This window comes from Polypterus senegalus, chromosome 18, assembly GCF_016835505.1.
Source record: "Polypterus senegalus isolate Bchr_013 chromosome 18, ASM1683550v1, whole genome shotgun sequence".
Lineage (NCBI taxonomy): Eukaryota > Metazoa > Chordata > Cladistia > Polypteriformes > Polypteridae > Polypterus > Polypterus senegalus.
Genome location: NC_053171.1, coordinates 56,078,816 through 56,150,904, shown reverse-complemented (window position 1 = coordinate 56,150,904; position 72,089 = coordinate 56,078,816). Strand labels below are relative to the sequence as shown.

Genomic DNA, 72,089 nt, shown 5'->3' with positions numbered 1-72,089 from the left:
AAGGGTAAGGTTTAAACTAAGAGATACTGAAGAACAAGGACATAATGGAGAAAGACTTTTATTGAAGCTGTTTGCTAAACACTTTGTGTCTTCTAACCAATCAGAGTATGATATGTAAGCATTAATCAGCACCGTTATGTAAATTCAGTAATCAGTATTATTTTTTTCTGTCTGTAAGAGCCATTTTCCTAGTTCTATAAGATTCATGAATATTTAACTAAATGACAAAGCATAATCTATGGGAGGTTCCTAAAACCCCCATAAGTTGAGTGAAATTGGTATATTCTTGCCATTTCTAATAGCTCTGACTCAAAGTCGAGCACGGGTAAAATGCATGCAGAAAGAAATCTCTCAGTCCAAAAGTTCATTTTAAAAATATTCAGTGAAAGTTAAAAGCAAATAATCCACACAAGAATACAAAAATAGTTACACATGTAGAATAAAAGGCAAACAAAAAGGAAAAATGTATCTTTTCTAAACTTAGCTTTTTTTCAGAAACTTTAGCTATTACTGTACTTCTTTACTGTAAGTTCTTTACTTCTTTACTTAACGATTCTTAACTTCTTCTTCTGTATGCTTTAGACGTATGACTATACACTTAAATAAGTGCTGTTTTACATTGCTTCACACACTCAACCTTAACACCAACAAGACCAAGGAGCTGGTGGTGGATTTTAGGAGGCCTAGGCCCCTCATGGACCCTGTGATCATCAGAGGTGACTGTGTGCAGACCTTCAAATATCTGGGAGTGCAGCTGGGTGACAAATTGGACTGGTCTGCCAATACTGATGCTCTATGTAAGAAAGGTCAGAGCCGACTATACTTTCTGAGAAGGTTGGCATCCTTCAACATCTGCAGTAAAATGCTGCAGATGTTCTACCAGATGGTTGTGGCGAGTGCCCTCTTCTACGCGGTGGTGTGCTGGGGTGGCAGCATAAAGATGAAAGACGCCTCACGCCTGGACAAACTTTTTAAGAAGGCAGGCTCTATTGTAGGATTAAAGTTGGACAGTTTAACATCTGTGGCAGAGCGACGGGCATTAAGCAAACTCCTGTCAATCATGAAGAATCCACTGCATCCACTGAACAGTGTCATCTCCAGACAGAGGTGTAGCTTCAGTGACAGACATTTGTCACTGTCCTGCTCCACTGACAGACTGAGGAGATCGTTCCTCCCTCACACTATGTGACTCTTCAATTCCACCCGGGGGAGTAAATGCTAACATTAATTTTATTTTAATTTTTTCATTTTTGTTTTCATTTTTATTACTATTTAATTTAATATTGTTTCTTTGTATCAGTATACTGCTGCTGGATTATGTGAATTTCCCCTTGGGATTAATAAAGTATCTTATCTATCTATCTATCTATCTATCTCAAAAGGCCAGTAGGCACAAGCACATGCCCAGGCACGAGAGGCATGGTTTAAAACCATATGCCTTCCACACCTTACACATGGCAAGGCTGGTCACTAACTGAGAATAATATTTAGTCAGAGCTATTAGAAATGGCAAGAATATACCAATACAATTCTACCTGTGGGGGTTTTAGGAAACTCTCTTAGATTATGCTTTGTCATCTTGTAAAGTATTCATGAATCTTATAGAACTAGGAAAATGGCTTTTACACTGTCATCATTCTTTAACGGACTGCAGTGAAGGATGCTGCCTCCTCAGCATGGTGCTGTAAGAGAATAAATGATACAGTTTGACAAGCTTTTTTCCTGCCTGATTATGGACTCAAAAGGTTCTTGGACTTGTCCCATTAGAGGATACATTTGTTTCTTTAATTAATATGTTTGATTTCTACAACAATACACCCTGTCAGTTTGATGTCTCTTGTGTTCCTACCTTGATCTGTAGGTGCTGCTCGCTTGTTCAAATATGTTGAAAAAGTCACCAGTTTCCATGGGGCGCACTTACTTTTTCCCTTGATTCTAATTTATTTATTTCTATGAATCCCTTCATTGGGAAGCAAAAGATTATTACAGAACATAAGCATGAAATGAGTGAAAATAACCTGTACAATAGTAGGCTTTGAAAACAGCCTAGGAAATTCAACGTTCACAGCCCAGTCACATTTCAAAGAATGTAATACAGGGACCTCCGATCTGACACGCAAAGCTAACTTTTGAATGGGATTTCAACATTTTTGATGCCAGAACTGAGACAGACGTCAGATCGTGGAGATGAGCTGACATGAACTTCCTCCATAGCCCCCAGGCTAAACCAGTCAGGTATGTGAGCAGGTCGAGACTTGAAAAGGTTTTGTGTCCATTTTAGTTTGAACTATGCAAGGGTACAACTATGAAAGCACAAGGAGGATTCTTGTTTTAGAGAGTCCGTATATTTTGGGGCTTCAGTGTGTGCTCTTAGTAACACAACGCGGTACTACAGGTAGTAACTTTCAGATTTTTTTGTTCCTTTGCTTTTCAGAAGAATCTGATCCCGTGCCAATAGCTAATGTCCCTTATGTGTGAGGTAATGTGATGAGTGATGCTGGATTTCTGAGACTGCAGTTGTTCCACCTCTTGCAGAAACACTATGGTGGGTTTCTATCTGCGGTTGTTTAGAAATTCTTCAAATTCATGTGGATTCATTTTAGTGGGTTTTGAAGTTTAATGACTTTGATTCTGTGAATTTAACTCATGCACTGATACCAGTTATGACCAAGAGACGTCCCCCGCCAGACCCAAAGGGTCCCCACAATGCCAGCCATAAGAATACGCTATATCATATATTTAATTTTAAACAAAACAGTGAGAAGCTGCTGTGTCATATTGTGTGACGTTACAGGCAACAGCCAGATTGTCACAGTAATACTTGAATTCTGAAAAAAGTTAGTGATTGGGTAACTGTCATGTCTCTGGCAAGGTTCCTCCCCAGGCAGGGGTTCAAATTCATATTTTATGTCCATTTCGTTAATTTTTGATTCTTTGATTTATGTTAGTTATGTTACTGTTACTTCCATTACAATACAATACAATACAATTTATTTTTGTAGAGCCCAAAATCACACAAGAAGTGCCGCAATGGGCTTTAACAGGCCCTGCCTCTTGACATCCCCCCAAGCCTTGACTCTCTAAGAAGACAAAGAAAAACTCCCAAAAAAAGAAAAATGGAAGAAACCTTGGGAAAGGCAGCTCAGAGAGAGACCCCTTTCCAGGTAGGTTGGGCATGCAGTGGGTGTCAAAAAGAAGGGGGTCAATACAATACAATACACAGAGCAGAACAGAAGTAATTGTCAATACAATATAATAGTAAAATAAAAATATTACAAGTACAGAGCAGAATTTAACAGTCGACTTCCATTATTCTTGTTGATGTATGTGAGCTGCCAGTGGGATGTTCTGTGTGTCTGGTGGGTGGTGCCACCTGCCAATCACTGCTAGGAACGGCCCTATAATTTATGTTTATTGGGATTTCTGTGAATTACTTAGATCTTTGATTTTTTTCAAGATCCTGCTTTTGTTTTTTTTTTTATCCTTTTTTTAGAGTCTGCTTGTTTGATTTGGATTGCCTTCATGTTTCCGGCAATTCCATTTTGATTGATTGATTGCTTCATTGTGACTGGAATACTTTTGGTAAAGATTATTATCTACCCAGGGTTTGCCGGTGATGTTCCCCCTCTAGTGGGCATTACTAGAAGTGTTCTGGAACTCTTTTAGTGCTTGGGACTCCTAGTTTAGGACAGTACCAAAGATCAGAAAAAAGCAAGCAATTGGCACAACTTGGCCAAACTAACATCTTTGCTTAACCTTCTGGGTGTGTCTTTGGCTTGGAATTCTATGTGAACGCAGTCCTGCTCAGGTTAATCTGTTTTGATGACATATGGGCCGTTAAGCCAGAGTACCATTCAGGCCAGTATTCTGCTGCCATAACATCATACTGCAAAAATAAAAAAGTAATGAATTGTTCTATGCATTTTGCCTCTATGGTAACTCATCAATATTCACAAGGGGCAGAACTTTCAACCAAAAGACACAATGGTGCATAAGTGAAAAACTGACACAAACCAAAACAATATTCATGATGATGATGATGTGGCATTGACACGGATAGTGAAACTGATGCATACGACGCTGAATGAGCAAACCGCCATGATTTGTCTGGTGTTGTGTGTTTTTGATGACTTGGCTTCTTTACTGTCACATGAGGGTTCTGAGCTGTCGGAATAAATTGACACCAAGTGTGAGTAAGAGCAACAACAACGTGCAAATTCTTGCAACTGTTGCTTGGGAATACCACTGAACACTGTAACTAGTCCCAGGTAGTCTCTTAGTTTCCAGATTGCAAAAAAACACATTGGATCCTGGTGGGCATTACTGCCTACAAGCCAGCTGACTGTTTTTGAAGTGAGGACAAAAGTGATACGTAGAACATGTAATTTATTACCATATTGCCAATTCTTAATGTTTCAGCATAAGAAGCATAACTGTGTAGCCCAGAGCTACAGGATAAAAGAAGATGCATTGCAAAATGTGAAACTTCCAAAGGCATGCGGTGTTTTGCTTTGAACTGCACTTCAGAATTGTCATATGCAGAGTTATTTGTACATGGGGACGTCACTAAGGTTGTGTCACCAGCAGGGGCCTCTCACTCCCTGGGAATGAGTTTATTAGCGATGGTGGCTAGATCTTAAGATGTTACCCCTCCCTAGTGATATGCCACTTAGCATCGTTTGATGTCGGCTTACACTGCAAATAATTACTTCAATGAAGTTCGTAACAATGCCTGGTCTTGGAGGGAGAACCCATGAAGCAGAGGTCATCAAATTCTGCCGGCGATATCATCCATCTGTCTGGAGATGAGCTTCAAAGTTTAAAGGCAATTGCCAGAGCTTATTATACAAGTGCTAAAAGGTCAAAGGTACCAGATGACCAACATGTCACAACCTTACATGGGAGACAATCGTTGGGTCGTCTTTCACTTTATCTGCTACATTCCCCTCTTATCTGTCTTTTAGCTGCCCTAATCTTCTTCTCCTGCCACCTAATCCGTACAATTGATCTCCAACTGTCCTTCCAGCTGGCACACCAGCCTGGTGACCATCTCATACCCTCCCAAAGCCCACCCTCTGCATTGATGTTCTTGAGTCTGTTGCTTAACTTACTTGATGATAATAATAATAGGTCCAGTTGTGCACTGAAGAGGACAGCCTGAGCTTTTCGCTGATACTACATTTGTGTGGGTGCAGGTACGACAACTTCCTGTTTCCTCCTGCTAAACATGGCATGTCTTTCAATGAGCACATTTTATAGAAAGGAGAAAGGGAAGCAAAAAATTAACCTGTTATATTAATGCATTTCCTTGTCTATGGACACGTCAGGAATCATAAAGTGTGTTCTCAGAGCAATTTAGTTATTTGTCATTGAAAATATTAGCTAATTTTAAATGTCCAGTGATGTGGACAGCAGAATTATCTGAATGTCTGACAGTTACACTAATGACTTGACCTGGATATGGCACCACTACCTTGTCCTAAAAAAAAATATGATAAAGAAATAAAAGGTTAATTATGATAAGTTCAATTATAGGTTTACTTGCCGGGTGTTATTGAATATTCCCTTCACACCTATACTGCCTAAGTCTCCTGGTTACCAAGAAGACCCTACAACCCATGCTAATTGGAGTCCAATCGTCCAAATCAATAGTTTTCCCAGTATATCAACAACGACGTTTTGGAAGACATTAAAAACCATTTGGAAATGCAGATTAGAGGAGCGTCTTTGAATACTACAGCTCAGGGAATAAAGGGTCTTCTTTGGTATGTCATTCCACTAGGATATCCCAGAATAAAGATACTTGGGGCCACAAAAAATAAAATCACCAGTAATAAGACACAGAACTGGTTTTCCAAACCTAGGAGCTCACTGAATGTGGTCAATGACTGGGATGTGAGAAAAGAAACAAACAAAACAGACAATTTGTGGAAGGTCAGGCCACTCCTGGACAGATTAAGGAAGGGATGTCTTAGTCTTTCAAAACCAGCAAATCATTCCTTTTTAGATATAGTTTATTAATCCATGATGGAATATTTTGTCTTTTGGAGGTCAGAGTGCAGCCATTGTACAGGACCCCTGGAGCAATTTTCAGGTTAAGGGTCTTGATCAAAAGCCCAAAGGAGTAGGATCCTTCTAGGCAAGCCATACCCAATAGGCCTAAAAGGAATGCGTCCTTGCCTGTCTTATGTTCTGATGCTGGACTTCAAAGTGTACATTTAATTACATGCAAATAGGAATTGGAGCAGAAGCAGTATTACATACGGCAGAATCTTTTCCAACAGGAAATCAGCTTTTCTTTGATCGCTACTTCACATCAGTCACCGTCTTGGATGCATTGTTAGAAAAGGGCCTTCCAACAACTTGTACCATAATGAAGGGTAGAGGGCCAAAACCATGTCAAGTCATCACTGACAAACAACTGCAGCAAAAAGGAAGAGGATGATGTTCAGGAGAAGCCCTTTCACAAAATGGAATGACAGCAAGCCGGTGCTAATGGCCTCTACCATGCATGGGAAGCAGCCAGAAGATGTATGCACAAGGTCAGGATCACAAGGTCACCACACAACGAAATAGCTCAGGATACTGGTTGAAAAACTACCAGGGAGACATGCGCTCCAGTCCCAATCTTCAGAAATGACCATCTATCTGCCACAGCCAGGTGATACCTTGGCCTGGTCCAGAGACTCTGGTCCTCAACAATGTGAGCTGGATCGCCCTAGGGAAATTGTGCCACATGGCGGTAGTGCGGTAAGTGCCGCTCCCTCACAATGCAGGTAATGTGCCTCATTCAGAACTCCATGAGCAACACAAAGTCAAACCAGCGGTACCTAGTGTCAAAAGCAGTGCTACTGTTCCTGTGTGGTTCCCCTTTCTTTTTCAGATCCACATCCTTGACGCGTCTTTATAAATACAGTGAAATTAACCGCATATTGTTTATTAGTTTAAGGCATCTGATTGTAATTAACCTGTAACAATATAATGGTCCACAGAATGGTCAAATTGTTCTAAATACCATAGCTGCTTTAGCATTGTTACTCTCACTGCACCTTCTTTTTCTTCTTTCAGCTGCTCCCATTAGCGGTTGCCACAGCGGATCATCTTTTTCCATATTACTCTCACTGCACCACTCGGAACTGCTGATCGGAAAGAAAATTATCAGTATACAACACATGCTGCCTCAGCCATGCTGTCTGTTGAACTGCTCTCATCCAACAAATGCTTCAGAGCCTTTCCTATCGCTTCAGAAACTGATTCATCCCAAGAACTATAAACACACTCAATCAGTCCATCAAGTGCTCCTTGTAGAACTGTTTGTACTTATTAGTACAATCACCTCACTGTAAACTTGCACTACAGTTATAATATCGCACAACCTGAGCCACTTTATAAAGTGCGTATTTACATATGATGATATAATTTTTAAGATGAAATGCAGCGATATATGTTTATTACATCATACAGATAAAATGTTAATGTTATTTAAATAATCAATTTTTTTAATAATTAAACATGTGAGGAGCTGGTGCTGCAGCGCTAGCGAGGAGCTGGTGCTCTGTTCATGGATTGTTCCTGCCTCGTGCTGTATTCTTGCTGGGACTGGCGTGACACTGGAAGGATAGAATAATTAAACACATACTACGAAGATATTTCAATGTTCCTTAAATGTTTTGAAGAATCGGCGTTCTAAGCTTACAGATGGCTTAACATCTATTACAGAGCTTATTGTGTGGCGATTGGGTATTTGGAGAAAGAAAAGAAAGGACAGGAATTGGGGGCTAGTACATTTGAAAGAGACAGTAGTGCTACAATAAAGTATTTCATCGAAGGTAGCACACGGTGCAGCAAGCATCTTGCGTGAGACATGAACAATCACTGTGCCACTGTGTTCACATATTTAATAATATGCTTTAACTCCTATCATCATGAAAATATCACGTATACATCTCAGTATTTTAATTATTCAGAGAGCTGTAATATCACGAATGTAATGGATTCTGTGTCCTGTCGGAGGAAGAGAAAGCCCGGAAGCACGCAGTGATTCACACACATAGAGCACAAAGAAGATCAAATAAGAACAAAGCATTTAACATGCTACTTTAGTTACGATGGGATTTGAGAAACTATTTATATTGATTTGCATATTCAAAGAGGTGTAATTCTGGGAGGAGTTGGGGAGGGACAGCAGGTGCGGGCACATGCGTTACTTTTCATGCTGACCGGGATTTATGTAGCGGAAGAACTTGGAAGTTGGCGTTTGCACAGATTTATGTATCTGGAATTTTTTGTGCATACAAACATTTCCGCTTTTGTCCATATGCCATGTTATAGTGTGAATTCTACACACGGCGTTATGCATGAGGCCCCTGGATCTTGTTTTTTATCAGGATACTCACAAGCCTAGACACTCAGACTCCTTGCTCAGTCTCTTGAAAGCCCCAGTCAGAGCCTCCATTGACTCACAGCATCATTAGCAAAGTCAAGACCAGTGACTCTTTCTTCACCTACAGATACCCCACAGCAACTGGACCCCATGACCTTGTCCAACACCCAGTCCATGAAAGCATTGAACACACCCCTGACGAACCTCACAATCAACTGGGAAAAATGCAGAGGTTCTGCCTGCACTCTGCACAGCACTCACAGTACCAGTGGACAGGCCAGCCATGCAAAAGATGATGCAATAAAGACAAAGCACAGGTCCAGATCATATGACCAACAGTCATGTAAGAATAATACCAACAATGGGTGGTGTGGACTTGTGACTTCCTGCTAAAGTTTTAGCGCCTATCAAGCAGGACCAAGAAATGGAGTGCATGTGTAAATTGTCATTTCTTTGACATGGCCATCACAAACTGCTGGATCCAATACAAGTCTGCAAGGAATACTCAACTGGGACTTTAAACCGCAGCTGGCTGAAGAACCACTTGGAAATATAGAAGTTGACACCAGTTCTAGTGCAGAAAGCAATGATGACTGTAAACCACAATGAAGATATGAGTTCCAAAACCAGAGTCATCTGTGCTTAAACATGAAGCACTGCATATATCAGAGATGGTAGATTGCAAATGTGCCAAAAGATGGAGAAATAAGGGGTGTAAAAACAAGACCTAGCTGAGATGCAACCATGTCATGTTCTAACCTGCTTAATCCATACCAGGGTCACAAGCGTGCTGGAGCCATTCCCAACTAGTGTAGACTGCAAGGCATGAACACCACCCTGGACAGGGCACCAGTCCATCACAGGGCACACACACACACATTAGGGGCAAATTAGTGTCGCCAGTTCACCTAACCTGCATGTCTTTGTACTGTGGGTGGAAACCGACACAGACACGGAGAGCATGCAGACTCCATGCTGGTGGGACTTGGGACGTGAACCATGGTCTCCTATTGCGTCACCATGCTGCCCCAAGATGTTCCTTTGCATCACCCAAAAAAGAAATTGGTTCCTGGATTATCATAGCTGAAAACAAAAACTGAAGAAGTAACATAAAAGACAACGCGAAAAGAAGCTTCTGTTTTGCAGGTTTTTGGTTGTTCTGTGTAGACACGTTTAGCAACTTCAAAACATTTGAAAGTTATCCTAAGCAAAGAAAGAATAAGGTGGCGCATGATTTTAGTTCTAAAGCAGGGTGATGGTTAAAGAAAATGTAAAATACAAATACATTCTGAGTTTAACACAAAATGTAAAACAATATAAACTTGCGTTTTTTTATTGTTACTTTGTATACATTAAAAGTGCCCCTTTGTCTAGTGTGAATGTTGAAAACATAAAACTAAACGTAGTTTTTGAAAACGTTTAATTTGTAAATTGCTTTATTTATCTAGAACAGGGGTGCCCAATGCGTCGATCGCGATCGACCGGTAGATCGCAAAGGTAGTGCAGGTAGATCGCGTTGCATTAATTTTTTTTTAAACGTTAGTCCATCATATATCCTCCCTATGGCATTTGTCACTTGAATCAAACGCGCGAGCTACTGTAAAACTCCGGCTATCTAAGTGATCTAGCTAGCCTTCCAATTTATATCGACTAAAGAAGAGATTAAAAAAAATAGTTTGAGGGAGGGTATGGGCTGGATGTGGAATTGGAAGAGGATTTTTTCTCACAATTGTCACAATCGAAGTGCGTTTGTCTGATCTGCCAATCTATCATTGCTATTCCAAAGAAGGAAAATGTGGAAAGGCATTTTCGAACTGTTCATAAAAACTACGAAACTGACGTCCTTCCAAAAAGCGATCTGAGAAAGAGAAAGTAGAGGGAACTAAAATCGCAGTTAATCGGACAACCGTCATTTTTCACTCTGCTGAATTCAAAAGCTCATTCAAATTATTCAATTCAAATAGAGTAGTGACCATAAATGTACTGAATTGTTATTGTGCCATAAAGGTTATTCAGTTATGCAAGGTACAACAACATACATGTTATGTACAAAGTATATTCAGTGTGTATATATATATATATATATATATATATATATATATATATATATATATATATATATATATATATATATATATATATATATATATAATTTTTAATGTAGGTAGATCATTTCGACCTGGTCATTTTAGAAGTAGCTCACATGCCGAAAAAGTGGGCACCCCTGATCTAGAACGTTTAATATAATTAAGAAAACAACTACATTCAAATATTTTTATTCGAAGCTCAGGAGAATATTCAAATTTGAGTTACAATGCAGAGGACGCGATCCGACAATTCGACCAATCATTTATCTACTGGACGGGCCCTTAACCAATCGTAATCATCGGCAGGCTGAGCTTCCGCCTCATTCCTCGAGGAGTACGCCGGTTGGCTCGCTGACATCTGACAGTTTCCGGCTGAATTCAACATGGCAACTGTCGATTTACGAGGTAGCCTGGCTTGTTTTTTTATATGCTTTGTTTGGATTTCATAGTAAAATACATAAATACCTTATACTTTTTTTAACATCTACAGAAATATGTGTAGTGTTTTTTTTTTGCTGTAGGTTATATTTAATAATTAATCAGTATGGCGGCGATCTATAAAGTTGTCATATTGTGCAACATTCTTTTACAAAAATGAATGTTCCATGTGTTTGCATGCAAAAACTGCAGTTTGTCAGCTATGTGCTTTTTTAAAATCTTTATTATAATTATCGAGACTGGACACGACAGGGTTTTCCTTAGCATAGTTTTGTCTGAAAGGACTTGAATGGTTGTTGTGGCTCTTTGATTGTCAAGTTAATGTTTTCTAAAACAGTTATTATTCGCAAATTCAGTAGATTTTAAAGACGTTCACAGATTTAAATAGCTTGTACCAAGAAAAAAACAAACAAACTTGGCAACAAGTTTCTATGTGCAGCCTCACACATCAGCTTTAAATTATTGTCTATACGCTGTCTTATGAAATAAATGTGCATCCGATGGCTTGTCCTGCATGAACAGTCACCTTAAACAGGGCCGTCTTAATAGCATTATAGGACCCTACAACAACAACAACATTTATTGATATAGCACATTTTCATACAAATGATGTAGCTCAAAATGCTTTACAGGATGAAGAAAGAGATAAAAAAGACAACAAATATAACAAATAAAATTAGGCAATACTACCTGTAATTAACATAGAATAAAAGTAAAAGTTTTCAGGCTTCATGTAGAAGTATTAGATGATGATGATGATGGTCATGTGGACCTCTGGCCGTGGTGCAGATCGCCACCACAAAAAAACGGAAAAAGAACAGCAGAGAAAGTAGGGTTTAGTACGGATTACGGAGCCAACATGAATGATAATGATAATTAAATGCATGTACAGAATATCAGGATTAAAAGTAAAACTAAGCTATGAGAAAGACACGTTAAAATAATGAGTTTTTAGCAGTGTTTTAAAGTGCTCCACTGTATTAGACTGGCGAATTTCTATCGGTAAAGTATTCCAGATTTTAGGTGCATAACAGCAGAAGGCGTCTCGCCACTTCTTTTAAATTTAGCTCTTGGAATTCTAAGCACACGCTCATTTGAAGATCTAAGGTTACGATTTGGAGTGTAAGGTAAAAGGCATTCTTAAATATAGGATGGAGTGAGATTATTTAAGACTTTGTAAACCATGAGCAGTATTTTAAAGTCAATTCTAAATGACACAGGTAACTAATGTAGTGACATCTGAACTGGAAAAATGTGCTTAGATTTTCTTTTCCTAGTTAAGATTCTGGCAGCTGAGCCTTGTGGAACACCATATAGAATATCATGTGTCTTTGAGTTGTGATTACCACAACTTACAAAGAATTTTCTCCCTGCCAGGTAGGATTCAAACCAACTTAGGACACTGCCAGAGAGGCCCACCCACTGACTAAGGTGATTTCTAAGAATATTGTGGTCAGTGGTATCGAATGAGGCACTCAGATCTAAGAGGATGAGAACAGATAAATGGCCTCCGTCTGCATTTACCCGCAAATCATTTACTACTTTAACGAGTGCAGTTTCTGTGCTGTGATTGGTTCTGAAACCCAACTAAAACTTATCAAGAATAGCAGGTTTATTGAGGTGGTCATTTAGCTGCATAATGACTGCCTTCTCTAGGATTTTACATAAGAAAGGCAGGTTAGAAATAGGTCTAAAATTTTCAAAAGCAGAGGAGTCAAGATTATTTTTCTTGAGTAGGGGTTTAACTACAGCAGCCTTAAGACAGTCTGGGAGGAGCCCCGTATCTAATGACGAGTTTACTATGTCAAGAATACTATCAGCACGCCGGATACTACTTTGGAAAAAACGCTACCTACACAACCACTCATAGGAATAAAAATGTGAATTGTCGATAAAATCAAACATATTTATTGTATTGGTACTTCCAACAAAATCAGCATCTAAACATTAAAAAACACGCTGTACGGCAAAGATTAATCGACACAAACGTTTGAACAATATAACATGAGCCTTGAAAAACACAAAAATGTCAACATATAAATGATACGCAATTGGTAAACCATGCAGATGGAGATGGCACAGTATGAAATTACTATAAATTATGTATTATTAATCAAGTGTTCAACACAAACATTTGCAAAAATTCTTTGCAGAGAATTGAGATGAAGTAACGATAACATGTACACTTTTACGTTATGTAGTGCTTGAGAGTTGTAAACATACGTGAGCACGTGAGTTTGCAAAAGTGACCGTGATACTAAATCGGAGGTGAATGCCAATGTCCGCTTGTAACACAATAACAAGTATTTATAGTATAGTATTTATTTATTGAAAGCAAGTCACAACATACATAGATTAGCATGAGGTCCCTATGCTCGTGGGACTCCTGGGCAACTGCCCTGTGTGCCCATGCATTAAGATGGCCCTGCTGAAGAAGAGCCAAATTACTTTTGGTTTGGTGCCTGGGCATCATCTCACTTATCTGAATACACATTTTAGAAGTGTTCTTGTTGTACACATTTGTACGTGATAGTAGTTGGCTATTCCTTTGAGTTCCTTGTCATAATGCAGTAGTTTTCTTTTTGCAGTTGTATATGTATATTCATGTATGTTTTTGATTTTCTTGTAAGATAATCTTCTTGGAATCTCCTGGGTAGACAGTGGTCTGGTTCCACTCTTGAACCCAGGAAATGTTCTGGACTATTTCTCTGAAAGAAGCAACCCTTTCTATGACCGTACGTGCAATAATGAAGTTGTTAAAATGCAGAGGCTGACGCTGGATCATTTAAAGTAAGTAATACAAGATTGGAATCTGTTAAATTATATTAGCTGTTAATATTCAGGTAACTAATATTTCATCAGGCATTTCTGAGTAAGCATTTGTACATTACATTAGTGTTTCAACAAACAGACAAGGGGGCTTTTTGCTTTTTTTTTAAAAAAGGCATGCAGTTATTTCTCGACTACAAATGTGTAACCCTGTGAAGTTAATGTAGGAGTCCAGCACCGACCTAAAGAGCGCTTCAGCATGTGCAAATTTTATTGCAGTCCTTTTTATAAAACTCCTTCTGGTTTGTGTTGACGTGGTTTTCGTTGTGGGTGTTCTCTATAACTGTTGGTGTGCGTGAGAGAGTGGGCTCTGCACTGGAATGGGGTCCAGTCTTGGGTTGGTCTCTTTAACCCAGAAATTGAATGAGGTGGGTTTAGTCAATGAGCAATTGGGATATTTTTCTTTTTTATATAAATTTGGCCAAAAATTTTGTGTTTGAGTAAAATGGTGAATAAGGATGATACCAGAGACAGGTAATGTTGCAGGTGTTCGTTCATCTGTATAAATAAGCAATTCATTTATTAATTTATACCTGAGCTAAATTTACAAATTCATTGTCTTTTTAATAACGTCTTTACAAAAATATATTGATTAAATCACGGTTTAATATGATTATGCCCCATGCATACAAGAATAAGTGAGTTTAGAACATGAATGATATGTTTTCTCCAGATTTAATATCACATTTAAGATTATTTTCTCTTTCCCTCTATTTCTGCACATAGATAAGTACAGATATTATATTGTATGCATTCCTTTACAATAACACGTCTGAAAAATTATATTGTAAATAGCTATATTTATTTGCATTTAATAACTCGTGTTTAAGATTACAATGCTTCTATCACATTTAAGTACTAAACTGAAAAGACATTTATTAAAATTTACCCACTTACATGATTTAATTATGTATACAATAAGGATGCCCTGATCAGGTTTTTTTAAGGCCGATACCCGTCACTGATTTCATGTTACTTGATCGGCTGTTTCCAGTACTGATTTTTTTTTTTTTTATCCATTTATCCAAAAACTTTTTACACTAAAATCCCATATAATTAGATAAATAGAAGCATTATGTCCTATATTCAAGTACATTTTTATAATTAAACTATAGCCCACAGGTTGGTAACCTCTTTTTATTAACAAAATGTATTTAGTGACCAGAAAGAGTTATAAAATACATTACATTATTAAAATAGGCGGCACGGTGGTGCAGTGGTAGCGCTGCTGCCTCGCAGTTAGGAGACCTGGGTTCGCTTCCCGGGTCCTCCCTGCGTGGAGTTTGCATGTTCTCCCCGTGTCTGTGTGGGTTTCCTCCCTAGTGTGTGTGTCCTGCAGTGGGTTGGCACCCTGCCCAGGATTGGTTCCTGCCTTGTGCCCTGTGTTGGCTGGGATTGGCTCCAGCAAACCACCGTGACCCTGTGTTCGGATTCAACGGGTTGGAAAATAGATGGATGAATTTTCTTAAAATGCTTACTAATAAAAATATGAATACATATGGCATAAAAGCAATTAAAATGCTTCTCATAATTACAAGCGGTCATTTGTTTAATTTTTTTTGTAATGTACTTATCTGAAACAAGGCTTGATTAAAAAAAAAAAAAAAAGTCACAATTTTTCTAACAACAAAAAAATATATGCGTATACATTTACTATATTTATTTAGGTTTTTTTTTTTTCTTCAGTGTGTCAGCCAGAGGTTCATAATTCCTGAGGAGTTGTTATAAACATGGATTACCATTTTAATTATGTAGTAGTACTTGTTTCTTACCAAATCTTATACCGTACTAGCCGTCCCCCCACGTAGTAGTGAAACAGGAAAGACTTTAAAAATCAGTAAACAAACGGGTATCGCTGGCTAAGCGGAGGTGGACTGAACTCTTCACTTTAAAAGGTGGTACTACTGAGTTAGACATGCACAGGATGGCACTTTTAGTAACGCAGTATGTTTTCTCTTCCTACCCAGTTTTTCATATTGTATGATACATTATTTTCCAGGGCTTGAATTTTGGCATGGAATTCCATGCATTGTACCTATGTAAAAATCCTGCATGGTTTAACTTAATAAATTAAGAAGATTAATCTGGTCATTCCAGCCAAAAACAGCCTTTCATTATTGCCATCTTTATCGAATAATAGAATTGGATTGGAAGTAAAAATGCTCAGTTCATTCATGCTTCACGAGTGTGATGATATAACCAATCAACTGTTGTTTGCAGTTGTTTTTACCTTGTAGTGTCATGCATTGAGTGAGTTGAAATAATGGAGGAATTATTAGCTCTTTAATAAAGTATCATCACGGCTCCAACCCTCCATTCATTTGACCTGCTCGAGTGTTGCTGGGAGCTTAGGCCAAACCCTGCTGCACCGTGCATGAGACAGAATCCAGCCTTGGACAGGGTGCCACCCTCACCCACATCAGTCAGCAGGAGTAACAAAATGAGTCGCTCAATATGTTCATTCAAAAATAAAATGAAACTATTGGGTGTTTGAAATCTTCCACACTGGTCAGACGTTCACCTACCACCACTTGTAATGCTTCAACACATGAGGAAAATGTCTACGTGTCATATCACCGCAATGTATTAATGAAAGCACAGAATCGTCACTTATGCAGATAGTGGGGCTAATAATACAGCATAGTTCATTGCTAAAAACAATTCAGCAAACACTAAATTTCTGTTTTTCATTGATTAACCGAACTAGATCTTAACAATATATGTGCATTAATGTTATTCTTGATCCATGGCCAGTCCACTGTTAAGGAGAGGAAAGCAACAATTCCAGTCAGCAGCATCCTTGGGGGAAAAATAAACCTCTGGCAGTACATGGTCAGTAATAATGCAAAGTCAGATGTAGGCAATGTCATGGAAATGTCAGCCCCTCCTAGGTATTGTACAGTGATGAGAGTATACATTTGCCCATGGATTCCAAGGTTCTCAGCTTCTATTGTGTCTTTCCAATGGGCAGAGAAACAGTTTACAAGTTGAGCAGTGGTCCTAATCCGTTTATCTATTGTCTCACATCTTAGTCCAGGCATGACAGAAGTTAGGTTTACAGGTCTTGTACTTGTATATTACTGTAAACCTTTCTGGTCATTCCCTTGTTGCTGTCCTTTACACTCTATTTTATAAATCTCCTTCCACTGGCTCCAGAGGCACATGATGTTGATATGGCCGTGTTTTGGATGCTCTGCAGCTCCATAGTATTTCATCTGCAGTAGTAATTTTCTTCCAACCCTCATAGCACATGATATTGTAAGGAGAAACGGTCAACCTAAGGAGTGCTGAAGTTTGTTTAAAGCTTTTTCAGGAAGTCTCATTTTTATCTATTTAATGTTCTTTTCTCATTTTCTTAACTATAATACTTTGAAGTATCTGTTAAATGAAGGGAAATGTATTTCTAATTTTATAAATCCCAGTAGCAAAAAAACTGGAGTTCTGTTTGTTGTTTTTGTAAAGTGTTGCAATTGTTATAGAGGATGTATTTTGTTTCTGAACCATTATAACTGTCTTCTTATGCAGCCAGATGGTGGGAGTTGAATACATCTTACTACATGCACAGGAGCCTATATTGTACATCATACGAAAGCAGCAGAGGCAGTCTCCAACTCAAGGTATGTTGGCTCTGATAAACATTTAGACAGATAAAGCAGGTATGCAGTCAGATACATTATTCTGCAGTGTTTTCATTTTTTTTTTCAAGCATTTTATTGATTTTATTAAAATCCAATAATTTTTCATACAAGCAAGTCACGTTTAACAAAACTAGGTTCAAAACAAATCAACCCTCACCCATGAGAAAGAGAGCTAGGCCAACAGAGTAAAGCTTTAAACTAGTAAAAATAAGCAAATAGATACATTTAAAAAAGAGGGGAGAGAATCCACTTCTTCAATTTAAATGCTTATTCTAAAATGTTACTGATTAGATCCTGACAGGTTTTAAAAAAACTTCTGCACAGATCCTCTAAGTGAGAATTAGATTTTTTCCAATTTCAAATAGTATATAACATCAGTTACCCACTGACTTAAAAGAGCAGAGTTAGGATTCTTCCAGTTGTAAGATATGTCTACGTGCCAATAGTGAAGTAAAGGCAATTACGGTTTGGTGGCCTTCTCCACTTTAAGCCCCTCTGTGAGCCTACCAAGCACAGCTGTTAGTGGATTAGGAGGGATTGTAACACCAAGGCTGTCTGAAAGGCATTTACAGATTTTGGTCCAGAATGATGTTAATTTGGTGCACACTACCCAAAACATGTGGCCCAGTGAGGCTGGAACTTGATTGCAGCGTTCACAGGTTGGATCTTGCCCTAGAAACATTTTGGACAATTTTACACGCGACAGATGTGCTTGATATACGATTTTAAGTTGAATAATTATATGCTTTGTGCATATGGCAGCCTTCCATTCCTTTTCTGGGATGTTGAGTGGGAGATCTTTTTCCCACTGTACTCTGGTATCTTTAGAAGGAAGGGACTGTAAAATGGTTTTATATATTACGGAGATGCTGTCTGAGTCCTCAAGACTGATCGATATTTTTCTGGAATAGAGATGGGTGGGAAGTGAGGAAAATTGGGCAGGTTTTGTTTAACAAATTTTCTAATATGAGTGTAGTTTCCTAATTAAACAGAACATTAGTTTGCCTACTCCATTATTTCACACAGAGTGAAAGGGCTAACTGTAGGGGACACTACACTGGAAAAACTGTTAAAACATTTTAGAAAAATTAGTCTTGTGTGGCTGTTTTAGACCGTGGTGAATTATTTTAGCATAAAACTAGTTTTATATAATTTCTCTATTTTGTATTTGTACTCAAAAATAGGGATCTGTTTAGATTTTCTTTTTTAGTTCAATTTAAGTGTTGCCCATTTATTTTGTTTCATATGATTTACTGATTTAAAGTGTAAAATACATTGATCAGCCACAACATTAAAAACCCTGAGAGGTGAAGTGCGTAACACTGATGATATATTTAAGCTGCCTGCCTGTCCTCCTCCATTGCTTCACCAAACGTCCACTTTTGGACCTTGACTTCAGCCCCTGCTTGAGCTGTGATCAAATTGTGTTTGCCCCTTTAATTTGACAGCTTGACAACTTGGTCCTAGGATTACTTCTATGACAGGCAGCAGCCACCTCTTCATCTACAGCACTCAACTGTTTTGTTGCTCATTTGATTTACTCCTTAAATGTAATTTAAATAAACGCATATCATCATGTTTATGATTACTTTTGTGACACATGGAGATGTGATTACCCATGGCAACCTGAATGCAGTTTTCATATTGATTTTTTTCAGTGTGTTACTCATGTAAAAACAACTGGACTGTAGCATTCTGCTGCACATTGAGGCACTGGCTATCTTTTATATTAAATGACATCAGTCTAATTTCTGTTTTTCACATTTATTTAGTGGCCCCCCTTGCAGATTACTACATCATTTTAGGAGTGGTGTATCAGGCTCCAGACTTGGGCTCTGTGATAGGCTCTCGTGTGGTAGGTAGTCAAATTTTTTTTTGTTACATAATTATTTTGTTAATTTGCTTGAATTTGTAACACACAGACCATTTTCCTTAAGACTCCAAAGAAACATTCTTTAAGTATGAACAGTAATAGTTTACTTCATTATTCTTCATAGCAGAAATTTTGATGATATAGAAAAATGTGCCTCTAAAGAGCTGAAACAGTTAGAAAGTTGTGAATCTTATATGCAGCACCAAAATGACTAAGAGCTCCCCAGTGTTGATAAATGGTCTTCACATGATCCATCAGTTTCCAAGTAATGCTTCTATTTTTTAGTTTAAAAAAAGATGTGCTTTACAAAGAAACAAGCCTCTTTACAAGTAATAAATTAATCAGACATTTTCAATCAATTAATTAAAATAAGCAACAGACTACTACTGCCATGTAACATCTCATTTTACTGTTTCAGACTGACTGTAAGTGAATCAAGAGTTATTAAAGCTGGACAAGTCACTGAATATATTTTAACAACCTTTTTATTAAATTTGTCAGTACTCAACCTTCAAATGACCCTACAAAAACTATTTTCATACTTGTCTCTGCTGTATATCTGTTTGAATTTACATACTATAATGAGAAGAAATGGTCTTATCCACATTTTGCAACATTTTTGAACAGAGTAGGCATTTTTCTGAGCATTTAATGTGGGGGCTATGACTGGGTATTTCAATGCTGTCATTGAAGAAGTGCAAAATATACTTCAAGAATTATTGCTGAAGCTAAACAACAAAAGATTTACACCACCCTTTTTTTAACTACTTATTTAGCAAATGCTGTTCTAAGCAAATCTGCTCAGCTTCCTTTTCCATGTGTGTTTGTATACAGGGAACAATTATCTTATATATAAACATCTATGCGTGTAAGTGTGTATGTCTGTCTGTCCGGCCTGGGATTTCGCGGCTTCAGCATAAAGCTCAAAGAGCCAGCAAGGCAGCCCCATGTTAACGAGTCGGACGAAGAAAGAAGTACGAGGCTACACCTTGAAGCTGAAAGAAAGTGACTCCATTACCAAAGTGAAACCGCAGAGGAAAGACAAACGAGAGAGAAACTCGCTTAGCTGCTGATAGACAAGGAGGGCGAGCACGTCCACAAAACGAAACCGTGACTCTGCATTTCAATTTTTTTTCTGACGATTTCAATAGTTTCTAGGAGTCCAGGCTTTTTACAGCATGGGCTTACACAGCTAGTAAGTATATAATATGCAATGCCAGTGCTTCCATATATTCTCTGAACCCGTCAGTCTCTGTCAAGAAACCTAATTACACCCTGTCCTCCTGCAACTGCAAATCAATAAATCAATAAAGCAACATCAGAGCACATAGACAGCAACTTAAGTTTTTAGAAAACCAAACATTAAAGAAATATACAGAAATAAATCAAACTACAATTAATTCATAGGGCATCCTAACAAAAGTATATTATTGACACTTGTTCTCAAAGTGTAATATTCATTAAAAACTATGTTGATCCTAATTGTGCCATCTTGTAACAAATATCTATATTCCCCTGTACCTATCAGTTAATCTTTACTTATGTTTCTTATTTGTTGTGTTATTGTTTATTGAAAAATCATTTTGTCTTGTGTGAAATGTATTCTTGTTTGCTTTTAAAGTACCTTGATAAGGGTGTATTCCATTATGGGATATAAATTTGATTGATCGTTAAAATGATGGCAAGTGAAGACTAACATGGCTAACAATAGTATAGTTACTGATCACCTATACTAGGGATACAAGGTGTGTGACTAAACTGTAACATCTGAATTTGGGTTTCAAGTTATCAGCAGTACATGGAATTCAGTCTGCATTTGATGAAGCTATGTCCTACTGCCGATATCACCCATCCAAAGGGTACTGGTGGCAATTCAAAGACCATGATGAAAGAGGTCAGTTCACTTTCACTTTAAATAGTTTCCTTTTTGTATTTTGTTTAACTTGCAGTTTTTTTTCATGTAAATAATATTTATTTGTATTATACTTTGTCACAATGAAAGTTTTTAAAATGTTTGGTGTTTCTGATAATTTTGAGTCATTTTAATTTGAGTGTTATTTTTATTATCTTTCTATAACTTTAGCAGCATTCTTTAATGATGAAAGAACAATCAGGATTGTTATATTGTTTTACTAACATGTTTGAATTCTATGAGGAAGTAACAAAATGATATGACCAGAGTGGAGCATACAATATTATTTGTCAGGACTTTCAGAAAGTATTTGATAAGGTGCCACATGAAAGGTTGGGCATCAAACTACAAAACGTTGGAGCTCAGGGTGTGGTGTGTAGATGGGTTTACAATTGCCTAAAGCACAGGAAGCAAAGGGTATGGTACAAGGAGCCTTATCAGAATTGACCAATGTTAAGAGCGGTGTCCTATAGGGGTTAGTGCTAGGGCTGCTGCTATTTTTATTATATACTAGCTGAAATACCCAGTTTTGCCCGGGAGGAAAATAATTTTTTGTTTAATTGTTTGAAAAAAACACAATGTAAAAAATAAAAATAAGAAACAAAGACTCACTAATGTCCTTGTCTTGCGGTCTTGCATGTATGTTATCATCTAGCTGACGTTCGGAACCGGCCAACTCTATTTTAAGTTGAAAAGCAATAGGGGCACGGTGCTGCTCAAAAATAAAGAATGCTGGCAGTCACCTGGTATATACTAACTGTGTAAGCACGGGATCCTAGAACGTATTTAAATCGTCAGAACTACTATGGGCATCTCTCTGCTTGAAGGATTCATGTTGCCGAAGTGCTTGCACCGTTTGGTTTCTTTTTGCAGGTATACTGGCCTCACTTGCTTATCCTCAGAGCTGGAGCCCTCTCCCCGACTCTATGTCTCACTTCTGGGCCGGACAGACACACACACACACTTCCACGCATAGAACTCTTATTTAATTTCAAAAGCAACAGGGGTGCAGTGGCGCTCAAACATAAAGAATGCTGCCAGTCGTCTCCAGTTCACCTTCTGGTGGTCGTTCCGAGTATCAACTGGATGATGACATGTATACAAGACCACAAGATCACCCCCAATAAACCTACCTAGAAGGGGGTGGGTTACGGCTGATTTCACCCTACAGTAGTTTTAGTCGACCAATGAGGAACATGTGTACTAAGTTTCATGAAAATCGCTCCAGCCGTTCGGATGTGATGCTGGAACGTACATACACACATTGACTTTTGTATATATTTAGATAAATGATTTGGATAGTAATATAAGTAACAAGCAGGTTAAGTCTGCAGATGATACCAAGACAGGTGGATTGGCAGATTATCTGGAATCTGTTGAATCATTACAGAGGGTGTTGGACAGCATAAAGGCTTGGGCAGATTTGTGGCAGATGAAATTTAATGTCAGTAAATGTAAAGTATTACACACAGGAAGTAAAAATGTTAGGTTTGAATACACAATGGGAGGACTGAAACTTGAAAGTACACCTTATGATAGAAGGATTTGGAGTTTTAATGGACTTGACACGATCAACTGACAGACAGTGTTCAGAAGCCATTAAGAAGGCAAACAGAATGTTAGGTTATATAGCACCCTGATGTGTAGAGTACAAGGCTGTGGAGGTTATGCTCAAGCTTTATAATGCACTGGTGAGGCCTCATCTGGAGTACTGTGTGCAGTTTTGTCTCCAGTCTGCAAAAAGGGCATAACAGCACAAGACGAATCCTTTGTCAATTCTAGGACTGCAGTGGATGGGTTATTTCAATTTCAATTCTTTATTGTCATATGTACAAGTACCATGTACAATGAAATGCTTGCTTGCATGTGCCGCTGCAGACAGTGAACACAGACCAAAAAAAAACACACACAATAAATAAATTTAATATAAATAAGTAAATTAATAAAACCAGAATCCTAGGAATAAATAGAGACAGTGGCAGACGTATATGTGCAGGTAGCAGTGGAGGTGACACAAGGTTACTGATTGTTCATGAGTCCGATTGCAGTTGGGCAGAAACTGTTCCTGAACCTGGAGGTGCGCATCCGAATGGACTTTAGTCAGTTCCCAGATGGGAGGAGGGTGAAAAGTGACAGTGCAGGATGGCTGGGGTCCTGCCTGATATGGTTCACTTTCCTGAGACAGTGTGCAGTGTGGATGTCGTGGATCGCAGGGAGCTGTGTGCCCGTGATCTGCTGTGCTGTGTTCACTAAACACTGCAGAGCTCTGCAGTCCTGAACTTAGCAGTTGCTGTACCAGGATGTGATGCATCCTGTCAGGATGGATTCCACAGTACACCTATAGAATCTGCACAGGGTTGTGGGGGACATCCGGGCTTTACTCAGTCTCCTGAGGAAGTAGAGGCGTTGTTGGGCTTTCTTGACTACTGCTGCAGTGTCACTTGACCATTTAAGGTCATCAGTGAGGGTGACACCAAGGAACCTAAAGCTGCTGACCTGCTCCACAGCCTCACCTCTGATGTAGATGGGGCTGTTTTCTGTTGCCTGTTTGCAGAAATCCACAATCATCTCCTTAGTTTTGCTAACGTTGAGGGTGAGGTTGTTGTCCTGACACCATTCTGACAGGAGTCTGACCTCCACCCTGTAGCTCGTCTCATCGTCCTCGCTGATCAGACCTATTACAGTGGTAAAGGAAAGATAAAAAGAATTCAGCATCTTGAAAGGAGACATGACTGAAGAGTTTAAAATCATGAAGGGAACTAGTCTGGTGGATCGAGACTGTTACATTAAAATGAGTTCAACAGGAACAGGGGGACACAGTTAGACACATTTAAGGCTAATTTGCATAAGCATTAGGAAGTTTGTCTTCACACAGGGAGCCACAGACGAGCAAAATAAGCTACCAGGTAGTGGGGTAGACAGTAAGGACTTTAGGGACTTTCAGAAATTAAGTTGGCGTTATTTTGGATGATTTAAGTGGATAGGACTGGAAAGCTTTATTGTACTGAGTGACCTGCTCTCATCTAAATTTTTTGTAATGTTCTGAGGCTGTAATACTTTAGCTGAAAATGTTCTGATCATTTGTGCTTTTTAATTTCATTATACAGATGAAATTACTGTGTTTTAAAATGAACAAAAGAAAGCCAGAGTCGCCAATATTTAAATCCAAGATAATAAACTGAGGTGTAATGCAAATACACCATGAGGCAAAAATTAGGTTTAACCTGAAGCAACTGTCCCATTTGCATGAAAACTGACATAAGAGATAAGCGTAGCCAGTTGTATAAATTATTAGATTTGCTCAGTTTGCTTTTGAGTTGTGGTTACTAAAGTGCTTTGTTTTCACAACTTTTTTTGAACAAGGATCAGGAAGATATTAAAAAAAAAAAATTATTTTATATGGTTCAAAAAAAAGTTATACTTTGTTAATTTCCATGTGCAAATATAAAAGTACAAGGTGCTGAACAATTACAAATTGCAAGGTCTTTAAGTCTTAAGCTTCATTATCTGGCCCTTTTTTTTTTTTTTTTTCTTTTTTTGTAAGGTGTCCATTCATTTAATTTCCCCTTGCTGTAATCCTATACATTTAAACATTTGCATTATTATTTTATCATTGCACATCTGCAGTCAAACTTTCAATGAATTTGGCTTGCATCATACTGATTGTTCTCATTCCGTATTCTCTGTAATTGTTCAGTCTTTCTTTATTGGCGCATTCACATTAAAAGCACAAAGCACCTATTATGAAAGCCTATGTCTGTCTGCCCGTGGTCCTCCTCGAATCTTGTTGAGCTGTGGCACACTTACTCTTTAAAGAGATTTGTGTGGTTAAAAAGCACGTATTTAATATAGTCTACTAATTCATGGAATTGCATTCTATTATCACTTGCGAATGCAACTCATTGTTACAAAACTACCCAATAAACAAAATGTAATAACTGACTCTGGAATCTTCTTTGCCTGTTGTCTGCTCCCATTACGAGTTGCCACATCTTTTTGTATATCTTCCTGTCCTCTGCTTCTTGCTCTTTCACACCCACCACCTGCAGGCCCCCTCTCATCCATAAACCTTCTTTTTGGCCTTCCTCTGGTTCTCTTGCACCTCCACCCTTAGCATCCTTCTCCCACTAATACCCAGCATCTCTCCTTTGCATGTCCAAACAAATGCATCGGGAATGAAGTAAATAAAAAATGTGAAATGCTTTAACTTTCATATCATTTAACATATCAATGTACACCTTGTGTACATTGTCTAACTTGTTGCTTTTTCGTGACACAGTCCTTCACCACTTCATTAATTATCCCCAATGATTCCACTGTTAGAACAGTTTTTTTGATACTGCATTTTTCAATTACTTGATATAGACTTCATCTGCCTGTTTTTTTTAAACTATCTCTCCATATTCCTGTGTGATGATGCTGTTTTTTTACAGGTATATCTAGTTATCTTGTTTAAGACTTTTTTGGTTTCTCCACAGAAGTTTGGCTTCCATATTTTCTCTAACATCATCTGATCTTATTTTAGTTTTAATGTCATTTTCACCACTGAAAGCCATGGTGCCATGTTCACCTTCTCTCTTTGTTCCTTCCATCGTGTATATATTTTTCAAAAAGATACTGCTCATGGGATGCAAGTACTTGACTTTAATATAGAAATGTTTGCAAACTACATATTTCATATAAAACTTTTTTTTTTTTTATTTTACTACAGCATTGTGAAAGCAAACATGAGACCAAAATGCTCAAAATAAATATGTAATTTCAGCAGCTGTGCTAACTTTTCTAGCATTCCATTTGCCTAAAAATGCATTTTGTTTTGCATGTATCAGTAAAATCTATAGTATTTCCACAGATGGTGTCATGCAAACGTTGCAAATGTAGTATAAATTCCTTTGCCTACATACACTGGCAAAAAAATTCTAATGCAAGTACACTTTTTTTTTTCTTCTTTAGCAGAATACCACATATGAACAACGTTCAAAAAGTCCATCAAAAGCAATAATGGTAATTTTGCATACCCAGTGGTGTCTTCTTTCAAGTAATTCAGTACGTTTCCCTGTGGTCTAGTTTCTTTCATTATTAAAATATGTGATTGCACATGTATACCCTAAGATGCGTAGTGGGTCATAGCCAAGTTAGTCTGATTTTATCAGATATCCCACCTATGTCGAGCTGCATAAAGTGAAGGGCGCATTTCCTTTTGATAGTTGATGTTCAGGGCATTCTAATGATGTATAATGGTCTATGATTGGTCATTTGTGCTCCATGTCACCACTGTGTGTAAACAACAAATGTAATGCCTATGTAGCAGCTCATCTTTACATGCCATCACACACTGGTACAAACAAGGACTGAGCGAGATTCCTAGCAAAGTTTTAACTATACTGAGAATGACATGTTTGATCAATGACTCAAAACTATGTTTAATTTGTTAGTAATGCACTTTGAAGTGTTGCATTTAAATGCCGTGGGTTCAGTTACCATACCTTGCTGCACATTCTCCTCCTGTTAGTTTTTTGAGCAGTGCTTTTTCAACTTCAGATTAGTAGCACACTGGCAATATTTCTTAAGTAATTAAGTAATTATGCTGTTCTTGCGCCTCTCAAACTTTCCTGTGGCAGTCACTGTACCACGCTGCTTGTGTCACTGTGTTGGAATCATATGAGGGTTAAAAAAAAAAAATCAGCTGGTGACTTGTTCACAGTATAATCTCCATCCACCTAAGCCCTCTCCCCCAAATTAAGGGATTGAAAGTACCCCCAATTCCTTTTTGTAAGCGTGGTTACAAAAGGGAAATAAAATCGAACAGTGGCTGATTTGGGTGTCAAGGAGGTTGACGGGAATGTGATTAGTGATGAAATAAAAGTCTTGCAAGACTGTGTCGACCCCTTTTGGTAGCATGGTGGTGAAAAAGCAGCTGGCAAATTATATCATGAACATGTCTCATGTGCTTGCAAGGTTGCGACGGCCTCCAGTGACTCGAACGTGGCTGAGTCATATTGGTTTAGTTGTGTGCGCGTCTGTGTGACTAGCTCTGCGTTCAGGGCTGCCTCTTTCCTGCCCTGTGCCCAGGGCTACCAGCAAAGGCATTGCCCCCACCCCTGTAACCCAGCACCGGAAGAGACTGGTATGAAGATGTATGTTTGGACTTGGTTTATTTCAGATATGAAATGCAAGAAAAAGAAACAACAACAAGAAATATAAATAAACAACACATTGAACTGACACGGCCACTGCCACAGAAGGCAGTAGAATATTGCAGCACAATAACCCCAGTCTAATGTACAAAATGTCCACTTCCTCTGTGTCTGCTGGTAAACTGAAGTTGTTCCAAGGACTGGCATGAAAAATAATTTTGAAAGTTGAGGTTTGGATGAGTACATAATTGTACATATACAGTTACAAATTTTTTACTTTTTGCTTCAGGGTAATATAAAGTGTTTGTTTGTGTGTGTGTATATGTTTTTTTTTTGTCTAAAGAAGGATATAAAATTACAATACTTGTTTTGAGAGATTGTTTGTTTAGTTGTGAGAGACTAAATGTTTCCCAGAAAAGACACAGTGTGGGGTGCCTTGTGGGATATGACATCTAAACTTAGCACAATGATAGCTGACAGATTGCGGCACAAAAGAAAACTGTTTTTTTTTTTTTGCATCATAAAATTTCATAGTTATTGTACTGTAAAATCCAGGTTTTTGCAGAGAAATTCCCAAAGCACAATTTTTTGTGTTTTATTTAGTTGATATTGGTATAAAGAAAGGTTTTCAATCCTGTGAATTATTTTTTTTAAAAATGTGCCTAGTTGTACTCAATTTTCTTTTGCAGCTCCATTATTAACTCTTTGAGGGCTGAATATTTTTTCCAAAAAAAAGTTTCTGAAAAGCAATGGTTTCACACAGAAATCAACATAAAATGTCTGTTGCTGCATGCCGCGGCTGCCAGTTTGCCAAGAATGTGCGGCAGACTTGCTGCCAGGCTGTCTTCGGGCAGCTGCAGCAGTGGTCACGGTCGCATTGCATTGCAATCTGGTTTCTACCTCTTACCATTGTTAAGTGGCAGTCCTCCTGGCGAATATTGCCGTAGGTGTGTCAGCTACACGATTAGCTGGGGACCAGTTAGCTCAAGCTGGAACCTCACATTCGTTTTCAATCACTTGTATCAAAATCAGAGTCCGGCAAGTCATAGTCCAGTTCAGAGATAATAGGTAAAACTTTCTCCACGGCGTATTTTGCTTTACACATTCGCTTTGATCTCTCGCCATTATGTCAGTGTCATTTTTGCTCTTGTTTGCACCTTACTACTCACACAAGCACAGAAAATCTCAGTCAGACCGATGAAGCTAACTTTCCTTCTAGCAACGAGAGTTCAACTAAAACATAACGGTTTATTCTGGCACAGTTTACAGTTGATTACCATCGTCAACTCCTCCTTTTGACAAAAGTCGACATCAGCCCTGAAAGAGTTAAAATAAGGAGAGTGTAATTTAAGTACAGTAATGCCAAAAACCACCTAGTGTATAAGGGGTTAATATAGGAATTCCCAAGTGTAGTATTGTAGGCATAGTTCAGGTGTTACCTTGTATTTTTGTCTGCATTGTAAAATAAAGAATAACCCTTCTAGGTTTGTACCCTACATACCAAGATAAATAACATACCACAACTTATTCATAATGTTAATGGACTTTATATGCCCTTAATGTGTTCATTACTGAGGCTCCTTCTGTTTTAGTGTGTTATTAACTTAATGTGTATGTTCATGTCCACAAATACAAAGTTTAATAATTTACTGTTAATGCATTACACTTGTAAATACCATACCATACCATATTTATTTGTTGAGTGCTTATAAACACAGCATTACAACTGACCGAAGTGCTGTACAGTTACAACAAGCAGGACTAAAAGCAAAATATTAAAAACAAACATTAAGAGAGAATTAAAACAGAGATACTAAAAACAGATCAGGGGACCAAATAAAATAGAGAAAATAGCAAAAGGCAAGTGGAAAATGAAACAGGTTAAGAATTAAAAGCCAATGTGAAGAAGTGCGTTTTTAGGCGAGATTTGAATGTGGCGACTGAAGCGGCTTGCCTAACCACTAAGGGCAGGGAGTTCCAGAGCCTGGGTCCACAGACGGAGAAAGCCCTTTCACCATGAGCTTTAAAACGTGCCTTGGGAACGGTTAGGAGCAGCTGATCTGCAGATCTAAGAACACGAGGGGGATTGTGACAATGGAGCAAGACACTCAAATAGATGGGGCCTAGACCGTTTAATGCCTTATAGGTTAGGAGGAGAATCTTAAAATCGATTCTAAATCTAACCGGCAGCCAGTGTAGGGTTTTTAAAATCGGTGAAATGTGTTGGATTCTGCTACTTCCAGTTAGAAGCCTTGCAGCCGCATTTTGAGCCAGTTGGAGTCTAGAAAGAGTGGCTTTACTGATACCAAAAAGGCAGGAATTAGAGTAGTCAAGCCGGGACGTAATGAATGCATGGATTACTGATTCCAGGAGGTGGTTTGACAGAAAACAGTTTGGCGATTCGCCTTAGATGGAAAAAGTAGGATTTTACTGTGCTGTTGACTTGAGCATCCATTTTCAGGAACGTATCCATTTTGATTCCAAGATTGGAGACAGACGAAGTTACTGGAATGGGAAGAGAAACGAGGCCAAGGGGTGGAGCCTGTTTGCAGTCGGGACTAAAACAATGACCTCGGTTTTTGAAACGTTCAGGTGAAGGAAGTTTACAGCCAACCAGTCCTTAATGTCAGATAGGCAGTCGAGGAGAGGTTTGGTGGAGTCAGTTGGCTTGAGGGAGAAATAAATTTGGCAGTCGTCAGCATATAGGTGATATGAAATTGCATGTTTTCTAAAAATTGCACCTAAAGGCAGGATGTAGATTGAAAAAGTAGTGGCCCTAAAATGGAACCCTGGGGACCCACATGGGAGTGGGACTGATTCAGATGAAAAATCGTCTAGCATGACTCTGAGAGTCCTGTTGCAGAAATATGACCTGAACCAGTCGAGGGCTAAGCCAGATACACCAGCCCAGGATTCGAGTCGGGAGATCATGATGTCGTGGTCGATTGTGTCGAAAGCAGCAGATAAGTCGAGAAGAACCATAACCACGTGGAGTCCTGAGTCCAATGCCAAAAGGACGTCATTTAGGACACGTAAATACGCGGTTTCTGTGCTGTGTTGGGGCCTAAAGCCTGACTGAAAAAGATCCATTACCTGATGGTCCTGTAGGTGATGAGTTAATTGCTCATAAACTACTTTTTCTAGTATTTTGACAAGAAAGGTAGTTTGGAGATTGGACGAAGATTGGAAAGAATGGCAGGGTCAAGATCAGGTTTTTTCACAATTGGATGTACAACTGCGTGTTTGAAAGCATGAGGAACTATAGCCGAGGATAGACTAGTAGTTATGATCTTTAGGACATCATATCGAATCACAGGAAACACATCTTTCAGCAGTCTGGACAGCACCACATCGTCTGGAGAGCACGAAGGCTTCATTGAGGCGACGATTTTTTCCAGATGGGGGAGCAAAATGGGTTCAAAGCTGGTGAGGGAACCGTGCACAGGAGCGGCTAAACCAACAGAGCCAGAAGAAGAAATGGAGATCTGGGATCTAATGTTTGTGACCTTATCCAGAAAAAACGTGAGGATCTGATTACAAAGAGCAGTGGAGGCAGAAGAGAAAACAGTTATGGCTGGAGAGAGGACAGCATTTAGTGTTTTGTATAAGACACGTTGATTGCCAGAGTTTTTTGAGATGATGTCAGCGAAAAAACGGTTCCTTGCACCTCTGACTGCTCTCAGGTATTGGGACCACGCGTCTCTCATGCAGTCGAAGGTAACAGTGAGACCATCTTTCCTCCATTTACGTTCTAGCCGCCTACAGTTTTGCCTGATGGAGCGAGTTTAAATATTTTAAATATTTGCATGTGCCTTGAGTCTACTCATTGAACTGTGCTAGATAAAAGTAAACTGAAATAAACCTCATTTGAGTAGGTGGGTGGTGGGAATTGCTGCATTGAAATAAATATTTGTATTGAACAGACATCCAGTCTAACCACCATTTAAAAGTGATACTTTAAATAGGTAATTGTTTTCATTTTCCAGAAAAATCCAAACCCAAGTCAGTGAAAAAAGAGGAGCCAAGCTCATTGTTCCAGCGGCAGCGAGTGGATATGTTGCTCTTAGATCTTCAACAAAAATTTCCACACATTTACTTCCAGGTAATGACAGCTTACTTCTGTCAGAAACATTGGGGCATAATGGACTGCCTGCTAGTAACAACATCCAGAGCATTGATTAGATCCAATGAAAATGTTGTAATGCAAGATGAATTTTAATTAGAAAGTGATTGCTTAGGTTTTAATTTTTAAAAATGCAGCTCATTGCTAAATTATTCCTACTAAGTCATTTACCAATATTCATTTTTGCTGTCTGTTTTTAGCCAAAACCCGGAGAAAAACCTGTTCCAGGTAAGGCATTTTATTTATATAAGTTTAAACAACTAAGTGATAACTGATGGTGTAGCTCTTCAGTATATTTATTCAACTTTTATAATTTCCTTGTGCATGTTATTCTGCTTCAAGTAAGCAAGTATTCCAATATTTTGGTACAGCTCTCTTTACTATGTACAGCTATAATGCGGTGACTGAAAGAGATTAAATTAGTTGAACTATAAAATGAAATAGAGTGGTTTTGATTTGATTAACATAGATAAATGTAAGTATAAAAGCCCTTAACTTTGTTATTAAGGCTTGGCCCGTTGACAACAGAAGAGAGGAAAACAAAACCTCTACTGTAAAATTAAACCACTGGGAGATCTGCAGGTTTAACAGACGACGTTACAGTTCAACCTAGCTTAACTGGCTATCTGAGCATCCTGCACTACCATAATGTTGCTGAACAGAGGATAGAGATTTTTTTGTAAAATGTTTGTCTTTTGCCTGAGACATGAGGAAAGGCAGTGTTTTTTGAGTGTGCAAACATTGCAAAGTGATTATAAATTAGAGAAAGATTTAACATGAAGTAATCACTCAAAGAAACTGCAGCATTCCAAAGATTAGTGATGGTTCCACATGTTCCACTATTTAAGATCAACATTGATAAATGCCTGCTGTATTCTTAGGAAACTTGTGATGTACCAATCCACCTTCATAAAAGAACAAGTGTCTGCGTCTGTGTGTCTGATTGCTGTGTCTCTGTTATAAGCCATTTGGTACGGGATTTGTAAAAGCAGCACTAATGTTTGTGATGCACCATCTGTTGGAATGACAAATGCAGTGCATTTTATTAGTTCATGTATTTCAAAATACATTCCAGTAGATGGTGGACTGCAAACATTAATGCTGAACACACTGATGTCTACATTGATTTCAAGGCATCTTACATAGGTAGTACTAGTTTTAAGTAAAATAAAAAAAAAAAAGATTAATAAAGACATTGAGTTAAGTATGTTAAAAGGTACATGCAGTTGATGAAACAGTGTTGTTTTTTTTTTATTGTAGTGGAGGTTAAAAAAGAACCTGAGCCACCAGCTGACACAGTGAAGCAGGAAGAGCGAGATCCTGCCAAAACCACTCCGCAAGCTCCAGCCACCAAGGGACCTCCAGAAAAACGAGCAAGGCTGCAATGATGAGACTACCATGTAGGGGTCAAGTGTCTGACAACATTGTCCTTATTATCTGGAGGGCCTGCAGGCCACAGGGGAACAAATCCCATGTGACTCCTTCACTGTGGTGTTCCTATCAGCTGTAAAAAATATATTCTGGCAGCCAAAGGTACATCGCCATCAATACAGTGGGGTTTGTTCTAGAATCCTTGAAAGATTTATTCCTAACAGAAATCTGACATCTGATTATAGCACAGTTGTTTGTTTATTATTTATTTATTTTTTTAACCTAAGGTGATCATGAAATATGTTAGTAATAACTTATGCCACAAGAGTCAAAACAAGCAAAAGATTGGCTGGATGGAGTTTCATATATTTAAAGTTGACTGTTAATTAATTATGGATCACAAAGTGTTACATTGTCTTGTAGCGAAGCACATTCTAAAACTGAGCTGACTGCAATAGTTGATAATATAAGTGAACACAGAGGTTTATGTGTGGCTAATGTCTTCAGTCAGATCTGGTGTCCTTATAGAATGATGGTAATATAAAAGAGTGAGCCGGCCCAGGAACATTCTGGAATCTTACTAACTTAATATGTTAGTCCTTTGTTGGCTTTCGTTTTGCACCACCAAGATGAAGAAGCAGTACTGTCCCCTGATCTTCATGTACCGTAAACTAAAAGATTTACACGAGCATTTCATTACATTTTGAACTATAAGACGGTTGTCTTAAGCTTCAGGCATTCTGTTTTGAGAGTGCTGTTTATACAGTTAATGTTCAGAGGTATTTTTACATTTTTGTTTTCAGGAGATGTTCATTTTTAAAGTTTGGTATAGCTCATGATTAAAAAGATGTAAAATAAAAAAAAATTTTTTTTCATTATTATGTGTACCATGTCTTAAATATCTAATATCTTCACTTGTATAGTTATAAATAAATTTTCCAAGTGAGAACATTTCATAGTATCTTGTGAACTTTTTTTAACCAGACATTTGGAAGAAAAACCTGCTTAATTTAGCTGTAAGTCAAAATTACAATTTCCTAATTTCATATATAGTTTATTTTTTGATTGTTGCATTTGATCTAATAGAATGGAACAGATGGCAGTGATGTTGTTAAGATGTTTTCAGTTCTGTTTAGGCATAAAACTCATTTTGTATTAATAAATAACCTTTGTTTTGATGAGAACGAGCCATTCAGTCCCAAAAAGCTAATCAGTCCTCTATCTCTAATTTCTCCAATAAACATCAAGTTGAGTTGTGAAGGTCTCCAAAGACCTACTGGCTAGCACACTCCTTGGCAACAAAGTGCATGTATCTGTTGTTCTCTTTGTGAAGAAAAAACGTTTTGAAGTTTGTGTGAATTCTGCCCTTGAACAGTTTCCATCTGTATCTCCATCTTCTTGCTGAGGAACTTCTAGGATCCTCTACATTAATCCCTTCATAATTTCGAACACTTTAATCTTGTCACCTGTTTATGGCAGTTTGCTGAAACTGAAAAACTTCCCTTAGTCTTAACAACAACAACATTTACTTCTATAGCACATTTTCATACAACAATGCAGTTCAAAGTACTTTATAAGATGACAAAGAGAACGTAACAAGTAAAGTAAAAAAACTAAAATTAGGCAATAATATTAAAGAATGAGTAACAACAAAAAAGGCAAAGTCAGATGGCCAGGAGGACAGAAAAACAAAACAAAACAAAACTCCAGTTAGGCTGGAGAAAAAAAACAAAATCTACAGTGGTTTAAGGGGCCAAAAGACCCGCCAGCCCCCACTGGGCATTCTGCCTAACATAAATGGTCATAAATCAATCGGCTATCCTCATAGCTCATACCTCACAGCCCTGTAATTGGTACACTTGCTCATCTGTTGATTTTCTATAGTGCTGCCATGTCTTTATGTAATATGGAGACCCAAACTGTGAACGATATTTCAGCTGAGGCCTCACTCGTGTTATATAACGTAAGCGTAACCTCCCTTGACTTGTACTTCACATATTGTGATACTAAACTTAACATCCTATTCTCTTTCTTGATAGTGATGAGTCCACTATGACTGCCTGATCATGCTCATAAGGTGCACTTTTAAGTTTCACACTGCCCATTGCATTTTCAAATCTAACATTTTTACTCCCTATGTATAATACCTTACATGTATTGACTTGAAATTTCATTTGCCACAGTTCTGCCCAGGTCACTTTGTAACAATTCATGTGATTCTACATTATATGCCCTTCCACCTAGTTTAGTATCATATGCAAATTTAACTTCATGTTCACCTTAATAAAAGGATACATGTTGGTCTGTCTAGTTGCTATCTCTTGGTCATTCCAACAGATGGCACATCACAAACATCAACACCGCTTTTACATATGCACGTGTATAGACATGCAAGACATGGATTGCACTTGTCATTTTATTGTACAAATGTTTATGATGTGCCATCTGTTGGGAAGACGCATGCAGTGTGTTTTATTACTACATGCATTGCAAAATACATTCCAGTAGAAGATGCAATGCAAACATTAACACCTCTGTTGAGTAATTAGAACTCAAGCTGTCTTAGATGGGTAGCACAGCTAGTTTATATTATTAAATTGTCAAAACTGACAAAACACTCATGGAATTAAGTAGGTGTGGTAGAGAGTAGGTAGGTGCTGCCGGAATACCCTGGGAAACCCTGAAGACCTTCTTAAGAGGACAGATTATCTTGTATCTTTCCTACAGAAATAAATTAGAAACTAAGAAGGTATCAGAGCTAACCAGTGAAATTACTAGAATAGATCAAGACCATGCCAGATGTCCAAGTGAGGCTCTTCATAGGAAAAGGCAGGCTCTGGATTCAGAGCTCAACCTCTTAACAACTAAACAAACTGAACAACTCATTTTTAAATCAAGGTATCATTACTATGAACATGGAGAGAGAGCAAATAAGATCTTAGCTCAACAAATCCACAAGCAAAAAGTTTACAATGCAATCCCAGCAATCACCAACACAAACAGAGACAAAATGATTGACCATAAAAATATAATGCACATATTTAGAGGCTACTACAAGTCCTTATATTCTACTGAGTTTAAAGAAGACAAGACACAATCTAATGCATTTCTGGATGCATCACAGATACCACAAATAGATACTCTCAGTGCAGAGAAATTGGATAAACCTTTGGCGCTATCAGAATTACTAGATGCTATAAACTCACTTCAGAGTGGGAAAGCAGCAGGCACTGATGGCTACCCTGCAGAATTTGCAGAATTTTATAAGAAATTCTCCACTCTGGTAGTGACCCCCTTTATTAGCAACATTTACAGAACCTAGAGACAATAAAATTCTACCTCAAACTTTTCGCCAAGCATTAATCACCATCTTTCCTAAAGAAAATAAGGACTTATTACAATGTGTATCATACAGACCAATTTCACTTCTGAATGATGATGTTAAGATACTCTCCAAAGTCCTAGCTAGAAGGATTGAGAAAGTGCTGCCTTCGGTAAAATCACAAGATCAGATTGGATTTATTAAAGGTCAACACTTAGCTTCCAATCTTTGACACCTGTTTAATGTGATATATTCATTCACCCACAAAGTCAAAGAACCCAGAGATGATGATATCGTTGGATTCAGAAAAAGCATTTGATATGATTGAATGGAACTACCTTTTCACTACATTGGGAAAATTTGGGTTTGGCACGAACATTTGTGCATGGGTCAAACTACTGTATGCCAATCCAGAAGCTTCAGTTTGTATTAACATTAATTCAGCCTACTTTAAACTAGAACGTAGTACCAGACAAGGATGTCCCTTGTCACCACTGCTTTTCGCAATTGCCATTGAGCCACTGGCAGTTCACTGTCGAAATGCTTATGAGATAAAGGGGATCATCAGAGAAGGACTTGAACAGAAAATTTCTCTATATGCAGATGATATGGTACTGTATATATCAGACCCACAAAATACTGCAGTGCCTGTGCTCCTAATAGCACTACCAGAATTTCAAAAGATCTCTGATTTCAGAATTAATTTGACTAAAAGTGTGCTCTTTCCAGTGAATTCTCAAGCACACAATATTAGATTGGACATCTTCCATTTTATCATTGCAGATCAGTTTAAATACCTAGGGGTAAACATCATAAGTAGACGTAAAGCTCTTTATCAACAAAATTTCGCCTTCTGTATGGAAAAAATTAAGCAAGACTTGCATAGATGGTCAACCCTTCATCTTACTTTAGCTGGAAGAATTAACGTTAAGATGAATATCCTTCCGAAGCTTCTCTTTTTATTTCAGAACATTCCAATATACATCAATAAATAATTTTTTAAGAAATTAGATTCAACCATAACCTCATTTATTTGGAATTCAAAACATCCATGTATCCAAAGAGCAACCCAAAAAGACCTAAGGTGGAAGGAGGCATGGCTCTACCTAACTTTCAGTTTTATTACTGGGCAGCAACAAGCTATAAAAACCTGGACATGGACACAAATAGATGAACATACACAGGCCTGGTCCACAATAGAAATCAAATCCTGCAATACTTCTTTATATTACTTGCTTTGTACCCCAATAAATGCAAGTTATCGCCAATATACTAAGAACCCTAGTGTGCTTCACTCAATCAGAATATGGAACCAGTACAGGAAGTATTTTAAGATAGAGAAGCTTTTATCTGTGGCACCTCTGCATGAGAACCACCTTTTTCCACCCTCTCAAACATATGCAGTTTTTAATGTCTGGAAAAAAAACAAGGGGATTAAATCACTTAGATATCTGTACACAGACAACGTCTTTGGATCCTATGAACAATTACATTCCAAATTTAGCTTTCCAGCAACACATTTCTTTCACTACCTTCAAATTAGAAACGTTGTTAAACAAAACCTGCCCAATTTTCCTCACCTCCCTCTCTACTGGAAAAAATATTGTTCAGTCTCAAGGACTCAGACAGCATTTCTGCAATACATAAAATTATTTTACAGTCCCTCCCTTCCAAAGATCCAAGAGGACAATGGGAAAAAGATCTCTCAACATATCAGAAAAGGAGTGGAAGGTAGCAATGCAGAGATTTCATTCTAATTTAGCTCCATATGTGCAAAGCATACAATTATACAACTCAAAATTATATATCGAGCACATCTGTCTCATTTAAAATTATCCAGAATGTTTTCAGGGCAAGATCCAACCTGCGAACGCTGCAGTCAAGTTCCAGCCTCACTGGGTCACATGCTTTGGGCCAGCACAAATTAATATCATTCTGGACCAAAATCTTTAAATGCCTTTCAGACTGCCTTGGTGTCACAATCCCTCCTAACCCATTAACAGCTGTGTTTGGTGTACTTCCAGATGAGCTTAAAGTGGAGAAGGACAAACAAACTGTGATCGCCTTTACTTCACTATTGGCACATAGACTTATCTTGCTCAACGAATCCTAACTCTGCTCTTTTAAGTCAGTGGGTACCTGATGTTATATATTATTTGAAATTAGATAGGTAGATAGATAATTAATCCCCAAGGGAAAATTCACATACTCCAGCAGCAGCATACTGATAAAAACAATATTATTTAAAGAGCAATAAAAAAAAAGCAGTGCAAGTTAAAAAATGCGAAGCAGGTATAACAGTCTATAATGTTGTATAGTGTTAATGTTTACCCCCCGTGGAATTGAAGAGTCGCATAGTGTGGGGGAGGAACGATCTATTCAGTCTGTCAGTGGAGCAGAACAGTGACAGCAGTCTGTCACTGAAGCTGCTCCTCTGTCTGGAGATGATCCTGTTCAGTGGATACAGTGGATTCTCCATGATTGACAGGAGCGTGCTCAGTGCCCGTCGCTCTGCCACGGATGTCAAACTGTCCAGCTCCGTGCTTACAATAAAGCCTGCCTTCCTCACCAGTTTGTCCAGGCGTGAGGTGTCCCTCTTCTTTATGCTGCCTCCCCAGCACACCACCACGTAGAAGATGGCGCTTGCCACAACCGTCTGATAGAACATCTGCAGCATCTTATTGCAGATGTTGAAGGATGCCAGCCTTCTAAGGAAGTACTGTATAGTCCGCTCTGTCCTCTCTTGTACAGAGCATCAGTGTTGGCAGTCCAGTCCAATTTATCATCCAGCTGCACTCCCAGGAATGTATAGGTCTGCACTCTGCACACAGTCACCTCTGATGATCACGGGGTCCATGAGGGGCCTGGACCTCCTAACATCCATCACCAGCTCATTGGTTTTGCTGGTGTTCAGTTGTAGGTGGTTTGAGTGGCACCATTTAACAAAGTCCTTAATTAGGTTCCTATACTCCTCCTCCTGCCCACTCCTGATGCAGCCCATAATAACAGTGTCGTCAGCGAAATTTTCCACGTGGCAGGACTCCGAGTTGTATTGGAAGTCCGATGTATATAGGCTGAACAGGACTGGAGAAGCACAGTCCCCTGCGGCACTCCTGACCACAATGTCAGACCTGCAGTTTCCGAGACGCACATACTGAGGTCTGTCTGTAAGATAGTCCACGATCCATGCCACCGGATATGAATCTACTCCCATCTCTGTCAGCTTGTCGCTAAGGAGCAGAGGTTGGATGGTTTTGAAGGCGTTAGAGAAGTTCAGAAACATAATACTGCACCACTGCCTCTGTCCAAGTGGGACAGGGATCGGTGTAGCATGTAGATGATGGCATCTTCCACTCTCACCTTCTCCTGGTATGCGAACTGCAGAGGGTCGAGGGTGTGGCGGACCTGTGGCCTCAGGTGGTGAAGCTGCAGCCGCTCCATGGTCTTCATCACATGTGATGTCAGTGCGACAGGCCTGAAGTCATTCAGCTCACTGGGATGTGATACCTTTGGGACTGGGGTGATACAAGAGGTTTTCCAAAGCCTCGGGACTCTCCCCAGTTCCAGGCTCAGGTTGAAGATGCGCAGTTGAGGACTCCCCAGCTCCAACGTACAGGTCTTCAACAGTCGGGGCGATACTCCATCTGGACCCACTGCTTTGCTGGCACGAAGTCTCCTCAGCTCTCTGCTTACCATTGGAAAAAAAAATCAAATTCTCACTTAGAGGATCTGTGCAGAAATTTTTCAAAACCTGGCAGGATCTAATCAATAACATTTAGAATAAGCTTTTAAAGCACTGAGGAAGCATATTCTCTCCCCTTTTCTTTTTCTTCTCCACTTATCTTTCTTCACTTATTAATTCATCTATTTACTTATTTTTACTACCTTTAAGTTTTACTCTGCTGGCCATACTCTCTTTCTCAGGGGTGGGGGTTGATTTCTTTTCGGTCCTATTTTTGTAAAAATTGATTTATTTGTATGGAATATTGTGTGATTTCAATAAAATCGATAAAATTATTTTAAAAAATCTTGATTTGATATATTGAAGAAATTAAGTGACTAAGTTTGAGCCAGTAGGACTGAATTGCCAAGTCTCGTGAAAGCAGTTCAAATGTTCTACTATGATAAGCTTGCCGCTGTTTCCCCATAACTTCAACCCATCTGTCTGAGCAACTCTACTTAATGTGATGTAGCAGATCCAGTATATCTGGGTCTGAGTCAGTAATATAAAGCCCTTCAAAACTAGAAATAAGGCTCTGCACTCCATTTCTATCCACCTTAATAAAAAGAAAAGAGTCTGTCTGGTTGCTATGTCTCTGTCATTCCAATAAATGGCACATCACAAACATTAACATTGATTCTACGAATCCCATACCAAATGGTATATAACAGAGACATATGCATTGCATTTGTCATTCCAATAGATGGCTCATTACACACTTTCGTAGTAATGCATTTTATTTTTACCAATGTCTGTGATGTGCCATTTGTTGGAATGATAAAATGTAATGATTTTATTAGTACATGTATTACAAAATGGACTCCAATAGATGGTGCACTGCAAATGTTAACGCTGTGGTCAGTGTTGATCACTTAGATTTCTACCCATTTTAGATGGGGTAGCACAGTTAGTTCTGTATGAATATTTTATTTTGAAATAAAATGACAAAAGGTGGAACAACACTATGCTGAGAACATTTCTTTAAAAACATAATTTTTGTAGGGACTACAACAGTAAAAAATATATGTATATATTATAATAATTTTTTATTTCATGTTTAATAGAAACAAGCTTACAATAGTGTATAATGTCACAGTCTTTAAAAGTTACAGATTTCTATTCTAATACATTTTGTTTTCAAAAAATTCTGAAACATTTTAATTCAAGGTCATGGGGTGGCTGGAGTCTTCCCTGGCAGCACAGGGAGCAAGGCAGGACACAGATCGGTGGTCCATGCCAGGGCCCACTCATGTACCACAGTCACACAGGGCCAAACTGAAGTCACCCATTAACCTTATCTGCATGTCCTTAAGGTTGTGGGAAGAAAACCCACACACTCACAGGTAGAATGTGCAGATTCCATCTAGGTAATGTCTGGGGTCAGATACAAACCCAGGACATTAGATCTGTAATCCATACTGAGATGAGTTAATCACCTTTGAAAATGTTAGGATTTTACCTGGAGAGTGTTGGGGTGACAACATGCTGAACTGATTAGACCAATATCGTGCCCTGTTACCTCCAGCAGTGGTCTTCAGGACCACCTAAACCGGGATAACCTGCAATGCTGTGTTGAAAAAAACTGGATAGATGAACAGAGATATGGATGATGGACTACAAGTTTATTGGGTCAATATTGTCATGTGTATTTAGTAGAGTGAAAAAGTCTTAATCAAAATTTTCAATGCCACGATTAGTGCATAGAACAACAATAACAACATATATTCATACTGTATAATTTCATGTATGAAAGTGGCTCAAAGATCTTTACAATAATTATGGCTAAACAGCATTACAAATTGAAATAAAATAAAACTGCTCACAAAAATTAAAGGAACACTTTAAAGAAACACATTAGATACATCAGATCTCAATATGAAGTTGGATATCTATACAAATAACGACAGGGCAATGTCTTAGGAACAAAAGGATGCCAAGTCTTTTAATGGAAATAAAAGTTTTCTGCCTACAGAGGGCTCAATTGTGTAGACACCCTAAAATCAGAGTGAAATGAAGATGTGGCAGGCTAGTCCATTTTTTCAAAAACTTAATTTCTGCTACTCAAAATGCTTTTCAGTATCTTGTGTGGCCCCCACGAGCTTGTATGCATGCTTGACAACATCGGGGCATGCTCCTAATGAGACGACGGATGGTGTCTTGTGGCATTTCCTCCCAGATCTGTATGAGGGCATCCCTGATCTGTTGTAAAGTCTGAGGAGCAACCTGGCGGCGCCTAATGGACCGAAACATAATTTCCCACAGATGTTCTATTGGGTTTAAGTCAGGGGATCGTGAAGGCCATTCAATTGTTTTAATTCCTTCATCCTCCAGGTACTGCCTGCATACTCTTGCCACATGAGGCCGGGCATTGTCATGCATTAGGAGGAAACCAGGACCTACTGCACCAGCGTAGGGTCTGACAATGGGTCCAAGGATTTCATCCTGATACCTAATGGCAGTCAAGATGCCGTTGTCTAGCCTGTAGAGGTCTGTAAGTCGCTCCATGGATATGCCTCCAAGATCATCACTGACCCACCACCAAACCAGTCATGCTAAACGATGTTACAGGCAGCATAATATTCTCCACAGCTTCTCCTGACCCTTTCACGTCTTTCACATATACTCAGGGTGAACCTGCTCTCATCTGTGAAAAGCACAGGATGCCAGTGGTGGACCTGCCAATTGAGCTTCCTGGTGCTGTGCAGTGAGCACAGGGCGCAGTAGAGGACATTTGGGCCCTCAGGCAACCCTCATGAAGTCTGTTTCTGATTGTTTGGTCAGAGACATTCACACCAGTTGCCTGCTGGATGTCATTTTGTAGGGCTCTGGCAGTGCTCATCCTGTTCCTCCTTGCCCAAAGGAGCAGATACTGGTCCTGCTGATGGGTTAAGGACCTTCTATGGCCCTCTCCAGCTCTCCTAGAGTAACTGCTTGTCTCCTAGAATCTCCTCCATGCCCTTGAGACTGTGCAGGGAGACACAGCAAACCTTCTGGCAATGACACGTATTGATGTGCCATCCTGGAGAAGTTGGACTACCTGTGCAACCTCTGTAGGGTCCAGGTATCGCCTCATGCTACCAGTAGTGACACTGACTGTAGCCAAATGCAAAACTAGTGAAGAAACAGTCAGAAAAGATGAGGAGGGAAAAATGCCAGTGGCCTCCACCTGTTAAACCATTCCTGTTTTGGGGGTCATCTCATTGTTGCCCCTCTAGTGCATCTGTTGTTAATTTCATTAACACCACAGCAGCTGAAACTGATTAACAACCCCCTCTGCTACTTAACTGACCAGATTAATATCCCATAAGTTTCATTGACTTTATGCTATACTCTGATTAAAAAGTGTTCCTTTAATTCTTTTGAGCAGTATATATATATACAGTATCTCCTTACCTCAAAATCTCTGTTTTCCGTACCTGAAATATTTCAGAAAGCAGTTGACCGCACAATCTTTCATTAGGTAATATATAATTTTAGCAGATTTGGAAAATGATTGTGAAATAACAGTAATAAAAGTAAACATGCTTATCGACCACTGAGGACTAACAAATTAATGGAGTTGAAGTATAACCCTCCAGGTTGCTGTTATTTAAACACAACTCAATGAAGGATTTTTATGTTAAACATTATTCAAATAGGTTAAAAGTGACATTTACACAAAGGTATTACTTGTCAAGAATGTAAAAAATTAGAGCAGTATTATATTATTGCTTTATATTAAAAACAAAAAAAATGCCACGGTGCTAGTAGTCCTTTTACCGTGATAAAATAAAGCTGCATTTAAGTAGTTTAGAAATCAGATTATAGATCAGAATCTGATCATTTAAACATGACAGACAAGTGAGGAGGGATTGACCCGAATAACCCTTTTATCCTACCTCCCCATTTTAACCCGCGCGCTCAGCGCACCACGTGACCAACCTGTGTTCCGCGTGCAGCCTTCTGGGAGTTGTAGTTCTGAACTTTAGCGGCAGCGTAACTACACTTCCCGGCGTTCAGTGTTAGGAGCTTTCGTGTGGGACTGCTTTATTAACTTCACCTTGACTATCTTGCGAGCTGAGCTAAGCACTAAGAAACAAAACAAAACAAAAAAAACAAAAAATTGAGAGTCGTTCGGGTAACCCGACCCCAGGCTGACATGAACGGTGGAGTGGAGAGCGATGTGCGTACATTGGAGATCCGTCTGAAGCGGGGTCCATCAGGTAGGAAAGCAGTCAAAGAGTCGAGGTTCATCTCCGGCCTGCGGGCTGTTTTACGGATGTATGGAAAGAGAAAGTAAGGGAGAAAGGAAATGAAAACTTCAACCGCTTAACGTAAGATCTGATTAATTGCAGGGAATCTTTGTTAGTTAGTTCAATGCAGAATTATACGTTTAGGTAAGAGAAAAAGTAGCGAGACAGAGGGAAGTGAAGTTTACAAAAGAGATTCAAAGCGCACTGTAATTCTGCGACTGCTACAACAGCAGTTTTCATTTTCATTTGCACTCCGGTCTTAAGTTTACACAACCTTCAGGGAACAGCTTAGTTTACGGCCCAGGCGATTTGTCCGCCACGCCGAGAGTTCTTGACGTTTTATATGCCAAGGGGTAGTAGCGGATTTGTGAATTCATGATTATTGTTCACCTAAACCTCCGATATCATCCGGTTTCTCTACTTGTACTCCACTTTTATAAAAGCCTCCATGTGAACTTCGTCTCGTTACGCTTGCGACATCACTTTCAAGTTGTAGTTTATAATATTGAAAAATAACGTGCATAGGCTGTTATATCATTTTTCATCTTTCCCGTTAGGGGTTGCCACAGCGGATCATCTTGATCTGTCACACCCATCACCTGTATGTCCTCTCTCAACAGGTCCATAAACCTTTTCTTAGGCCTTTCTCTTTTAACGGTTATAAAACCATCAGTGGTAAACTTGTCACACATCATGTTGTGAATTCTGACACCGTAACGCATTCTAGTGGCTATGAATTGGACCAGTGTGCCCCTGGCCATTCTAGATTTATTATACACAAATTACAGTTCAACTTTGTTTTTTTCGTAGCTTTTTCACTGAGTGCTGGGGCAGAACGACCTGAGCAATTTTCGGTTAAAATTCGGGTGGAGAAGATACCAACTAATAAATGCAGAACTGCTATACATACTGTATAAGTGCAGATTTGTTGAAATATACAAAGAAAAAGTTGGAAACTGATTAAACATGAATGGAGACCAACAATATGTGTCCATTAATTAAAAGATGAACTATGGGCAGTTGACAGTGAGGGGGATTAAAATTGTAAATAGAGAAAGTCAAACATACAGTCTCCGTCCTGGAGACCTAAGCTAATGGCTGCCCACCCGCTCCTGGGTTTTCTATAATGGAATTTGTGCTGGCTGTCCCATTTGATGAGAGAAACTTTCCATCCGATGATTCCAGTGCTCCTTTACCCGAGATGACTTTTCTGTGTACAGGAGAGCAGTGGTCACCAACTGCCACATCCAGATGTTGAAAAGAGAAACAGAATAGAGGAGGGTTAGTAATAATTTACAAATATTGTATTACTTATATTTCTGTTCACATGACTAACAGATGTAGTATGCACATCTCATGAACATCTCTACTATAGCCAGGATTCAAAAGCCGAGACTGAAGGGGCATCTCTTATAGTAGCGGGCAGACCATTCCACAGTTTAGGGGCCCTGTAACTAAAAGCTCGGCCTCCCACTGTTATTTTATTAATTCTTGGAATCATAAGCAGACCAGCATCTTGAGATGTTAATATATGTTCTGGTTTGTAAGTCATGATAAGTTCAGATAATTAAGCCAGACCTTGGCCATTTAAGACTTTATATGTTAAAAGGAGGATTTAGAAATCTGCCCTAAACTTAACTGGGGGTCAGTGTAAGGATTTAAGAACTGGAGTTTTGTGTTATGTGTTTGTATTTTCTTGTTCTTTGTAAATATTCTGTCAGCAGCATTTTGAATGAACTGAAAGCTATGTAAAGAATGACTTGAGCAGCCATTGAATACTGCATTGCTTTCGTCGATCCTACTATAAATAAAGGCATAAAGTAATTATCTGCAGTACACATTTAGAAAACCTTTGACATTTTCAACATTTTTTAAGCAAATAAAAAAATAGTCCCGTAATACCATTTTTTTTGTTTAACAATTTATGAGGTGGAGATGGAAATAATCATTTAAATTATATGAAAAAGAAAAATTTAAATGCTAAAGTAGGGAAAACAAAGGTATACCATTAGAGAGGCTCATAAGATATAATCTTGACTTTCAGAAAACTTTTGTTGAAGTCACAATATGATAAACTACTGATTAAACTTTATGATACGAGATTTCAAGATGCAGAAGGTGCAAACTGGTTTAAACACTGGAGTCGAAGCGTTTATTTTCTGGTGATGCCCCATTGCCCTGTGTTGTAAAGAGCCAGTAAGGGCAAGAGATTTTAAATAAAATTTAGAAAATTCATAAAGAACACTATTTTCTGTGGAAAATGCATATATACCATATTTATGAAGAAATAACTTCAAAAACAACAAACTTATCATTTAAGGGGTGTAACAGATGTTCAGTTTTATTTCCCCCATTTGACTATCTATCATATAGTGCCTTTCACATCTATTTATTATATAGTGCCTTTAAACTAGGTATTATATAGTCCTCTAACTATCCATCTGTCTGTCAATCACACAATGTTATTCATATCAAGCTTGCTGTCTATACATGTAGAGCAGTGTTTTGTCAACCACTGGGTTGTGACCCGTCACTGGTGGGTCACGAATTGCCATCGTTTATAGAGGTCACCATTCCGTCAATTGTGCTTGTTCCTCAGCTCTGACTGTTGAGTTTGTTTAAACAAAGGGGACATGACCTACCTTGATGGGTAGCAAAGGCAGTTATTAATGGGGGAAAAAGTGGGTCAAAGGTTGAGAAACACTGGTATGACTACAAGTTTTATTTAAGTTTCACTGGTATGAGCTTAAGGTTTCTTATGCACTAATAAGGTCTAACCTCTAATACTAAGTGCAGTTTTGGTCCCTGGGCTACAAAAAATATGTGCCAGTGCTAGAGAAAGTCCTGAGAAGAGCAAATTGGGTAAAGTGTTTGGTGAGTGGTATGAGCTATGAGGTGACATGATTGAAATGTCTCTCTATTATAATAAAAATAAAATCGTGTGACGAGACTTTTCAGCCTGGGATGAGACATGACTTTTTCAGAGAGATACTTTCATGTCCCACGAGACGAGACTTTGTGCCAAGAGATTTAACCACGCCAGGGGACAAAAATAAAAGACAAAAGAGTCGATGACAATGTAGAATGTCGTAAAGTATTCAAAAACGTTGCTGCGATACACATGCAGAGCAGGTTAGAGATAATGAAAGTACCAAAATTTGAAAGTCTCAAAAAAATGACAGTAAAGATTACATTAGCACAAACAAACGAAAATTATTACTCTGTGAAATAACGGAACTGCGAAAAGAGATCCAATATATTGTTTGAATTTAAACTTTAAGTCGGAGACTTGTAGATCGTCTAATTCATGTTGCCATCAGGGAAAAGTAGTGTTTCTTCCCAGTGAAGGGGCGTTTCTGAGAGAATTAAAAGATTTGTTGTCTAGTGAAAGTGAAATCCATATGCGTGAAGTGGCTGGCGCGTAGCTCAGGCTGTGGGGTTGTCGAGTGAAGCGAGCTGGAGGCAAAGCCCTCTTGTTTATAAAAATATATAAAAGGGATCCCAGCTGTTCTATTTAAATGTCTTCTTTAACAAGAACATGGGGACTCTCTTAGAAGCTTGTTAAGAGCAAACGTTGCACAAACGTTTTTTCTTAAAACACAACTATAGACAGAGTAAATAACCAAGTGACCTAAAACATGTGGCCTAGTGATGCAAACACCACTTGACATCACTCACACGTTAGATCTTGCCCTGCATGTAGTTTACACAGGTTTATAGAGTTTACAGTGTGCGTGTTTTCGCATATACAGAGTATGGTGCACTTCTGTTCATGTGCTAGTCAACGTGCAACACGTCTCCAATTTTGGGGCCATGATTAGTTCAAGTTTCGCAGCCTTACCTTGCAACTTCTGTCTTCCTTACCTGAAAAAATCTCTGAATACAGCGTACCACGTTACCTGCAGGAGACATGCTAATTTAGCAGATTTTAGTAAATGATCATTAAATAACAGTAATCGGTGTAAATGTGCTCACTGACCATGCAAGCTTGCCAGTTTGTGAAAGGTATTGAAGCATATTTCCAGTTTGCAGGTTCTCATAGCATTTACAGAATATTGTTCTTTTCTAGTGTGGTAGAGAAAAGGATTTTAATGGCCTTCAAATCTGCATTTGATGTTATTTTGGAAAAATTAGGAGAATAGAATTGTTACTTTTTTGAATGAATGGCCTGTTCTTTTCAAAATTGCTCTAATATGTAAAAATTGTGCATTGATCACTTAAATAATTACCTAATGACCTTGCAATACATACAGTATATTCACAGTAAGATAGTAAAAGTAGGATGTGATTGATCTCTACATGTGGATCATCCATGGTATGTTTACATTCCAAATCAAAGGTGGTTACCATTGTGTCTATTTATGTTTTTAATAAGGATTTTTCTGATACTGTATATATAGGATACTCTGAAGGAAAGGAAAAAAAAAAGCTCAGGGAGGATTTTCATTTTGACTAAATTCTCCCAACTATTGCTGGGAGAAAAGATTAACCGTTTGAGTACTAATGCCCACATTAACATATTACAATAGTTACAAATTTACATTTAGATAATCTTTTTATTATTTTGATTCTAAGATATTTGAACTGGTCTAAAACAGTAAGAGATAACTAATCAAATGCAAAGTGAAGAACAAGAGCATTGTTTCACAATAATTTCTCTCAAGTGCTACTGTTTCCTGTAAAACCAAACTGAAATCTCAGAACAGCAGACACTCAACAAAATGACAAATTTAGTTTGAAGCGTTTGTTACTAAATACTGCCTTAAAGAGCTGTTAGAAAGAAACGTAAATTAAAGTATCCTTAAGAATCCCAAAGCTTACTGGTTCATGAGACATTGATGATAAAATGCTGGGATTCAGAATTTGATGGTACTAAGCATTATTTGAAAAAAAATATTAGGGAATAAATGGATGTGCATGTTAAGAGAGCATTATTAGTTCATGATGATCATCCATCCTCTTTCTAAAGTCCATGCTGAAACCTCTCCCACAGTTTATAAAAATCCTCAGTTGTTACATGAAGAGTGTACAGTTGATCCAAGTGCATGTGTATGTTACTTTAAATTGTGTTTTGCATCAAGTGCATAATTTACTTTTATGTAACAAGACTTTTAGAAAGGCTTGTAACACTTAAAAAGTATCAGTTTATAAAGTGTTTATTCATCTCTGCAGTGTAAGAGCTGCTAATAAACTTTCACTTTGTAAGGGTCTGACGTGGCTTAACTGAGACACATTTCTCTTGATATTACATATTTAGCGTTAAACCTGTGAATATTTCATACTAACAGCTCACTTTACCAGCATGTCGATAGGCCACACTGCACAGATATTAATACACTAGCAGAATACCCGCGCTTCGCAGCGGAGAAGTAGTGTGTTAAAGAAGTTATGAAAAAGAAAAGGAAAAATTTAAAAAATAACGTAACATGATTGTTAATGTAATTGTTTTGTCATTGATATGAGTGTTGTTCTCATATCTCTCTCTCTCTCTCTCTCTCTCTATATATATATATATATAATATATATATATATATATATATATATATATATATATATATAATCTCCATCCATCCTCTTCCGCTTATCCGAGGTCGGGTCGCGGGGGCAGCAGCTTAAGCAGAGAGGCCCAGACTTCCCTCTCCTCGGCCACTTCTTCCAGGAGAATCCCAAGGCGTTCCCAGGCCAGCCGGGAGACATAGTCCCTCCAGCGTGTCCTGGGTCTTCCCCGGGCCTCCTCCCGGTTGGGCGTGCCCGAACACCTCACCAGGGAGGCGCCCAGGAGGCATCCTGATCAGATGCCCGAGCCACCTCATCTGACTCCTCTCGATGTGGAGGAGCAGCGGCTCTACTCTGAGCCCCTCCCGGATGACTGAGCTTCTCACCCTATCTTTAAGGGAAAGCCCAGACGCCCTGCGGAGGAAACTCATTTCAGCCGCTTGTATTCGCGATCTCGTTCTTTCGGTCACTACCTATAGCTCATGACCATAGGTGAGGGTAGGAGAGTAGATCGACTGATAAATTGAGAGCTTTGCCTTACGGCTCAGCTCCTTTTTCACCACGACAGACCGATGCAGAGCCCGCATCACTGCGGATGGCGCACCGATCCGCCTGTCGATCTCACGCTCCATTCTTCCCTCACTCGTGAACCCCGAGATACTTGAACTCCTCCACTTGGGGCAGGATCTCTCCCCCAACCCTGAGAGGGCACTCCACCCTTTTCCGGCTGAGGACCATGCTCTCGGATTTGGAGGTGCTGATTCTCATCCCAGCCGCTTCACACTCAGCTGCGAACCGATTCAGAGAGAGCTGAAGATCACAGCCTAATGAAGCAAACAGGACAACATCATCTGCAAAAAGCAGTGACCCAATCCTGAGTCCACCAAACCGGACCCCTTCAACACCCTGGCTGCGCCTAGAAATTCTGTCCATAAAAGTTATGAACAGAATCGGTGACAAAGGGCAGCCCTGGCGGAGTCCAACTCTCACTGGAAACGGGCTCGACTTACTGCCGGCAATGCGGACCAAGCTCTGACACCGGTTGTACAGAGACCGAACAGCTCTTATCAGGGGGTCCGGTATCCCATACTCCGGGAGCACCCCCCACAGGATTCCCCGAGGGATACGGTCGAATGCCTTTTCCAAGTCCACAAAACACATGTAGACCGGTCGGGCAAACTCCCATGCACTCTCCAGGACTCTGCTAAGGGTGAAGAGCTGGTCCACTGTTCCGCGACCAGGACGAAAACCACACTGTTCCTCCTGAATCCGAGGTTTGACTATCCGACGGACCCTCCTCTCCAGAACCCCCGAATAGACTTTTCCAGGGAGGCTGAGGAGTGTGATCCCTCTATAGTTGGAACACACCCTCCGGTCCCCCTTTTTAAAGAGGGGGACCACCACCCCGGTCTGCCAATCCAAAGGCACTGTCCCCGATGTCCATGCGATGTTGCAGAGACGTGTCAACCAAGACAGTCCTACAACATCCAGAGCCTTAAGGAACTCCGGGCGTCTCTTATCCACCCCCGTGGCCCTGCCTCCAAGGAGTTTTTTGCTGCATTACAGCTCAGCTCATATTTTTGGCTATAAGAATCAGTTCTGAAAAACTGTGAGAGACTTCACCAGCCCTCAGTTACACCTAAAATACCCCTGTACTATTATAATACACTCAAAACTTTTTCTGTTTTGCCTTTCCCAACTTGAGGCAAAGCAAATTCAGTGGGGTTCGCTAATCATTAATTGTTACACGTACTGCATTTTTTTCTATATCTGCTAAACAGGCCTGTTAATGTAAAATTATTAGAAGGAGAAGGTTGGGAGCCTGTGCTGATTTACAACACATTGACAAACTACCTAAGTTGGGATCCAAGTGCAACCGTGCAACGGGTGACACCTCAGCACCACACTGAATAGTGTGAGGTTTTGGTTTACAGTGGCTGGAGTGCCAATCCTGCCACCAACCCCCAAGTTTTCCCTACAGGATGGAGGACCTGCTTGCAGAGCTGGATGCAGATTAACGTCATACCCAGGATGGAGCAATTGCAGGTTAAGGGCCTTGCTTAAGGGCCCAACGTACTAGAGTCACTTCTGGCAATTTATGGGATTTGAACCGGCAACCTTACAAATTGCTGGCACAGATCCCTAGCCTTGGAGCCACCAGTCCGCCCAGCAATTATTATAAAGCTGAAAATTCCACCTGAATTCTACTTTCATCTTCCAGCTAAAAAAAAATTAGCTTTTTTATATTATCAAAATGTACACAAGAACAGATCTCAAAGCAACAAAACACATGCATGCATGGATGGAGTGTTTACTTAATATGAATGTGTTCGTATATTCGGGCAATTTCATTTTGTGGAAAATAAACACCCCTGATTATTATTAATTGTGTTCCCTTTACACTTTGATGCCGTTCTCCAAAATGACTCTACAAGTGTTTACAGATTAATTTTTTGTTTTCATTTGGAGCCCAGACATGTTAAGGAACTTGCTTGGGTTTTCACCGTAGTTGAACTGGCAGTCTTGGAGTTTAAATTCCAACAATTTAGTCACAGCAAAAGATATTTTACTTCCTAATGATGTTCACAGATAGAAGTTGGACAGTGCTGTGTGTAAGACTGATTTAATGAGACCCAAGTGGACAGAAGTGCTGATAAACAATATAATACTACAGTTTTCATTTAAGCTCGTGGTGTATGTAGCCATTTTGGATTGACGTCATAATCTGAAGTCAGATAAACTCAGACTTGACAGAATTCTGCTTCTCGCATCATTACTCGGACCCCGTCTATTCACCAAAGTACTCCGGTCTTGCAGCAGCTTCATTGACTCCTGATTAGGTTTCAAATTGATTTTAAGATTCTGCTATTAACATTTAAGGCCATTCATAACCTCGCCCTTCCATATTTGTCCGACCTTCTTCATGTTGCCATTCTCTCCCGTAACCTTAGATCCTCTTCCTCCATCCACTTGACCGTCCCTCTCGCCCGTCTAACCTCCACGGGGAGCAGAGCATTCAGCTGTTCTGCTCCCAAACTCTGGAACTCACTACCTACTGAGCTTAGAAATATCATAATTTTTTACCTTCAAATGTGAACTTAAAACCAATCTGCCTAAAATGGCCTTTTCTTTATGATTTCAGTGGCTTTGTTTTGTTTTAATTTTTATATTTTCTGATGTTTTAAGTTTTGTTTATAATGTGCTTTGTTTATTTATTGATTGTTCAGTGTCCTCGAGTGCTTAGAAAGGGACCTTGTATAAATAAAATGTAATATTATTGTTAACAGCCAAAATTCCAACTAGTAACTTAGAAATTCTGACTTGCCACTTCAAATGGAGTGCAGCATTAGTTTTTTACAGTGTTATAGGAGCCCGAGACCATCCAACTAGTCCATGGTGTATGGCTAGAAGCATCTCTCCATTGTGCACAATAGAAGTTATATTTTGTATCGCGCTCTTTGCTGAGTGCAGGCGTTAAGTGCTGTGAACAATTATCAGTAAAAATAGAAGTATAGATAATATTAATTACTAAATACAGAAGTGGTACATATATAAATGCAGATAATTTTAAAACACACTAAGAACAAAGTAGAAACGGATCATCTTAGGGCACAATCGCAGTGGGTCAAATTCAACCTTTGCAGGGGGAGCCATGCTGTTGGAAGGTTAATAAAATGGAATTGGAGAGCATGCTTTGTGCTGAGCTCCTCCATTCCTGCGCGTTACCTGTTGTAATACATGGAACTGTCCACAGGATGGGGGTTTTATTCAGTCCTCCTATTTCTTGTATGCTAAAACAGTTTTCTGTTCTTGGAAACTAAACAGAGTATTCTTTGTAAATAGTACAGTAAATGTACAAATGATGCATTCAGTGGAGGGGAGCCACGCTGTTGGACATTTATTAAAATGGAGTTTGCAAACATGTTGTGCAATCACCATGCATGAAAGATATTCCAATTACTTCCACTTAGACCGGGCTTGTAATATCTCTGGTAAACCCATAGTAAAATCTAACTGACATTAACCTTTGGCTAGTGACTAAAGTGTTGGTTTATTACAGTTCATTGTTATAAGCTTCCAGTTTGTTTAATCAATACACTTTCAGTTATGCAATTTAGTTTTATAATTTTTTTCTTGGCTCATGTTGCCACTTCTTCCTTATAGCTGTTTTAATAGATTTATTCATTTAACATAATTAGGAAAGCTCCCCGGAAATCAAATATGTGCACTAGGGTGGTCCTGCAAAGATTTGAGTTCTCAAAAGGCTAGTTTTATGATTTATCATATTTATAACACACACATACAGTTTCAATGAAGATAAACAGCATTTAGAGGCCACTCCATTTGGCGTTTTTTATGTCGCCTGCACTGAGCAGCAGACAGCTAGCTCTTTAACGCTTGTAGGTCTACAACGTTACCACTGTTCTTGATGAAGTTGGAAAATTATTGAGATGGTTTGTGACCAGTCGAAGAATACATTGTTTCTATTATTGTCAATATATACTTTTTCAATGAGACTTACTCTTCTTTCATGTATATTGTTCACTACCGACATGCATCCCAACTGTTCACAAAGTCAGTTGAAGACTGGATCACCTGTCCACTGTTCTGGTGGTTTCTTGGGAAATGACTGAGACCTTTCTTTGCCTTCTTCCATACTGATATGAAAGAAGGATGTTGTTCTTTCCATCACCAGAACCTACAACTTCAGCTGTTCAGATGTATTTGTCAGCCTAAAATGTCAAGGAATGCCTGGTAACATCGACTGCTCTTTTTCTGTTGAGACTCGGTCATCAAAAAGGGGCCAAGTCTGTCAAATGCTGAGACAAAATTCAAAGGTGCCTTGAAGATGCTGATTATGTATTACTGGCAACAGCCTGGTTTGGTTAGGTATTAAGAACTGATAAATGATGTCAGTGAGAGGAGCCTGGATTGCAAATAGTGCTACATTCCACTATCTGACATAAAGAAGACCAAGCAGAAGAGAAAAATCTGTGCCAAGTTTAGATTTATGTGACGCCATCCTGAACTGAGCCTTTAAAAGGAATACCTTTTCAATGCATACAAGCCTTTTTCCATCTGCCTGGGGTGATGTGTCAGAACTGGAGCTCAAAATGACTTGCCTTTGTGTATGGCAAAAAATGAGAGAGACAAACCTAGAAATTCCTGATAGTCATACCTTGGCTGCTGGGCTTCAACAGCACATTGGTAAGTAGTCAAGCATTTCATGCCACAGTTTGCACATTACTGGTTCCTCAAACAAGTCTTCAGTAGCCGCAACATATGCATCTTGATTTACTGATGGGCCTTCTGTTTGGCCGAATAGACACGTTAAAATGTTTGACAGCGCTATTTCTTTATGTGGTGACAGCATGCAGCTCAGACCATTGCAATTTCTAGTGTTATTTCAATTCTAATGCATCCTCCTTCATTAAGCCCTGTTGTACATGTAACATCACTTTAGATACTTCATGTGAGCAGATGCTTCTAATAATTTCTTTGTAGACTGAATGAATTAGGAATGAGATGCTTCACGGGTCCTCCCTGCGTGGAGTTTGCATGTTCTCCCCGTGTCTGCGTGGGTTTCCTCCGGGCACTCCGGTTTCCTCCCACAGTCCAAAGACATGCAGGTTAGCTGGATTGGCGATTCTAAATTGGCCATAGTGTGTGCTTGGTGTGTGGGTGTGTGTGTCTGTGTGTGTCCTGCGGTGGGTTGGCACCCTGCCAAGGATTGGTTTCTGCCTTGTGCCCTGTGTTGACTGGGATTGGCTCCAGCAGACCCCCGTGACCTTGTGTTCGGATTCAGCGGGTTGGGAAATGGATGGATGGATGCTTTATCAGGAAATAGGTGTAGCCTGGATCTTTCTTTTCTTGATGCCTGGTTTTATATCTAACCTTGAAAATGACCTATTGTTCATTTTAAGAATTTGTCACTTGTAGTACTGTATATGTAAAAGGTTGCATAAAGTTATATTGCTACAAAAGGTAAGCAACACTTCATTTATTTATCACGTCATTTAGCTGTGGCTAGTAGTCGGGCTAATGTAATGAGGCAGATTAGTTCAGGCTGTACAGTAGTGTGTGCCTGTCTGCCTATCTATCTATTAGTGTTGGAACAGTACTAAAATTTTGACTTTGGTATATCTTTTAGACATTGTCCCAAAGCAAATAGCCGACAACTCTAAAACCCCTGTCTTACTCTGTGTATCGTGTATCAATAGACTATGCTGAAACAGTTGGTGGTGATGGTGCGGAAGATGAAAACATCAACTTACAATATCCTGTAGAATATCTACAACCGTTAACACAATCCGGTCTTCCACCCACTGAATTACTGTTGAAAGAGGGATGTGTCGTAATGTTATTGTGTAATTTATGTCTGAGTGATGGGCAATGCAATAGGACAAGATTAGTTGTATTCAAAATTGGTTGAATAATTCTAACGTGTAAATGCTTTTTTTTTTTATTTTATTAATTTTATTACAATCATTCCATACAAATCAATCAATTTTTACAAAAAGTAGGATTGAGAACAAGTCAACCCCCACCCCTGAGAGAGAGAGCATGGCCAACGCTGTAAAACTGAAGGCTTGTAAACATACCTAAATTGATGAGTTTGATAAGCCAATTAGAGATGAATGGAGTAGAAAAAGAAATCCAGAAATAATTGCTTCCTCTGTGCTTTAAGAGCTTATTCTAAAATATTACTGATTAGATGCTGCCATGTTCTGAAAGAAATCTGTACAGATCCTCTAGCTGGTTTCCCACTGACTTAAAAGAGGAGAGTTACGATTCTTCCAGTTTAGCAAAATAAGTCTGTGTGCCAAAAGTGTAGTGAATGCAGTCACAGTTTGTTTGTCCTTCTCCACTTTAAGCCCATCTGGAAGAACCCCAATCACAGCTGTTAATAGGTTAGGAGGGATTGTGAGACCAAGGCTGTCTGAAAAATAATTAAAAATTTTGGTCCAGAATGATGTTAATTTGGTGCAGGCCCAAAACATGTGACACAGTGAGGCTGGGACTTGATTGCAGCGTTCACAGGTTGGATCTTGCCCTGGAAACATTTTGGAGAGTTTTAGGTGAGACAGATGTGCTCGATATATAATTTTGAGTTGAATAATTGTATGCCTTGCGCATGTGGAGTTCAAGTGAATTCTCTCCTTTTTTGATATACAGTGGAACCTCTAGATACGATCACCTCTGTATACGAGAAATTCAAGATAAGAGGAAAGTATGAGTGAAAAATTCGGATCTAAATACGAGCATTGGCTCACGTAATGAGCCACGAGCCACGCTGTGGTTATGCGTGACGCGGGGATTCACCCAAGCTGACGCTGCCAGCCCGTCCGCTCACTCAGTGTTCCTTGTTCTCCCGTCGTGTGAGGATCTACGCGTTTGTGCGCTTGTGATTTCATCGTTTCGCTGTAGCAGTTCGCCTTATAAGCGTATCCAAAAATATTGTGGACATGCAGACGGAGAATAGGAGACAATTGCCCTCAAGAGGAGTACTAGGGTGTTGTACCGTGTTAGCCATTATGAATGTAGAGAAAAGCCAAGCAAAATGACACCTTTTATTGGATAACTAAAAAGATTACAATATGAGAGAGAGAGAGAAGAATCATCAGCTCAGTTATGATCACATGACGCTCAGCAGACAATGTGTATCCACACTTATTTATCAGTGTTATTTGTTAGGAAAATTGATTTTTATGTTGATATTTTTGGGGGTGCGGAACGGATTAACTAACTGGATTTCCATTATTTTCAATGGGGAAGTTTTGTTCTAGATACAAGAATTTCGCTATACAAGCTCAGTGCTGGAACGAATTAAACTCGTATCTAGAGGTTCCACTGTATTGATTGAGAGATCTTTTTCCCAGTGTCCTCTTGGATCTTTGAAAGGGAGGGACTGTAAAATAATTTTACAGTGGGTACAGAAAATTCATTCATGCATTCATCTTTCCCTCGATTGCAACCAGTCGTCCTGTCCCTGCAGCTGAAAAACACCCCCACAGCATGATGCTGCCACCGCCATGCTTCACTGTGGGGACTGTACTGGACAAGTGATGAGCAGTGCCTGGTTGTCTCCACACATACCTCTTAGAATTAAGGCCAAAAAGTTCTATCTTGGTTTCATCAGACCAGAGAATCTTATTTCTTACCATCTCAGTGTCCTTCAGGTGTCTTTTAGCAAACTCCATGCGGGCTATCATGTGTCTTGTCTCTCCTCAGTGTGTGGAGGCAACCAGGCACTGCTCATCACTTGTCCAATACAGTCCCCACAGTGAAGCATGGCGGTGGCAGCATCATACTGTGGGGTGCTTTTCAGCTGCAGGGACAGGACGACTGGTTGCAATTGAGGGAAAAATGAATGCGGCCAAGTACAGAGATATCCTGGACAAAAACCTTCTCCAGAGTGCTAAGGACCTGAGACTGGGTCGAAGGTTTACCTTCCAACAAGACAATGACCCTAAGCACACAGCTAAAATAATGGAGTGGCTTCACAACAACTCTGTGACTGTTCTTGAATGGTCTAGTCAGAGCCCTGACTTAAACCCAGTTAAGCATCTCTGGAGAGAATGGCTGTCCACCAACGTTTACCATCCAACCTGACAGAACTGGAGAGGATCTGCAAGGAGGAATGGCAGAGGATCCCCAAATCCAGTTGTGAAAAACTTGTTGCATCTTTCCCAAGAAGACTCATGGCTGTATTAGCTCAAAAGGGTGCTTCTACTAAATACTGAGCAAAGGGTCTGAATACTTAGGACCATGTGATATTTCAGTTTTTCTTTTTTAATAAATCTGCAACAATTTCAAAAATTCTTTTTTTTGTCTGTCAATATAGGGTGCTCTGTGTACATTAATGAGGAAAAAAAATAATTTAAATGATTTTAGCAAATGGCTGCAATATAACAAAGAGTGAAAAATTGAAGGGGGTCTGAATACTTTCTGTACCCACTGTATATATTGCAGAGATGGTGATTAACAGGCGACAGGAAAGGTAATGTAGTACAGTACATCTTCCGTGGATAACATTAGACACCAAAGGAGATCTTAATATGCCATTCATATTAAAACGTTTACAGTTTCCCGTTAGAATAGCTTTTGCTATGACAATTAACAAATCACAGGGACAAACATTCGAAAAAGTCGGTTTATTTATTAGAGAGAAAGATACGATATTCACTCACGGGCAGTTATACATTTCATTGTAATGATGCAATTCCAAACACGGAGTCAAAATTCAGTGCAATATTGACGAAAAAAGTTCATTCCAAGTATTGTTTTTACCTGAAGTTTTACAGTAAAAGTGTAAGTTTAAAAAGTATTTGTGTGTTAATTTCAAAGCCAAACAGAACGAAAACATATAATGCAATGAATACCTCTAATGCAACATGAAACATAATATTTTCTTTCAATTTATTACATTTTACTATTTTTTAATATGGTTAATTACTTGCTGTAATGTATAATAGTTAGTTCTCTTATGCATATGTAACAATTTCCATGAAAATAACAATCTGTTTAAATTGTACATCTGCTTCCCCATATGCGAGCTGCAGAGCCACGAAGTGGCTAGTGTGCGGCATCCGCCCAGGGTTTGGTGAGCGAAGTGAGCAGTGAGCAGGGGGCAGAGCCCTCTACTATGACTGAAAACGGCGAAACAGCAAATACACTACAATATTATGCCTCTGCATTGGTGATGGTTCATTTTTTTCAGTTAGTCACTTGTTACTTTCTCCTTCATCAGTGCTAAGAGTGGTAAAGCCTTGTTTTCTGTGACTTTGTAGGAATAAGTTACCTAGTTTTAAACAGTCTATCATATAACTGCTTTATAACTGCTTCCATAGGTTTGGGGTTCAATATTGTTGGAGGGACAGACCAGCAATATGTGTCTGATGATACTGGCATCTATGTTTCCAAGATCAGAGACAATGGAGCAGCAGCACTCGATGGGAGACTACAGGAAGGAGACAAGATTCTTGCGGTAAGTTTTCTTTTGCCTTTTGAATTCCTAACCCTATTTGTTCACGTACTACTACTTCCCCATCTGTGTGTTCCTCCTCTTTTTCTTTCCTGGTTAAATCAGTTCATCCTCCTCTCTCAAGACAGTAACTGATATTGTTATATGAAATCTTTAGTTTCTTGGTAGTCTGTCACATGGAATAGCCTTCATTCTGCAAAAAAAAAAAAAAACTGTTTTATTTTGGCCATTTTTGAATCCAGATCTGAATTTTAGGAACGCCAGTACCTTGTAAAACAAATATCTAGAATAACAGGCTTCCTTGGCGCTAATAAGATTGCAAAGGTTTCTCTAATAACCAATTAGCATGTTAATATGACTGATTAAGGATACACTAAGGGAGTTTACCATTATGACACTAAGGAGTGGCTGCTGTAAATGGTGCTTTGTAGCCATATGTGAATAATATATTAAAAATCAGTCGTTTCAAGCAGAAGTAAGTATTGTAAATGCTAGGATTGTCTTGGCTGTATGTTTAAGTCAGTTTACTGGTAACTTCATAATAAGGTATCAATTTCTATTAAAAAAAATATGGACATTTCTGGGTGACCCCAAACCTTTCAGGTGTTCTTTAGGTCACATGTATTTATTTTTTTTAAGAACTGTTAAACTGTGCAATCTATATGTCTGTACAGTTATGCTTTGCACTATGCACGTTATGCCATTCTTCTGATACTCTTACTTTTTGTACTGTATTTTATTATGCATCATTTTATTGCCTGTATATAGATTCCTGAAAGCTCTTATCCCCTTCACACAGCTGTGACACTATTACCGTGCTTCTTTTAACTTCACCTGTTTGTTGTTTGGTACAAATCTTGTAATCGATTTTTAACCCACTTCCTATTGTTCAATTGACTTGAAATGTTGTACACTTACTCTCTTCTGATGACAAAACATGAATCAATAATCAGCTTCACTAATTGATCATTTGATACATGTTAATTAAGAAGTGAAATTTTCGTGTGAAGAATAGTTAAAGATTTCACCAATGCTGTAGATGGTTCAAGTTTCGGATAGAAATATTAAAGGAAGTGTTAAAATATTGATTATAAAATTGTACTAAAACAAACCCAAGACTAAAAAGTTGAAAAAAAAAAAAAATATATATATACTGTCAGGGATGCCAGGGGCAACGACCTGGCCGGGACGCCGTGAGGGACCGGAAGAGGGTCAAAGCCCACCCTGGATCACGTGGGGGCTGCCTTCCTGGTTGCTCTGGGGGCCATGGGTACAGGGTATGGAAGCTCCACCCTGTAGGGGCCCGTGGTCACCGCCAGGAGGCGCCCCAATGCCTTGATTTAGGACGGCACCCGGAGACCTGCCGGGAGGACAGCCGGCACTTCTGCCACGCTGGGGCGTGGCCAAGGGAGGAATGCCGGGAACACCTGGGGCTCATCCGGGGACTGTATAAAAGGGGCCGTCTCCATTCATTCAGCGCTGGAGTTGGGAGGAGGCAGGACGAAGCACAGAGGAGGTGTGGAGGCGGCCCGAAGAAAGGCATTTGTGGCCAGGACTGAGTGTGTGGGGTGTTTTGTGCACTGAACTGGGTCTGTGTGACCAAGTAAATAATTGTAGATATTGTAAATAAACGTGTGGTGGTTGAGAAACAACATGTCCACCTGCCTGTGTCCGGGTCGGCTCCACTATATATATATATATATATATATATATATATATATATATATATATATATATATATATAGACACTCACCGAAAGGATTATTAGGAACACCATACTAATACGGTGTTTGACCCCCTTTCGCCTTCAGAACTGCCTTAATTCTACGTGGCATTGATTCAACAAGGTGCTGAAAGCATTCTTTAGAAATGTTGGCCCATATTGATAGGATAGCATCTTGCAGTTGATGGAGATTTGTGGGATGCACATCCAGGGCATGAAGCTCCGTTCCACCACATCCCAAAGATGCTCTATTGGGTTGAGATCTGGTGACTGTGGGGCCATTTTAGTACAGTGAACTCATTGTCATGTTCAAGAAACCAATTTGAAATGATTCGAGCTTTGTGACATGGTGCATTATCCTGCTGGAAGTAGCCATCAGAGGATGGGTACATGGTTGTCATGAAGGGATGGACATGGTCAGAAACAATGGTCAAGTAGCCCGTGGCATTTAAACAATGCCCAATTGGCACTAAGGGGCCTAAAGTGTGCCAAGAAAACATCCCCCATACCATTACACCACCACCACCACCAGCCTGCACAGTGGTAACAAGGCATGATGGATCCATGTTCTCATTCTGTTTACGCCAAATTCTGACTCTACCATTTGAATGTCTCAACAGAAATCGAGACTCATCAGACCAGGCAACATTTTTCCAGTCTTCAACTGTCCAATTTTGGTGAGCTCGTGCAAATTGTAGCCTCTTTTTCCTATTTGTAGTGGAGATGAGTGGTACCCGGTGGGGTCTTCTGCTGTTGTAGCCCATCCGCCTCAAAGTTGTGCATGTTGTGGCTTCACAAATGCTTTGCTGCATACCTCGGTTGTAACGAGTGGTTATTTCAGTCAAAGTTGCTCTTCTATCAGCTTGAATCAGTCGGCCCATTCTCCTCTGACCTCTAGCATCAACAAGGCATTTTCGCCCACAGGACTGCCGCATACTGGATGTTTTTCCCTATTCACACCATTCTTTGTAAACCCTAGAAATGGTTGTGCGTGAAAATCCCAGTAACTGAGCAGATTGTGAAATACTCAGACCGGCCCGTCTGGCCCCAACAAACATGCCACGCTCAAAATTGCTTAAATCACCTTTCTTTCCCATTCTGACATTCAGTTTGGAGTTCAGGAGATTGTCTTGACCAGGACCACACCCCTAAATGCATTGAAGCAACTGCCATGTGATTGGTTGATTAGATAATTGCATTAATGAGAAATTGAACAGGTGTTCCTAATAATCCTTTAGGTGAGTGTATATATACACACTGTATATATTAGTCATATGAAAAAGTTTGGGAACCCCTTTCAGCCTGCATAATAATTTACTATACATTCAACAAAAAAACAACAGCGGTATGTCTTTCATTTTCTAGGAACATCTGAGTCCTAGGGTGTTTTCCGAACAAAGATTTTTAGTGAAGCAGTATTTAGTGGTATGAAATTAAATCAAATGTGAAAAACTGGCTCTGCAAAAATTTGGGTCCCCTTGTAGTTTTGCTGATTTGAATGCCTGTAACTGCTCAATACTGATTACTTGCAACACCAAGTTGGTTGGATTAGCTCATTAAGCCTAGAACTTCATAGACAGGTGTGTCCAATCGTTGAGAAAAGGTATTTAAGGTGGTCAATTGCAAGTTATGCTTTCCTTTGACTCTCCTCTGAAGAGTGACAGCATGGGATCCTCAAAGCAACTCTCAAAAGATCTGAAAACAAAGATTGTTCAGTATCATGGTTTAGGGGAAGGCTACAAAAAGCTATCTCAGAGGTTTAAACTGTCAGTTTCAACTGTAAGGAATGTAATCAGGAAATGGAAGGCCACAGGCACAGTTGCTGTTAATCCCAGGTCTGACAGGCCAAGAAAAACACAGGAGCGGCATATGCACAGGATTGTGAGAATAGTTACAGACAACCCACAGATCACCTCCAAAGACCTGTAAGAACATCTTGCTGAAGATGGTGCATCTGTACATCGTTCTACAATTCAGCGCAGTTTGCACATAGAAGCCTTTTCTGCACAGAGTTGCTTGTTGTATGCAAATGCTCATTTAGACAGAAATGCTTTGGACTGATGAGACAAAAATTGAGTTATTTGGCCATAACAAAAAGCGCTTTGCATGGCGGAAGAAGAACACCGCATTCCAAGAAAAACACCTGCTACCTACTGTCAAATTTGGTGGAGCTTCCATCATGCTGTGTGCCTAGTTCAGGGACTGGTGCTCTTGTTAAAGTCGAGGGTTGCATGAATTCAAACCAATATCAACAAATTCTTCAGGATAATGTTCAAGCATCAGTCACAAAGTTGAAATTATGCAGGGGTTGGATTTTCCAACAAGACAATGACCCAAAACACAGTTTGAAATCTACAAAGGCATTCATACAGAGGGAGACGTACAATGTTTGGGAATGTCCGTCACAGTCCCCTGATATCTATGAGATGATTTGAAGCAGGCTGTCCATGCTCACTAGCCATCAAATTTAACTGAACTGGAGAGATTTTGTATGGAAGAATGGTCAAAAATACCTCCATCCAGAATCCAGACACTCAGCAAAGGCTATAGGAGCCGTCTAGAGGCTGTTATATTTGCAAAAAGAGGCTCAACTAAGTATTGATGTAATATCTCTGTTGGGGTGCCCAAATTTATGCACCTGTCTAATTTTATGAGGCATATTGCATATTTTCTGTTAATTTAATAAACATAATATCACTGCTGAAATACTCCTGTTTCCATAAGGCATGACATATATTAAAAGGAAGTTGGTACTTTGAAAGCTTAGCCAATGGTAAAAACCCAAAAAATTAAGAGGGGTTTCTAAATTTTTTCATATGACTGTATATATTATATATATCTATACTTTTTAAAAACCATGCTTACATTAAGTTAAAAAGTGTACTAAAAAGTAAAAAAGTAAGTTTCGCATTACATTACTCGGAAAATAAAAGTGTGGGTGCTTTTCATCAATCAACATTCAAAAAACAATTCTTAGCAAAAGTGCCCATGTTTTTATTTTACAACTGGTGTATGAGAGACTTATTTTTTACTTTTTAGTACACTTTTTAATTGAATAGAAATGTGTTTTTTAAAAAGTATTTATTATATATATATTTTTTGCTATGCTCTCGCAGTGTATGTGACAATAAAGATCTAATCTAAACTGGGCAATTTCTTGTCCACAAAATGTATTGTACTACTGGAAGTCGATATTTGATGCCTAACAGGCCGCCAGATGCATACACAATGCAGAGGACTGTGAAGGTCCAGGCACCAAAAAATTAGCATAACTAAATACTATTCATCTTAAAGCAGGCAAAAATTACATTACAACCATATAGATTTTTAGCAGTGTTGGACTTTAAACCTCAAAATTACCTTTTAATGTCCCTTTGTTGTTCGATTTTGAGCAGGCCAGTTAACTAGCTTGTGTACGAACCATAAAATCGTATTTTTAAGCAGTCTTGCTATATTTTTGTCTATGGAAAGCATTTTGGAATGTTGCCTGTTACAGAAGGACATAAAATAAAAGTAAAGGTTCCTTGTTTATTTGTTGTTAAATAGAATAGTACTACTAGAAATTAAATTTGTCAAATGTCACACTATGTACTAAAACATTTTTGAGACCCTCCATTCTATTCTGGCCACTGACCTGGCCCCGTCACTGCTTGTTTGCTGTGTCTGTGTGTGCTGAAGTGTTTGCTCCCTTTGGATCAATGCCCTGACTGTTCATGCTTTAATCGGAATAAAGTTGGTTTTCTGGAAGCCTTTGGACTCTGCATCTTCTCTTGGGTGCAAGACATTGACTCGCGTGTCACAACAGATAAGGATTCCTTGAGTACTTGCAAGTAGAATACTTAATTATTTTATAATAATAATAGTAAAATAATTCTTTAAAATAATATAGTGCTTTTCTCACTATTTAATGCGCTCTTCAAACAGGGTGAACCCACAATCTCCTTACTGCAAAGCAGCACTGCTACCACTGCGCCACCTGCCCATTTTGAATATTCCATTTAACAACTGCCTAAACTACTTATGTTTTGTCCAACCTTTTATTATTTATTATTGGAGAAATCACTAAGATCTAAACGAGTGGACATTTTTTAAGTAATCCTCTTTCGCCTGTTTGCGGCTGGATGCTAAAACTCCACTTATTTTTCTGTTACACATGGCTTTTTATAGCTTTACTTAATAGAATAGAGATTGTAGATTTTTAATTAGAACTTTTCCTTGTTAGATTAAGCTCTTCTCATTAACCTGTTCTTTGTGAAATTGATTTAATTGATGTGTAATGTCCACGCTTATGCCTTGCAGATCAATGGGCAAAAGCTGGAGAATCTTTCTCATAGTGATGCCGTTCAGCTTTTCCACTGTGCTGGGGAAGATGTTGTGCTTTCTGTGTTGCAACAGGTAGGACACCTCACTATAATGGAGGAGTTCTCTTTTTACCTCAAGATATCTTCTACATCCAAACGGGAAACATATTTAGAGGATTCATTCTAGTAATGAAGTTCATGTTATTTGGATTCAGGATGGGAGGTGTTTAATTTCTCGCTAATGTTTTATGCAATTTTATTGCTTCTTCATTTGTGATATTTTAATGATGCTGTCACCCTTTAATTCCCAAAGTTATAATGCAGTAGTTTGTGAATAGCCTTTCCATGAAAACATTCTCCCAAAACATTACTTATGTATGTATGTATGCATGTATGTATGTTTGAGGTGCCCAAATCAAAAGAAAAACAATTGGCTGTACTCACATTCTGCCATTCGGGCTTAGCACTAATGATGGGTCACTTTCATCACTGTCATGCACTGTTTTTGTTCGTTCATCCATCCATCCATCCATTCATTCATTCATTCGTTCATTCAGGTGGGTTCCAGAGTTGATAGATTGCTATTTTACGCATTCCCATCAAAGAAAACTTCACGCATTCCCATCAAAGAAAACCTTCCATTCCTACATATCAGCCCTTTAAGATCCCACTTCTTCCAAACAGCACCATTATCTGTTTTGTCAATTTAATAGTATCTTGATAATTAAGACATCAAATTCTATAAAAAAAAAGTGAACATTTCTGGGTGATCCCACCTTTTTGAATCACATCATCTTTAGGATATTCTGGAGCAGAACTTTTCAAGTATTGTTTTATAAAGCAATTGGTGTGTTTTTTTTATTTTAAGGATAATTTCAAGGTACAAGAGAGAGAAAGTGAACCAAACCCATCTTAAACAGATACAGCATGTCCATTCCATTTGAAAAATAACCGTACATACCCTTTTGCGTTTTTATAATTGGTCATCAGTAATAATAATTATGGTGGCAAGATGTCTTAGCCAATCAACAATAGTTGGCTGTTAACATTAGCAGTTAAATGTAAAATGAATCGCTTTTAACATTTTTCCCATTGAATTTTTCAAGTTACATTTATTCTTACTACAACAAAAGAATCCTATGTGGTCTTTTTATTAGACCAGGCTTTTCGGCTGAGCATGGAGTTGCACTTTACTCTTTTAACATTAGAATTACCAGAGCCTACGAAAAAACTTGTAAATCTGTCCCACCTTAAATCGCTTCTTAAAATCGTTCACAGCTCTCCACCAGCGTCTTTTGTCATCTGAATGTGCTGATAAAAACAGGCTGCAAGCAGCCGGCTATTCCATCCCCCCACCGACTTAGAACGTGCACAAACTTCTCCCAGTTCATGGCTTGATTGATTTTCTGGGAGTGAAGTGGAGTGGAAATAATAGATCCTTATTTGAAACACACACATTTCATGTGTGTTCTGTTTCTACAGTAATCTGTGTAAACACATTTTTAAAACGGAAACGTTTTTCATATTCTAGTAGTAAATGACAAAATGTAGACATAAACTATATAATGCATGAAGCCTGAAGTGCAAATATCAAAGAAACACTTTCCCAAAAGGTACAAATATAACAGAACAAATGCGCTTTTATTCTAAAGTGTAACTGCAGAAAAAAAAGCCACCTTAGCAAGCCATACTGACGCATATTCACTACAACTGGCGCGGTGGCGTAATGATATCAACTGCTGACTGGGAATCAAAAGGTCATGAGTTTGATCCCTCACGACCCCATTTTGAGAAGTAAACTGATCTTATTCTTACTATTTTAGAAAAAAACATACATTTGATTTCAGTCTGTAACAGCCAGTGTAATTTATGATACTTCTAAAGGTTAGCTTAGTTTTTTTTTTTTATTCATTTTTCATTCTCTCAGTCGCGTTCAGGATCCTTCCCTAAGCCCTTCATTTTGCTACCATTGGTAAGAGAATGTATCGTGATACACTGCAGATCTAGCATCAGAGCAAGAATGCATATCGCACTTTTGCCATCGCTGTACTTTGTATATATGTATATGAGAAGCTCTGCATTTTACATGTGCCTTTACGCTGTAGGAAGTGAGTAAATAAATAAAGATAACTAAAGGTAAATAAAGCACTGAAGCTTGTTGATGCTGCATCATCTTTTCTTTTTCCATCGCCTTTTCCTGTAAGAAGCGTTGTACACACTTCTCACTATGCTGTGGTTTCTATTACACATCTGAAAGAAAGAGACAATATATGTGAAAACATCATCGCACAAATGCAATATTATTTGAAAACAAACAGCGTCCGATCAGCTGTAAAAGTATGGCATTTCGAAATGTTTGCTTTTTTTCAGTCTGATTCTCTCAGTCAGACTGTATAATTGTCTCTTATTCAGTGCTCACAAGAACATGCAGGTGGCCAGATGCTGTGTGCTACAACATGCTGGCGGTGATCAATGCACATTTTAAAAAAAAGAAAGAGACAAATATATGTGACGTTTTGAAGAAATCATTTTATGACACAATTTACCTTTATTTATTTACTTACTTCCTAAAGCCTAAAGTCACAAGCAGTGTGCAGAGGGCATGCTCAAAAATGTGTGTAATGCCACGAAAAGTGCCTGCTGACACTTTAGTATGCAAGCAAATGTATGTGCATTCTTGCTCTGATGTAGAAGGGAGCTGAGTTTACCTCTGTTACAGCGCGTCTATGTGAAAACAGCAGTGTCAGATGCGGGGGTGAGGTGTGTTTGGGCTCCTGAACGCGGCTGAGATAATAAAACTGACTAATAAAAAAAAAAACAAAGCTAACCTTTACAAGTATCATAAATTACACCGGCTGTTACAGACTGAAATCAAATGTATGTTTTTATTCTAAAATAGTAAGACGAAGAGCAGTTTACTTCTCAAAACAGAGCGGTGCAGGATCGAACTCGCGACCTTTTGATTCCCAGTCGGCAGCTGATTCTATTGCGCCACGGAAGCAGTCCTAATAAACAGTTGTCAATGTTGCATGTTAAGGCGGCTTTTTGTTTCTGCAGATATGTTTTTGAGTAAAAGTGCAATTGTTGTGTTAGATTTGTACCTTTTGTGAAAGTATTTATTTGATATTTGGACTTCAGTAGTTTATGCCTACATTTTGTCATCTACTACTAGAATATAAAAAACGTTTCTGTTTTAACAATGTGTTTACACAGATTACTGTAGAAACGGAACACACATGAAATGCATGTGTTCCAAACAACGATCTATTATTTCCACTCTAAAACTCCACTTCACTCCCAGAAAATCAATCAAGGCATGAGCTGGGAGAAGTTTGTGCACGTTCTAAGTCGGTGGGGGGATGGAATAGCCGGCTGCTTGCAGCCTGATTTTATCAGCACATTTAGATGACAAAAGGCGCTGATGGAGAGCTGTGAACGATTTTAAGAAGCGATTTAAGGTGGGACGGATTTCCGAGTTTTTTCGTAGGCTCTGGTAATTCTAGTGTTAAACAGTAATTTGGCAATTGGACTTGTTTGTTACCATGCATATTAATGATTTTAGGTTTCAAGAGTCTGAGCTCTTTTTCTCTTTACATTTATATCGTGTTTTTCTCACTACTCAAAGCTATTTACATAGTGAGAGGGGGAGCCACTTCAGCCGCTACCAATGTGCAATATCCACCTGGATGATGCAAAGGCAGCCATTTTTGCACCAGTGCGCTTACCACACATTAGCTGTTAGGTGGTGAAGGGGTGAGAAAGGGGATGATTAGGGGGGCAGAATGACTAGGCTATGATCTGCAGTTTAGCCAGGGCATGGGGATACAACCAGCTGTTTGTGAAGGATAATCACAGTGAGTCAGGACCTTGGTTTTATGTCCCATCTGAAGGATGGCACCATTCTTACAGCACATTCAGACCACAGGGTAAGCACCCTCTGCTAGCCTCACCAACACCAACCCAAGCTTTTTTACAGGCTTAGCTTCAGGTGGATGACCCCTTCTGAAGTGCAGGTGGGATGGCTCCATTCACAAAACAGCCATTCCAGGGAGTTCCTTAACTTAACAAAAGGTGAACTTTATTGGTTAGTTTTGTAGTGTATATGTACTTTTTGGTTGATTTTTATTTATTTATTTATGTTTCCACAGCCATCCAATCAGACCAATGGTCCTTTAAGGCCGAGAGGATCCCTGGAGCCTGGTGTTTCTTTCTTTGGAGTGATTATGTGTTCTGCTATGCTGGCTTTTGTGGCCTTCTTATACATGCGACATCGGCACCGGAGAGGAATTCTTTGAATCCGGCGTTACTATTCATTCTTTTTTTTTGTGTTTAATTTTATTTTTTATTTCTTATGTTTTAAAAGTGAAGAACACCAGAGAACTGATTACTTTCATGTTATTTTTGGGGTGAATAAAATTCCCCTATGATTGACAGAATGCTGCTCTTTATATAATATGTGCTTACTGTATAATATGAAAAATAATTTTGAACTGGCACTCTCCAAATGTAAAAAAACATGGCTTTTAAAAAAAATCCTGTTAAAAAAAAGTTTATACAAAGAAAACAACATTTAACATGGGCTGGGAAAATGTCCATCAGTTGGGTGCGTGCAATCTCTCTACAATCCTTTCATCAAGCAGGAGACCGAACTCGCTTTTTTTTTTATATTTGAACTTGAATATCACTTCATCATTAAACTGATAAAATGTTTCCATTTCACTGACTGTGCTGTATTTGGGCTTTGATCAGTGCAAGGGAAAAATAAATGATGTATCCAATTTTAATGGTTCAAATACACACAGGGATCCACAGCATTTTCTTGTTTTCTTTTCTGATGATTAGAATATTTTTCCTTTGAATCATTTCATACAAATGCTGAATAAAAAGTGAGACTGAGCTAATCAATGAATTTTTATATGTGATGTGTGAAGCAGCACTTTTTTTTTAACCAAAATCCGCAGGTGTTAAATGCATTTATTACCCCATAATCCTACTTTTACTTTTAAATACACATTGTAAGTTAGTTTTGTGTAAATTCTGCTTGCATTGGCTGGGTGTGATTGGTACTAAAATTAGAGAACAACACCTTCTCAGGACTGGGGTTTGCATTGACTTCAGTGTGCCTCATTTTAACAGTCTGGACTTAAGAACAGTTCAGATTCTGATCCGACCTATTTAGAGGCTGCATTATAAAGTTCACATAGAGGTCTGTAGGCACAACTGCAGTTTTTGTGGCACCAGGCCACGACTAAGAGTTTGTGTGCTGACATGGCAGGTTAGCCTTCATTCATGTGGCCGGGAGCGGGCGTACACTGCATAGTGAACCTCTGAGAAAAAATACTTCTTGAAATGAAAAGAAACAAACTCGTCGTTATTCTAATCAATACCATTTCACTGTAAAAGCCAGAAAAGAAGTAAAAGATAGCATGCATGCAGCTGTGGCACGGCGGCATCTCTTATTTTTCTTAAGTACATTTTCAAGTCATTATTACAGATGTTTTGGTGGATATGTATATTCAAGTGTTATTTATTTATTTTTTTTCCTTTGAGGATTCTGTTTTAATAATGTGTCCATTTCATAGCCCTTTTAAGAAGGAAAATGGGAATGTAGAGTGGAACTTTTACTAGAGCAGAAGAAAGCTGGGGAAGTGGGATTGATCTTTGCAGGATCAAAACATCAACTGCCTGCAAACCTGTAGGTTCAAGGAGAGGCACTGGTTATTGTCAGGATAGAAACCCTTAGGACAAAATGATCTACTAACTGAAAATGGTACCCTAAAACAGCTTTTGCAAATTTTAAATACATTAGAGAATTTTTTTTCCAATTGACAACTGTTAAGAGTGATTTAAATTAACGGTTTGGTCTTTGCCGTGGGTATTCTTTAAGGTATATCCTGTGTAATGTGCTGAAACCAATCCTTTGCATGCATTTCCAAAATAAGTTAATTTTTCCATGTATGCAGTGGAAACAGCAGACACAAGCTGAGCAGAGGTATGTTGTGGAAATTCTTTGTTTCCAGGGACATCAGTTATTACAGTACTGAGTTCACTAACCAAATATTAGCTTGGCTCGGGCTTGGAATTGTATTCAGTTATGTTCAACCCAAGTCAGGGTAATGATGGGCTCTATAGTGTTATGCCTGAATAACTGTTGGGATATTATTCTGCTGCCATTTGGTGGATGAAATAGCATCATTCTGCTAAAAAAAGTGAATCACGAGTGTTTCTCTGTGTTTTGCCACTCTATGGTAACTTGCAGGAACTCCTCAATGTTCATGAGTGGAGCAGAGCCTCCGATGAAAAACCAATGCTGTAAAGGCAGTTAGAGAATGAACTGAAACTGTACCATTGCTTGAACTGAGCGACAGTAATGATGTAGTGATTTGGGCATCAGACGTTGACACTAAAGATGAAGCTGAAGAATGATACGGCACTGCACAACCAAACTGTCAAGATACGCTCTGTGCATTCTGTCACTTAAAGCTTTACCCAGGTGACCTAATAGCTGTGATAAAATG

The 72,089-nt window shown here is 39.0% G+C and overlaps 2 protein-coding genes across 4 annotated transcripts; both read left to right on the top strand.

Annotated features, from left to right (window-relative positions):
• The first annotated feature begins 10,801 nt into the window (after positions 1–10,801).
• med6 (mediator complex subunit 6) lies at positions 10,802–33,742 on the top strand. The gene is made up of 8 exons (XM_039741604.1): positions 10,802–10,875; positions 13,539–13,698; positions 17,263–17,354; positions 19,148–19,230; positions 21,034–21,142; positions 31,284–31,399; positions 31,621–31,648; positions 32,681–33,742. The coding sequence occupies exons 1-8, from the start codon at positions 10,854–10,856 to the stop codon at positions 32,806–32,808; spliced, it is 738 nt and encodes a 245-aa protein (XP_039597538.1). The 5' UTR covers positions 10,802–10,853; the 3' UTR covers positions 32,809–33,742.
• Positions 33,743–43,798: 10,056 nt separating this feature from the next.
• LOC120518663 (synaptojanin 2 binding protein) lies at positions 43,799–70,486 on the top strand. 3 transcript variants are annotated; one of them, XM_039741569.1, is made up of 4 exons: positions 43,799–44,036; positions 59,414–59,550; positions 65,570–65,665; positions 69,720–70,486. In XM_039741569.1, exons 1-4 carry the CDS (start codon positions 43,973–43,975, stop codon positions 69,864–69,866), a joined length of 444 nt encoding a protein of 147 aa, XP_039597503.1. In that variant the 5' UTR covers positions 43,799–43,972; the 3' UTR covers positions 69,867–70,486. The 3 variants fall into 3 exon arrangements, with proteins under 3 accessions (XP_039597503.1, XP_039597504.1, XP_039597502.1); XM_039741568.1 differs by lacking the exon at positions 43,799–44,036 and adding an exon at positions 52,581–54,770; XM_039741570.1 differs by lacking the exons at positions 43,799–44,036; positions 65,570–65,665 and adding an exon at positions 52,575–54,770.
• The last annotated feature ends 1,603 nt before the right edge of the window (positions 70,487–72,089 follow it).

Bases quoted from the DNA above. Each gene is read 5' to 3' on its own strand.
- LOC120518663 (XM_039741568.1), top strand. From the start codon at position 54,620: ATGCATACAAGCCTTTTTCCATCTGCCTGGGGTGATGTGTCAGAACTG. The intron at 54,771-59,413 runs GTAAGTAGTCAA...CTGCTTCCATAG, and splicing joins TGGGCTTCAACAGCACATTG to GTTTGGGGTTCAATATTGTT. The intron at 59,551-65,569 runs GTAAGTTTTCTT...TATGCCTTGCAG, and splicing joins AAGGAGACAAGATTCTTGCG to ATCAATGGGCAAAAGCTGGA.
- med6 (XM_039741604.1), top strand. From the start codon at position 10,854: ATGGCAACTGTCGATTTACGAG. The intron at 21,143-31,283 runs GTCAGTTCACTT...TTCATTTTCCAG, and splicing joins CAAAGACCATGATGAAAGAG to AAAAATCCAAACCCAAGTCA. The intron at 31,649-32,680 runs GTAAGGCATTTT...TTTTTATTGTAG, and splicing joins CGGAGAAAAACCTGTTCCAG to TGGAGGTTAAAAAAGAACCT.